Genomic DNA, 72089 nt, shown 5'->3' with positions numbered 1-72089 from the left:
AATGTAAAGAAAAGATACTTAGGTCCGCACCTAAACCCAAAGCTGTATGCTCATTTTGATTTTAAACCTGCCACTCTCATCTCACGGAGAGCCAGGTGTGGGAAACAGATCCTCCTGCCTAAGTCTATAAAGCAAACCTCATCATTGCGTGTGTCAGAACCCAGAGATTTATTATAAAGTGATATATTTTCAAAGAGCAGCTCAAAGAGTCTTTTAACACTGAATTTGTCAGAGACCTCGACGACATCAAACAGATGCTTTTCGCTTGGAGCATTTGACTCTTAAACTTCAGTGTTTCATATGTTAAGTGATTGGAAACTTGGGAACCATGAAGTAATACTTTTCTCTGATTTGGAAAATTTGACTCTTTAACAATGAAACTTTAGATGCATATTAAGAAATACTTTGAGAAGTGGTAGAGTGTTTTCTTTATAGACAGACTATCATTTGGTCCAGTAATATCACTTTTCCAAAGATTAAAAAAAATCTCTGAAATTGATTTTATGTTAAAAAGTTTTTTTTAACCCTCTCAACCCTTTCCCCTTGACTCACTAACATTTCTTGTGATTTCTCCTAAAAATCAAATAAGCACTACACGCCTGAGGCTTTCATAAAAGACTTCTAACATGGGTCACTTGATTTTTGGCCTTAAGAAATAAATCATATGCCAGGAGCTGGATTACTATCATGCCTGATTCTTGAATAAACACGGTGCCTCTCCTCAGCTGAGACTCGCCAGTGTTTATATTTTTGCATACATTTTAACCCAGATGCCATGAGCTGGTTATTGCATTTTCCTGGTAACCAATCATGTTATTAAACCATAGAAAGCATGCAAACTGGAAGAAGCAAAGCCTAGCTTTGGTTTATGGCCCTACTCAACTTTTGGTCCAACTGACTCTAACAACATCTCTGACTGGATCATAAGGGAGAGGGCTATTGCTTTTGGATTTAAGAAGCAGGCGGAGCCTAACATTCCTAATGCACAGGGGGAACAGCTGGGCCACCCATCATGATCTTAAACCTGCACCATAAATAACAGAGCACAAATGAGAACTTTCCCTATAAAGAGACTTAACGAATTTCACTTGACAGATGTTTCTTTATAAGATTTTTACATTGCACTTTTCTATGTAAAAATAAACCAAAACTTCTTTGGTTTGGATTCTATTTCTCATTCTTCAGGGGCAAAGCCTGAACTAAAAGGAATTAATACTAACCACCCAGACAGAAGAAGACAGACACTGTAAGATATCACTTACAGGTAGAATCTAAGAAGTACAACAAACCAGTGAATATAACAAAAGAGAAGCAGATTCACAGATACTGAGAACAAACTAGAAGTTACCAGTGGGGAGAGGGAAGAGGGCAGAGCAATGTAGGGCAGGAAGAGGCACACACAATTGTCCACTGAAAAATAACCACAATGTGAGTTAAGTTTTATTGGGGGCAAATGAGGGCAGCATTTCAGACAGCTCTGAGAACTATCTCAGATGGAGATGGAGGGTTGGTCAATATATATGTGATTTTGGTGAAGGGGGAGTACATGAAATCTAGCACATATTTTTTGCAGAGGTCTCTGCTAATCTCGTGAAGCTTTCTGCCAGTCACGAGGAGCACGTGTCCATGAAGTATTGTATTTTAGTGCTTTTTGAGATGTGAAGAGATACAAAAACTGGGCTCATAAAGTCTTCTCCTGAAAATATCTAACTATTTAAAAACCTGCACTGCCCGTTTTTCACAGAATGCAGGGTGCCGCATTCTTGATCTCCATCCTGAACTTCTTTCAGGGGGTGTTGAAGGTCAGCAGCTGCAGCATCACATGATTTAATCCTTTTAGAGGTAGATGGCAAGTGTCGATTTGTCATCGGCACTATTAGGTATAAAATAAGCTCCAAGAATATGTTGCACAACACGGGGAATACAGCCACTATTTTATAGTAACTATAAAAAGAATATGGGCTGTCCAGGTGGCTCAGTAGCAAAGGATTTGCCTGTCAGTGCAGGAGACCCAGGTTCAACCCCTGAGTTGGGAAGATCCCCTGGAGAAGGAAATGGCAACACACTCTAGTTTTCTTTCTGGGAAACTCATGGACAGAGGGGCCTGGCGGGCTACTGTCCGTGGGGTCACAAAGAAGCAGACACGACTTAGCAACTAAAACAACATAAATGGAATATAACCTTTAAAAATTGTGAATCACTGTATCTTACACCTGCTGCTGCTTAGCCACTTCGGTTGTGCTCGACTCTGTGTGACCCTATGAACTGCAGCCCGCCAGGCTCCTCTGTCCATGGGATTGTCTAGGCAAGAGTACTAGAGTGGGTTGCCATGCCCTCCTCCAGGAGATGTTCTCAACCCAGGGATTGAATTCAGGTCTTCTGCATTGCAGGCAGATTCTTTACCACTAGGCACCAGGGAAGTCCATATCATACAACCATCACTTATATAATATACAGTAACTGCATTTTAACAAAAATATTCACTGACTATCATGTGACATGTCATCTCAAAAATCTGTTTTTCCTTAACAAGCCATTACCGATATTAGCAAAAACAATCTATTATTGAATAACTCTTATACTTGACATAGTATTAGGTGTTTTTTTAAATATGTCTCATTTAATACACAGGGTAGTCCTGCCAGAGAGAAAGCAGGTTCAGAGAAAATGATATCCTGTGCTGACATTCAGGTCATGATGGACCTAGGGTTCTAAACTTAAGTTTCTGGATTTTCTATTAACCCTAAACACTAATCCTTTATTTTTATGGACAATAAAAATTAAATCTATTCATAAGCTAGGCATTTGTTTGTCATAAAGGGAGGGAGTTCTAGTGTCTGGCAATCCAAGCTGGTGCAACAACACAGGATGCATTGATGTAGAGTTCTTTGCAGGAGACCCCTTTTGTTCTTGTCACTTTAGCAAAGTTATATTGTACCTCCAGTTCACACCTTTCAAATCTTTGGATCACACAATGCCTTGCCTAACCTGCTGATTCTTTCCTTAGATTACTTTATCAATGAAATAGAAGTGAAGAATAAGTAATTAATGGCTGATCAGATCTCTCCCCCAGCTTCACTTTCAGTAACCTCATGAGCAAACAGTGTGAACAAAATAGCATCTGAAGAAAGATCCCTCCAAACTGGGGTAACAACGCAGGATGCATGGGGAGAAGTGTTGATGTTCAGGAAGCAGTAAATAATATCCTTTGCCTCCCTTTTCTTGTTCAGATACATTTGAGAAATCAGACCCAGATGGAGATGAAAAGGTCAGCTGTATTGCTGATAAAGACAATTGAATAACATGACTTTAGGTCAATTGATGAAAGGGTCTTCCTTATTCATTTCAAGTCTGAACCTTGGGCCAGCCTGCAGGAACAAATGGATCTAGAGAATAGGATTCCTGCCTCTCATTCACCTCTCCTTGCAGCTTTTGGATAGTTCTACTTAATTGAGAGTAGGGACCACGTGCTCTATCTGCCAATTCTCTCTCAAGGATAAGTAAGAGGGCAAGCAGCCAGGTCTGCTATGTTAGTGGAAGCTTTTTTAGAGAATGGGGTGCTGGTGATCAGCTGTGTCTAACTCTTTGCCACCCCATGGACCATACATAGCCCGTCTGGCTCCTCTGTCCATGGAATTTCCCAGGTAAGAATACTGGAGTGGGTTGCCATTCCGTCCTCCAGGGGATCTTCCCAACCCAGGGATCAAACTCGAGTCTCTTGCATCTCCTGCAACACCAAGTTGATTCTTTACCTCTGCACCACCTGGAGGAGTCTAAGAACAAGGATGCAGGGTGAAAAACAGTTTTCTGTTAACATTCTCCAGCAGCTTCCCTTCTTCCCTTATTAAACCTAAAATAAACCAGGGATGTGGCTTGCTGCTCACCCTCACCCCCAGCTGCCTGGAACTCCCCCCGTGCATGCACACAGGAGAGTATCTCATGGTAGTTCAGCTTCTAACCTCATCAAGCCCTAATTCCTCTTTTGTTTATCCACCTCAGTCCAGAGTGTGCAGTTTAGATTCTGTCATGATAAGGTACTGAAATGGGTCAAATTTTATACTAATCAAATCAACTCCAAGCCTGGTTCTATCCAAGGATACAAATTCTCTCCTCACTCTTTTTCTGGTTTCACACTGACACAGGTAGCTCAACACAGCCTACCAGAACAAAAGCACAATCCAGATACTCCAGTTATAAGTAGTGAATCACCAAAGAGATGCCTCCAATTTAATTAAAATCATTGCCAAATTCAGTAAATAATTAAGGTAAAAATTCCCTTGTTCTGAGTTAAAATGCAGTAATATATGAGTTCACAGTCATCAAAATCTGAAAACCATCCTCCCCAGTTTATCGTTGCCTATTCCATGCCTCATTAGAGCTGTGAGTCCTTCAACAACTGTGACTCAGATGGATGAAGTTCCTTTAGGACTCCAGAAGTTGAGCAGTCTATCCAGAGATGCTGATTTTCCCTACCGGATGTTTTCAAATGCTTCCAAGTTGTGACTTGATCTGTCCTTTTTACCCTGTAATTCTGCAACTGTGATGTGATATTGAACATGAGCTCTCTCTAAACATCTGAATCTAAATGAATGAAATGAAGTTCTATTATTTAGTCTATTTCCAAAGTAGAATTCATTCATTTACTCATGTTGCTGATCTTAAGGTCCAGAGAGACATATAAGATATACATGTGTGTGTAAACGTCGTCCAGCAGTGATTCTTTCACAACTGCATTATGAAAACCACACATACAACTGTCAGTGCACTATGCTATAGAAGCTTGTTTTTATTTTTCCATATGTTTTTTAACTAGGACCTCCATATTTCAGACTACATCAATTGTCTTTTCCCATTTGGAGTCACTGTTTAACAAATATCTAACAATAGTGGAAATGTTGAGGTCCTTTTTTTGTCCCAGTTAATGGGTTATTTTCAAATCCATCGATCAGTGTCTGACGAGTAGGGAAAATTCCAGTGGTCACTTCAAAGTGAGCAAATAAACAGACTCAATGATAAAGATTGGATTAAATGCATGTAGAGACAATGCTGTAACTTAACTTCATTCCAGGCCTAAATATGAAGAGTTAAAATATTATGATGCATTCTAGAGGCATACTTGAGGATCTGCCAAGCTTTCCGTTATAATCCTTCCTTGTCAGGAGTTTATATTCTGTCACATTATAGTATGATTATAAATTGGAATATAATACCTAAATCTCACTTTTAAGTTTAGACCTTATCATTTTAAAAGTATTTTATATGCTAACAAAAGTAAACACACACCCACACACACACACACACATACTGTGAATCACACATATATTTCTGTGACCAAATTTCTTTCTCTGTATCCCAGAATAGTGCTTTTCTTTTCTTTCTTTCTTTTTCTTTTTTTGGGCACGTGGGCCTTCCCTGATCATGGATCACACCCATGCCCCCTGGTAAAGCACAGAGTCTTAACCATTGGACCTCCAGGGAAGCCCCCGTGCTCCTTTAATAAAGGGAATTCCACCATCATCATGACCAACTCCCCAAGTTAGCTTCATGTTTCAGGTCTCCCCAACTACTTCTGAAACCCTATCTATTCAATCTTTTATTCACTTATTAATTCAGCAAACATTAACTGAGCACTTACTATGTGCCAGGAAGTATGTTCTATGCTGGAAATATCAGCAGACCAAGCAAGTCGCAGAAACACATAGTAACAACATGCTTGGTCTTCATTCATATAGCCTATATTCAAATCTCAGTACTCCCATTTGTTTTCTAAATACTTAATCTGTAAACATTTTTACCTAATCTCTTACCTGGACCTAACCTGTGCACTATCACAGTGCCTACACATAGCAAACTCTGAATGAGTGCTAGCTATTATTACTATCTGACAGTCTCTTTGGCTGGGCCAAGGCCAGAGAAGTTAAGACAATAAAATAAAAAAGACCATTAAAGAAATTTCTCTTGATGTACAGATTTCCTGGGACGATCCTCATCAGTATATCATTTACAGAGATTTGAACATATTCTCTAGGTCTTTCGCTCTATCCTAGATAATGTCTGCCATATCCTTCTCTTCTTTCTCTTCTCTGGTTAATTTCTGCTTGAATTCATATAGACAATGGTCAAAACATTTATATAAATAGTGGTAGCAAGATTATATGTCTATTTTCATACTTTGCCTTATTTTATACTAAGCTTATTATTTAAATGGCTAAATGAAAAATTTAAAGAATATAAGGTTTATATTGTTCTTTGTGCTGATATAGGTAAAATAAGGCCTTATTTTACTTTATGGTCTCCTATGTGATTTTCTGTGATAGTCTGAACACTATACAACAGATGGTATGTACAAAGTCTGCGACAATTCAAGACTTTGCCTCAAAGGCTAAACAAATGCTCTATATTTAGGTTATCAGTTACAAATTTGTTCATGGAAGTAATTTTTCCTCAACATGGCTTATGAAATATTTTGGGGTTTTCCTCAGGCAAATGAAATGATACTCTGAGGAAATGATTATTATGAAGGGTTCATCATACACTGAGATTCATAAAGTTTTTAGAAATCATCTTGCCCACACCTACATCTCTCATTCTGACCTTGTGGAAACTAAGACAGAGAGATGTGAGTGCTCTGCCAAAAACCATAGTTAATGGCAAGTTCAGAAGCCAGGTCTTCAAATTATTATTCATCTATTTATTCATTGATTTTTCATTCACTCATTATTTCATTTATCCAATACATATATGTTGGACAATTGTTATTTGCCAGGGACTCTGCTAGATGCTGGGGCACATGCACAAACATAGTTGCTCAGTTGTATCCGACTCTTTGTGACCTTGTGGACTGTAGCCCACCACGCTCCTCTCTCCATGGAATTCTCCAGGCAACAGTACTAGAGTGGGTGGCCATTTCTTGTGTTGCAGGGAGATTCTTTACCATCGAGCCACAAGGGAAGCACAGAAGCTGAGGATAAAGCGGTAAATGAGATAGTTCTGCCCTAGTAGAGCATACACTGGGAAGGGAGTGGCCAAGCAGGTGGGCAGACTATTATACAAGGAATTATAATATAGGGGAAACAAAAGAGCCATAAGATAGAGTCATGAGAAAAACCAGGGGAGGTCCAACTCAGACTTGATGCTCCCAGAAAGCTTCCTGGAGAAAGAGAAGTCTAAACTGAAAATTGAAGAAAAGAACAGATGAAAACCAGACAAAGAGAAGAGAGAAAACAGAGATAAGAATAGCAGAAAGGATGATCAAACTGGACCCAGCAGTAAGATAACTAATATAACTCTTTATTCAAAATGAAGACATCTTTGCTGCTCTGACATAATGCCACATGTTGTAGTTACTAATACTGTCTTTGTCATGAAGCTTAATATCAGATTACCCAGTAAAATGTGTTGACAAAATCTCTGTTAACCATTGGAAACTTCTCCCTGCCACTTTTATCCTCCCACACAGAGGTTCTGAACGTTTGTTAAGGGCCATTGTTTAGTCAATGTGAAAGTGAAAAATGAAAATTTTAGTCGCTTAGTCATGTCTGACTCTTTGCGACCCCATGGATTATAGCCTGCCAGGCTCCTCTGTCCATGGAATTCTCCAGGCAAGAATACTGGAGTGGTTGCCATTTCCTTCTCCAGGGGATCTTCCCAACCAGAGATCGAACCCTGGTCTCCTGCTTTGCAGGTGGATTCTTCACTGTATGAGCCACCAGGGAAGCCCAGTTTGGTCAATATGATCCAGAAAATAATATTACTTGAAAAACAGAGATAATTTCCTGTTATACTGAAAAGAAAGTAGAAAACATTTAAACAATGAAATTTGAAGTATATGGAATCCATATTTTATTCTGCTGATGATTGGGTTAGTGCAAGAGTTTACTCAAAGATTTCTCAACCTCAGTATGCAGTAGGGATTTTCAACAAGTGCTCGCTTCGGCAGCACATATACTAAAATTGGGATTTTCAACAAGTGTGCATATTCTTTTTTGCTGATCTGACTTTCTATGTTGTTCTAGCCTTTAATTTCCTTGATTATCAAACTACTTAGTTAACAGCTTTAGTTTCTTGTTGGCATTTTCTCTGAACCCATACAGTCTTAAGGTGTTAAAATTTTTTTCTCTTGCGTTCAGCTGGCATTTAACTGATCTGAAAATTCATGAAAAGTTCAAATGGATTATTTGACTGAAATAAAGTTTATTATTTTAGTACTTTACACTTTCACAGAAGATTAGGGATGCTCTGGGGTACAGAAAAAAGGATCTTTACTAGGATTATATGAAAGAATGGGTTGTTTTAATAGAGATACATAAAGTGATACATTTTTGTTTATTAGTAGACTTATATTGACAGGTGTTTGATATAGGTTTTAGATGAATGAATGAAACTATAAGTGAATGTACAAAATTAACATGAAGTCTGATGCAGACAACTAAAACCATGAAGGTTTTTGTATGACAACTTCATATATAACAGAGGCACCATTACTTTCTTTGAGATAACTGAATGCTATAATTGCTAATACTGTCTATTCCGTGAATCTTAGTATGCCATTATCCAATAAAACATGTTAAACAAAATTGTGATAACTGCTGAAAACTTTGCCCCACCCTTTTTGTTCCCCACAGGAAACCGCATCTTCTCACTTGTAACACCCCCAGACAGTAAGAGCTGTCCCCTGCCTGAAAGGATCTTATGCTCCTAAATGGATGGAATCCAGACATGTTAGTGGATGACTTCAATCATCCCACATGGGACTCATATCATGCACATTTTCTTTTTTTTTTTTAATTTTAACGTCCATATGTTTGTTTGGCTGGAAATCACATTTTATTACATGCTCCTATTATTCCACTGTATAACAATTTTATTTATAGGCCATTCACATGAGGACTAATTTCTTTGATAGAAAGACCGCTAATACTTATTTAAGCTCACTATAATGAAAACAATATTGTTGGAACTCTGAACAAATGCCAAATCTTAAAGCCATGTCCTTAGTCTTTTTCCTGAAAATGGAACTTCACGATGTCAACATATTCTCTTGGCTCCCTACACAAATGTGCCCAAGGTAGACAAGAACTTTATGAAATGAGGGCAATTTGTATACAATTCATATAAAACAAGCACGGTGTACTTCATCTTCATCCTGGCTTTGAGAAATCTTCCTGATGCCAAGATTATGCTAGAATTCAGAGGCTCACATACATAATGAATATGTCTTAAAAATCATGTAGGAAGTAAGCAATTTTATTTTTGAATACACTCTGTATGTGTACACATACTTTGTAGAAGGGGCAAGCTTGATTTCTGTGCTACTCTGCAAAAATATTTTTGGTCAAGTCACACACTTCAAGGCTGAATGTAAAATAGATTGTCTGAAATACTAAAAGAGCATTGATGTCAAGTCAGTTTCTGGCCTATTTTCCCACCCTGATCCTTAGGTAATTAGATTATGCTCTGTAAACAAAGGCTTGGCTTGACAGCCTCACTTTCTCCTGCAGCATGGTCTGGTAGTAATCAAAGATGCCTCAGTATTAACTTTAGAAAGTGTATGTTCTCTGTGAAAGAAGTTTTCTGTTTCAAGAATGTCACCTTTATGTTTCAGATGTTTACATTTTTGCTTACAGATGTGGCCATGGGCAAGTACACCAGTTACCCTGTGATTTAAAGGTGCGGCTATTTCAACCTCTGTAAAGTGTCTTGTCGTCTTGTCAGCCATCTAAAACCAAATAACATGTTAATTCAATTAATCTTTTTTTTTTTTTTTTGCTCAAGGCATCTTGGTTAAAGTGAATTATGAAGTACACAGAGGAGAGATCTTATATGATATAAGAACTACATAGAAAGCCAGGGTGGAAAAAGTAATATTTTTAAAAGTATTGCTTTTAAATCATTTGAGTGATTTTGATCTTTTTCACATTCTTATTTTCGTCAGTTAGAAGGATAAAGAAATGAGCAATCTTTGACATTTAAAGGAAAGGTATAACCCTTATCCTACTTCCAACCTAGAGGATGCATGTGTATTACCCATTATCTGTTTGCAGATATAAATTGTCTTAGAGACTCCACAGTGTAGACCCAATAAATATTTCTAAGTGATAAAAATACCACATCAGTTCAGTTCAGTTCTGTTCAGTTGCTGAGTCGTGTCCGACTCTTTGTGACCCCATGAATCGCAGCACGCCAGGCCTCCCTGTCCATCACAAACTCCTGGAGTTTACTCAAACTCATGCCCATCGAGTCAGTGATGCCATCTCATCCTCTGTAGTCCCCTTCTCCTCCTGCCCTCAATCTTTCCCAGCATCAGGGTCTTTTCCAATGAGTCAACTCTTCACATCAGGTGGCCAAAGTATTGGAGTTTCAGCTTCAGCATCAGTCCGTCCAATGAACACCCAGGACTGATCTCCTTTAGGATGGACTGGTTGGATCTCCTTGCAGTCCAAGGGACTCTCAAGAGTCTTCTCCAACACCACAGTTCAAAAGCATCAATTTTTCGGTGCTCAGCTTTCCTCACAGTCCAACTCTCACATCCATAGGTGACCACTGGAAAAACCATAGCCTTGATCAGACAGACCTTTGTTGGCAAAGTAATGTCTCTGCTTTTTAATATGCTATCTAGGTTGGTCATAACTTTCCTTCCAAGGAGTAAGCGTCTTTTAATTTCATGGCTGTAGTAATCAAATACTATGTTTTATAAAAGAACCAAATAAAAGATATTCCAAAAATTAGTGAGAATTCTACAGAAAGAGGATGACTGCTGTTTCCAGTTGTTTTATAGCAGTAGGTAGGAAAGAAAGCCCATGGAGTTATGAACATTTGCTAACATGGAAGCAACTTTTTTTCTTATTCAATGTGTAGATTATCATTATCATTTTTATAATGTAAAATATGCTTTAGTTTTAAACTTATAACATTTCCAATTATCTTTAGTTAATTCTTTGTGCATAACTAAATGTGAAACTCTTTACATTTTGAATTCTACAAGTCTTGTTGATTTGATTATAGGGAAAGAAACTTATTTAAGGAAGTTATCTAATACTTTAGATCATTTGAGACTCATTAGTAATTTATCAGTTTGATAACTTAGGCTTAAAATTCTATCTATTAAATATAAGCTCTGGCATGTTAGCTATTTTCCAAAGTTCAAAACAATTTTGACTTGAAACAAAAGCATTTCTATTTGAAGAACAGTGATAATGATAGTAAAACAATATATTAGTATTTTCTTTGTTCCAGACTGGAACAAACACACATATATCAACTGATCTTCAAAAAATCATATAAAGTTTGTTATATTTGTCATATACATATAAGACAACTCAGGATCAGAACACTTAACGACCTTGGCCCAACATAACAATACTTAACATGGTCAAACTCTAGTTTGACTGACCTTAGGGGTGACAGTCTTTCCCCACAATCTCTTCTTCAAAATGCCTAGTACAGCCTGTCCCCTTTCTATATGGCAGTGATTATAGGCAGAGGTTATACTGACTTGAAAAGCATTTTGCATTGTTATATCTGATTGTGTTTTGTTATTCTGGTTTTTTTTTTAAGATGATGATAAAATAACGGCTTCTATTTTTAATTTTCTGAGGAACTGTCATACTGTTTTCCATAGCAGCTGCACCATTTTACATTTGCACCAAGAGTACACAAAGGTTCCAGTTTCTTCACATCCTTGCCAACACTTGCCTTCCTTTTGTGTTTGTGTCTGTGATAGTAGCCATTCTAATGGGTGTGAGGTGATCTCTCATTATGGTTTTGATTTGCATTTTCCTAATGACTGGCAACACTGAGCATCTTTCATATGCTTGTTGGACATTTCTACATCTTCCCTGAAGAAATGTCTAAAAATCTCTGCTTAAATAAGTTCTTTATCCATTATTAAGTCTTTTTATTGTTGTTGTTGAGTTGTTGTTTTTTATATATAATCTGAATATTAACCCCTTATCAGATATACAATTTGCAAATATATTCTCCCATTCTATACATTGCATTTTCACTCTGTTGATTGTGTCCTTTAGTGTACAGAAGATTTTAATTTTGATACAGTCCAGTTTTCTAAATTTACTTTTTTCCTCTGCCTTTGGTGTCATAGTCAAGAAATCACTGCCACATGAAATGTCATGAAGCTTTCCTCCATGTTTCCTTCTGAGAATTTTATAGTTCAGCTCTTTGATCCATTTTGAGTTAATTTTTGTATATGACATAAGATAAAACTTCAACTTCATGCTATACTTTTTTTTAAGTGTGTGTGTGTGTATGTGTAAATGAATTGTATTCAGGCTATCTGAGCTTGGGCATTCCTATAAGTTAGCTCTTCACTAACTTATCTGAAGTAAAAAATACCACTCTATTCCAAGTTAATGTAATAAATATTTCCTTAAAAACCTTTCCTTAAAAACCTCACACAGATTTTAGGTGATATATCTAAAAGTGAAAGCTTCATTTCTGAATAAAAGGGTATCATCACAGAAGAAATGAAGATTTAGAATTTCAGGAGAAATCTTGTCTCCTGAAAGCTGACAGCCAGTTTTATGAAAATAACTGTGGTAGAAACATATATAATTTCAATTACATATATGCACAAATTCTACAGTGCCATGAAAAGCCCATATTAAGTATTCTCTATGCATGGGCATCAAAAGACTCTATTTCTGAGACAGATTAGTATTTAGTGAAAATAAGGCAGCTGGTATACAGCACGTAGAAATAATTACATACACATATTTATTGGTGATTGTTTGACATAGCCTTTACCCTTATGAGAATATATATGCAGTTGTCCATAGATATTGATGTTCAACAAGTAAGGGAAGTGTGCCAAGCTTGTCAAGGAATCCCAGATAGTCTGCAGAGAAGTTGATGCAGACAAAACATCAGTCTGGCTGTACTTCCCCAGAGAGTGTTTTTCCCATCTGTTTAAAAAATGAAGATCCTTTTTAATTTTATATTTTCTCACTTTGGTGGTGTTGTTAAGAAAATAAGAAAATAAAGTTTGATAATGAACATTTTCCATCAATTACCAGTGCCATACGTCCTCTAAAAACCTACATACATATGAATACATACAATCATATATATACATACACATATATGAAGTATGTAATATATGCAACACATTGCATAAAATTTTATGTGTATTGACATACATGTTTGTCTGATATACTTTATATATTCAAGCTTAACCTCCTCTTGAAAGAAAACACAAATATTTTTGACCAGGGAAAGACTGAATGAAGACACCACAGGTTATGATATCTTCGTATTCTTGCATTGTTTCAGACAGCATTAGGACAGTTATTTCCATTGCTTATAATCACACTGTTTGATGTTTTCAGTGTTCTCCCCTAAAATGTTTTAAACAATCCTTTCTACATTCTCGTCATCTGGATCTCATCCCCATGCATGCAAGATATTCACCCACATGGCCCTCCATCTGTACAAAATTGTTAAGGGAACTTAAGGATGATTTACTTAAAATTCCAAGCAGTTCAATATACTGGCAAGAGGGACTAATTTAAAAGTAGAATTATATTTCTTTTAAAATGCCTTTCTACAAGTTAGCTGTCATTGTTAGTAGTTTTATGAGCTATTTTCAGGGATTTATATAAGTAAATTTTGACAAGTAAATTTTTTTTAAAGGGCCTCTAAAGTGACTTCTGAATCAGAACAATGTCTGTTTGGGTGGGTGGCCAAGTGGGATTCTGTGACTCTGCCATGAAGATTGGACTGAGACTTGCCTTGGCACAGTTTGCCCACAGAATTAAGCTTTTCCTCTGGAGCCACCTGAGTGAAAACAACTTCCCCCCAGCACCCTAGAAAGCTTCTTTGCACCAATTAGGGGGGATTTAAACTGAACAAAAGTGGATGTCAGCTGAACATTTAGATAATACTTCAGGCATTAAAAACCAACGGATGTAATAGAAAAAGGTGAAAGGAGACACAGATGGAGACAGAGTATTACATTTGGGGATTAGAGGTTGTCTGCTAAACTTTAGTTACAATTGCACCTAAGATTTTTAATGATATGAGATTAACTTCATACATATTTCATTTGTATGTTGCTTTTAGACACTGTTGAAAACATCTAGTCAGGACAATAAAATCTTAGCTAGACTAATTTTCTTTTGACCAATGAATTGACATTGCTAAACCGGGCAAATAGCAAAAATCTACTTGTGAGTGCACGTTCAGTCAAATTCAACTCTTTATGGCCCCATGGACTGTAGGCTGCCAGGCTTCTCTGTCCATGAGATTCTCCAGGTAAGAATACTGGAATAGATTGCCATGCCCTCCTGCATGGGATCTTTCTGATCCAGGGACGAAACCCACGTTTCCTGTGGCTCCTTCAATGCAGGCAGATTCTCTACTGCTGAGCCACCAGGGAAGCCCTTAAGAACCTACTTGGCAGTTATTTAGTGGTTTCTTCTTCAGCATCCATTTCCTCTCCTTCCAGTTTCTTCTTTCCTACCAGAATCCAGTTGAGTTCAGATATCTGCTTTCCACATAGCGTATCATGAAAAAGTGCTCCTATCCTCAGCTCTACGAAATGGACCTTAATTTAAGCAAATCCTAACAACCCCACTTCTCTCACCAGCAACTGGTTTAGAAATGGGCACGTGACCCAAATCTAGTCAGCAACACATGAAAGAGAGCCTTCTGGCGAGGGGGGAGGGGAGGACCTTTAGGAAGGTTTCTCACTCAAGAAAAAAAGATAGTTTTTCTTATTCCACTTGATGATGTTGTGTCTGAATGGAATGCCTGGCACTTCTAAAGCCGTCACTCAGTCAGAGTGGAGTTGGTCTGAGAGCACAGTCAGCCCTTTTAGGGTGGTAGGGCCACGGGTTGGAATGAACCTGAGTCCCTAACAGCTTAGCTGTGTGGTGGAGGAGCCAGTGAAACCTCTGGACTTCCTATTACATGAGATAATACATGTATTTGTATCCTCAGTTTATAAGTCTGTATGGGGGCTTCTTTGGTGGTCCAGTGGTTAAGAATCCACCTTCCAATGCAAGGGACTTGTGTTCAGTCTCTGGATGGGGAACTAAGATCCCATATGCTGCAGGGCAACTAAGTCAGAGCCCCACAACTTAAGAGTTCTTGCGCCTTATTGGAAAGACTTCGCATGATGCAGCAAAGATCCCATGTACTGCAACTAAAACTCAATAGCCACTGAAAGAAAACTTTAAAATAATCTTTTTTAAAAAGTCTATATACATCAGGCTAAATGTTTGCACTAACCCCACCCCCAGCCACAAACAAACTTATGTTTGGAAATCCTAATGCCATATGTGATACTATTAGGAGGCTGGGCCATTGGGGGTGGTTAGGTCGTAAGCGAGGAACCTCCATGAATGGGAATGATGACCTTATAAAAGGCCCTAGAGAGCTCCCTTGACCTTTCTGTCTCCTGAGGACATAGTGAAAAGTCATCACAACCCAGAAGAGGACCTCCACAAAAATGCAACCAGGCTGGCCCCTTGATCTTGGACTTCTAGGCTTTAGAATCATGCAAAATAAATTTCTGTTCTTTATAAGCCACCCAGCCTGTGGTGTTTTGTTATAACAGCCCAAATGGACAAAGACAGAGTCAGTGTTTTCTATTACATGCAGTTCCAAAGCATCTAAACTGATAAAATGTCCTCTTAAAATAGACATCAAGCAGTAAGTTATTAGTTATTATTTAGTTAAATATACACTGTTCTTTTGTAAGAAAAGCATATCATAGAGAAAGAGTGATATAATAACATTCCCTCTTTTTCTTCTCCAAGGTGTCAAAATCCAAGGATTATTTTTTAATGTCCTTCTTTAACCAATTATTTTCATTGCCAAGTCCTATACAATCAAAAAACATTCCTGTGGCGATTTTCCAAAGCCATATCATACAGCCAAAGTTTCCATTTAAAGTATAAGTTTCGTCCCCAGTGGGACATACTAAATTTAAGGAAGGGTGGCTGTTCAAAGTGTAAGACTACGCAATTCTCAACACCCTAAATGACCAAAAGGAGGAAAAAGATGCAAAAATAACATTGCGAATGTTAGTACTTAAAAGTAGGAAGAAGCCCAAATTCACTTCACAAACTAAGAAATATTAGCCAGGAAAAATATAATTTAGGTCAGAGTCAAATCTACAAATTTAGGTCAGAGCTGACTCCTGGTTTTGAAAAAGTAAAACTGAGTGATAGGAAGTAAGTAAAGGAAATTCTGAGAAATCTTCTGATCTTCTCTCATCTGGGTTTAGATTTTCTCTAATGAAGCACAGATTGGTCACTAGAATGCAAGCTCCTTCAGGGCAGGAATTTTTGTCTGTAATGTTAACCACCATATCTTAGCATTTACAATAATATCCAATGAATGTTCTTTGAACAAATAAATACATATTCTGTCATCTTGGTGGAATTGGACCCCTGCATAAGGGTGTCAATAAGTTTAGAAAGAACAGATGTGGTTTTCTCTACATATTTACCCAAGAGAAAGAGCTGCTGTAAACTTCAAATTAAAAATATGTATATTGTTAACAAAGTCAGAGAAGTTTAACTAAGTGTGACTTTATTTCTAAGGGAGCTGAGGCCACAGAGCATAGTTCTGAAAACTCCTATGAAAGGAGGAGACAGTTGGGAGATTTCCGGGAGAGATTACGTTGATTGTAAAAAGACAAGTGATGAAGTCTTTCTTGTGCTGTGCCTTCTCTTTCTTCTTGCGCACGTTGCTGTTGTGTGAGGAAGAACTGTCTTGTTCTCTGGCAGCCGTCTTGTGACCATAGGGTGAAAGGGTCAGGAAAAAGGCCGACATGCTAGGAATGACACAGTGAACAAATAGAGAAGGCCAGATCCTTAATGACAGCCTTGGACAGCTACACCAAACCAGCGAGCACTTTTCCAACTTTTCTTTGTGAGATTTATAACTGTTTTTCCTGTTTAAGTCACAGTTGATCAGGATTTCTACAGCCAAAGTCACTCTGTACTGATAATCCTATATTTTAACACATTTCAGAAAAAGAATGTATTCCATTATCATACATTATTTCTCATTCAAGGTAACAAGTTAATGAATTCAGTTGACCATGCAAGAAAAAAGCAAAGACAAAAATAAGGCTGTGTTTATGATGACAGGGGCTAATAAAGAGGGACATATAAGAAATGTTTCAGAGATGGACTCAATAGAACTTGAGGACTAAATTTAAGAAGGTTTAGATTAAGAAGTGAATAAAAATGATTCTATTGTTTCTTGTTTATGGGGCTGGGAGAAAGCTGTCTTCTTAGTTATAAGGTGAACATTAGGAGTAGAACCAGAATTGGGGGGAAAGGATGATTAGACTTCTAACCCTGGAGTTAATGCTCACAAGATGAAGCCAATGAGCAGATAGATATCTGGCAAGGAAATTTTGGTCTGTTGTTCAGAAGCGAGATGGGTGTTTCAGTTGCAAATTATAAATCAGACACATAGAGGGGAGTGTTTGACAGTTTCCATGGTGTAAAGACTCTAACCATGACCAATGTCAAGCTATCAGCTTGCAAAATTTCTGTAAAATTCACAATTGGGAGATTGTAAAATTTGGCTCTAAAACAACTCAGGAGTAGAATAATCACTTGTATTGGAATTAGAGGTACATGTGTGAACTCATCTCCTATATGCATATATGTAATATATGTATTTATATGATGTAAATACAAGCAAATGTATATATTAATATATTGTATAATAGTCATATGTATATATAATCTAGAATGTACATAAGTATATATACATATACCTAAATACAATCATTAATGTGTGTATGTATATATATAAATTCATCCCCAGTTCTTTCCACTAGGTCCTGGAAACAAATATCCTAAAGAATGAGTTTACTCAGTGTCCAGATCTTGGTTTCTGAATTTTATGTTACAGTAAATCAGAACCAGGAGTCTTTGGAGAAATAATTGATTTGGTGGCTTGGGCAAGAAAAATACAAGATGTGCCTGATACATCTTTTGTGAGCTGTAAAATAACACAATGTTCAAAGAGGGAAAGGAACCTGTGAAAAGAACATTGAAGCCATCTCAAAAAGGCACTCACTGGCCAATTCTGGGAAAATTTTCAGTATCCAAAGGAAATGACAGCATCATATTACAACCCATTGAATAATGTAGGGAGCCATGAGTTGATTTTGATATAGGCAAATAAACAAATTAAAACTTTGATGAAGAATAATAAATTGCCATGATTTCATATTACCTCTTCCATAAAATACTTATTAATTGCAAAATGGACAGAAGTAACCTTATAGTGAATAATTCTTAAGTCACCATACTGATAAAATGATCAAAATAAACATATCTAAATATGGGCTATATTGAAACTATGAGCCATTTGATAAGATACAATGAGGAGTAAACATTGTCAATTGTATATTTCTGCATAAGAGTAATTAGCCCAAATGTAATTGTGAGAAAACATCAGAATATCTCAGTTTACAAGAATAACTAGCCTGTGACAACCCACTCTGTCCTGGGAAATCCCATGGACAGAAGAGACTGGCAGGCTACAGTCCACGGGGTTGCAAGAGTCAGACTTAGTGACTAAACCAGCCAGGAACAGGGCTGAAGACCAAGACCAACCAAAAATTTCAAGAGTATCAAAGTGACAGAAGTCAAGGAAGTCGTAGGAACTCCTCCAGGACAAAGGCAATTAAACAGACATAGTGACTAAATGTAATGAGTTATCTGGTGTGGATTTTTTTTTTTTTTTACTATAAAGGATATAATTGAACACTTGATGAAACTTGAATGGGTACCCAATCTAACGAGAATTAAATAGAAGTAATGTATTATTTTGAACTTCTCAATTATTATGGTTATATGAAATTCTTGATTATTATGGATCTGCAGATGTTCTTGTTTATAGAAAATATACACCAAAGTATTGGAAATGATAGGGCATCTTGTTGGCAGCTCACTCTCAAATAGTTCAGGAAAAAAGTTCTTTGTATGGTACTTGCAACTGTTTTTTATAGAATTTTAAAATATACACTGATCTGTCCTACCTTCCTAATTATTATAACTCAATAAGAAGACATTAAATTAGTTTTCCAAGTTAACTATTTCATTGTATACAAAATTTTAACTGAACAAAACTCTTCCTTATTTATTAAATTTTTTTCCTCAATTCCTGATATTTTTTTCTTATGTCAACCATACAAAGTAGTTTGGAAATTGCCTACTTGATGTGTGAATAGAGAAAATGAGGGGGAAACAGTTTGGTAATGAATAGTCACTAAAAGAAGGATACCTGTTGAATATCTATGTCATGCAAGACACCACACAAAATACATCACATGCATTTCGGAGTTGTTAGCAATGAAGCCGGACCAGGATTTCAGTTCAACCTGTATTCAGTTCACCCTGTATTTTTTAACTACCTATTATCCCAAATACACTCCATATCAGCTGCCAACATGATTCAGGATACAGTGGCTACTTGGAGTGCTGTCTCCAGAAGGATGAAGAAACTACCTGGCCAAGTAGTTTCTCAGGGAAAAATGCCTTGCCTGATGACCCATGTCTGCTGCGGCTGGGTGGAGAGTAGAATGCAAGTAGTATATTTACCAACATTTTGACTGTAAAATGTTGTCTTCCTAAAACTTAAATCTAACCTCATGGGAAACTAACATTAAAGAAAGGACCATATCCCTGAATTCTTAATTTTTTCGGCCACACTGTGCACTTTGTGGGGTCTTAGTTCTGGATGAGGAATCAAACCTAGGTTCTCGGCAGTGAGAGTAGGGAGTCCTAACCTCAGGACTGCCAGAGAATTCCCATTAAATTCTTATAAATAAATGGAAAAGGACAGCCAAAGAAATCTAACAGCTAAAGAAGCCAGCAGGAAATGGTAATTATGTTATCAGCCATTCATTGCTTTTCTGTTGCCTCTTCTTTTTCTAATGCCAGTCACTTTACTAGGTGTGAAAGTCACTCAGTTGTGTCTGACTCTTTGTGACCCCATGGACCGCAGCCCGCCAAGCTCCTCTGTCCATGGGATTTCCCAGGCAAGAATATTGGAATGGGTTGCCATTTCCTTCTCCAGGGACTCTTCCTGACCTAGGGATTGAATTTAGGTCTACTGCATTTTAGGCAGATTCTTTACTATCTGAGCCCCCAGGGAAGTACTGAAGAGGAAAAAAATAAATACCCCTTGCCTTTGATTTCAAAATTCACAGTTGGTGGGACCAACATATAACAAATAAATACAGAAACATGGAAAAAACAACACCTGCTTCTATCAAAGACAATTGGGCAAGGATTGGGTCACTCAAAATCTGTGTCTTAAGTGTTTAGAGTTTGTCAGTTGAAGGAGGAGGAGAGAGTATTCCAAGTGGAGGTAAGAATATGTTAAATGTAAAGTTGTGCCAAAGGTAATAGGTAAAGGTAAAGTTGAACTGTGGTGTTGAAGAAAACTCTTGAGAGTCCCTTGTACAGTAAGGAGATCCAACCAGTCCATCCTAAAGGAAATCAGTCCTGAATATTCATTGGAAGGACTGATGCTAAAGCTGAAGCTCCAATACTTTGTCCACCTGATGTGAAGAACTGACTCATTTGAAAAGACCCTGATGCTGAGAAAGATTGAAGGCGGAAGGAGAAGGGGATGACAGAAGATGAGATGGTTGGATGGCATCACTGACTCAGTGGACATGAGTTTGAGTAAACTCCGGGAGTTGGTGATGGACAGGGAGGCCTGGCGTGCTGTAGTCCATGGGGTCGCAAAGAGTTGAACACAACTGAGTGACTAAACTGAACTGAACTGAAAGTTGTGAAAATGTTTGGTGTGTTTAAGGAATTTTGGGGTGGCAGATTATCACGCATGTGTGTATATGTGTGTGTGTCTGTGTGTATTCACACGCACTATGACTTGGGAGAAAGAAAGAGCAGGAGATAACACTAAAATAGTAGCTAGGTACTGTGTTGTAAAGGGATTTACTGCTTAGCTTAAAAAAAAAACTTTAATTTTTCTCTAATGACAGTGGGAAGCCTGCCCAAACAGTGGGGTTGTCAGGTAGAAGAGGTGGCGATTAACTCTGATGGCATGCTGGAGAATGAAGACAAAAGAGGCCAGAGGCAGACTGATCACCAGAACTAAGGCAGAGATGATGAGTTGGTTTAGAGGCCAAAACGGAAACATCTTTCATTGATATGACATCAGAAGGCTTTGTTAACTGACTTGATGAAAAGATGAGAGAGGGGGAAGAGTAGGGTATGACACAAAGATATTAGTATGCTGAAGGAAGGTCATGGAAAGCAGATCACAACAGAAGTAGGTTCTGGAGTGGACAACAAAGTAATCATTCTCCACTTGCTGTGTTGGGCTCTTTATATACAATCTCCTAACAGATCCATTTTCAGGTGAGGGAACAGAAAGTTGGAGAGATATTTTTTTTTTAATTCAAATCACATTTGGAAAGTGTGAACATTTTGCAATGTTTTGAAAATACAAGATGTCTCTTGGCTGTCTGACAACCAGGTGGGAAGCTCCAGCAGGAAGTGTAAAACACAGATGTGGAGTGACAATGAGAGCCTGGGACCAGAGGTATAGCTATGGAGCCAGCTTTTTAAAACCATAAAGTAGAAGATCACCCCAGAGAGAGAATACAGTCTTCAGGGTGGAAGACCTGAGTCACCAGAATCAGAGGTTAATCAAAGTGTCGTGGTCTATAAAGATATCAAGTAAGATAAAGACTGGAGTAGGTTATGGGATTCAGAAGTTAGAACTCTGATAGAAATGGTTCTGATGTAAAGACGGAAGTCATTACAAAGTCTTAAATCTGTGCCAGTACTTAAAAATGAGGCTGAGTCTGCTATTACACTGAGGCAGAGACCACTGCATTCATTTAGCAAAATGGTAGAAATGGGGCCAAAAGGAGCCTGAATAGAAAATGTCTACAACGGAAAGGAAATGGCTCTGAACCTAAAATGTTTGAAATTTATCTGAATATTTAGCTATATCTTCTGGATATAATGTGGCATAATGAAAGTTTCAGTCCTCTTTATTCAGGACTATGCCTACGTCACCAACTGTCTCTGGATCTCAGTTTCAGTATGTGTAAAATCATCATCCCTGAATTCCCTCCAGCAATAAAAATTCTTTGATTCTATGGCAGAACTAAGACAATGTTAACTAGATGCCTTAATACACACTTGATGGTTCACAGGATAATTAAGAAATGTTAAAAAAATTTTTAGCTACTATTTGAAATCACTATATTTTTTCATTTGCCATTTAAAAATTCTGGTTCAAAATTCAACTAGAGATTTATTGCTGTTGAGGTGAAAATTTTAAAGAGAACCATTTATTTGCTTCTGCCAATTGCATGCTGTGAACTTAGGTTTTAAAACTTCTCTCTTGCTATATGATAGAAAAAATGCTTAATACTTAATGCCCAATGGGAAAGACTTCCGTTGCTCAGGAACACCCCCACCCAATTTTTAAATAATTTTATTGGCAAAAGAAAGCATACCAGAAGTGGCCAAAATTAATATGTCAAGTAACTAATATGTCAAATGTTTCTATAATTTCTATTGGACAAACCATCGACTGACTAGAAAAAATTGAGGTGGGAAGAAAGAAACAGAAAATGAAAACAGAGTGATTTTTTTACTTAAAATAATACTATGGCCTTAAGAGTAGGTAGTGAAGTGCCAAAATAAAACAAACAAATAAGTATGAATTTTTTATAATAACAAAAACTGAAATAACAAGCTGTTTTGAAATCAGTTCTAAAATGAATTCAAAATAGAATAAAAAAGCATCAAACTTTCTCATCACTTCTTAAAACAAAAAAAAAGAAAGAAAGATCCCAGAGGCTCTGAACTAAACTATTGGCAAAAACACGTCTCTTAATGGGCATTTTGCCCAAAATATGATTTCTTCAAAACAGGATGTCCACTATTCATCATAGACCCATTAATTCTATTCCCAATATAAAAATCACATATGGCTTTTGCAACCAATCCAAGACTAAAAGGTCAAAATAATATCACAAAGGTAATGTATATAATAACTTGAGGATAGCACAAAGAAAGTGTATTTTAAAATAATATTTTACATTTTAGTAAAATATCCACCCAATATTTCAAATTAAATTTCACACTCATTTTCTAGAAAGGAAAGAACGAAGCTTTGCAGGGTGGTGAGCAGAATTTGAGGGAAGTCCAAGGGAAATGGCAACAAACATATTGAACAAATTGTATGGTCAAATGGTCTTCCAGTTTAGTTGCTCTTAACAAGGAGAAATTATATAATAGGGACAAACCTGACTCCATATTAGATCTAGTCTTCCTCCTGTGCCAAGTCATGCTGGCTCTGCACCACTGTTGCCCATACCCTGAACTATAGAGGACAGTCCATGCTCGGGGCTCTGACCTCCGTTTACATAGAGATAGAAAAGTTGCAGAGCAGAGAATAACAGTTGTCTTGTTGGAGATTTATAGGAACATATTGACCTGACCTGCATGGGCAGCTGCAAGAACAGAGGATTCCTACACCAAGAAGCTTGCCACAACTAACCACACCCCTCCTTCACCTTGCCTTTAAAAGTGTTTTGCTGAAACCCTTCAAGGAGTTCGGAGTTCTTTGGCCATGAGCCACCTGTCTTCTTGCATGGCTCTGCAATAAACCTTTCTCTGCTCCAGACTCTGAGTTTTCATTTTGTTTGGCCTCACTGTGCATCGGGCATACAAACTTGTATTCAGTAACAAGTAGGGAGGCCGTTGTGGGCTAACAAATGGGATCCAGATAACTATCCAGTTGGTGCCCTGTTCATCGCTAATTCTTCTCCAGTGGAATGACCTTGGTCAATCTCAATCGTGGGCCCACCCCTTTAGAATAACTAACACTCCTTCTGTAGGAGCAGAAGAATCTTTTCTTTTTCGGACAATAGTTACAGAGACAAGTACCTGCCTTGAATATGAAGGAGTGAAATTCACAACTTGTTTGAGGAAATTTCAGGCAAGTCTTCAGAATGTTCTCAGGTTCATCTGGTAGATGGGGAGGATCCTGCACGGATGCTCCCCAGGGAGGAACAGAACAGCTGGGCTGGCTTGTGGCTCAGACCCTCTTCCAGTCTCTTATCCCAAACTTAGATCTATTTGAAGAAAGGAGTAAAAGGCGTTGGAGTTTGTTTTACTTTTTTTCAGTGGATCCTGCCTGCTTTCAGGGAGCTTTGGCCCTCTGGGAAAACTGCTCTGAGACAATTTCCCATGGGAAACCACAGATAGGTCATTGACTGCCAATTGAGGCTTTCATTGTCCTATACTTGGTTGACAATGCTGATGAGGTTGGTCCCCTGAAGACTGTGAAACTGACTCCAACAATCTAAATAAATTATTGAATGCCTCCCAAAACAAATGTGACTTCTTGATTGCTACTGCGTGGAGTTACTCTCCCTCAAGATGCTCTTGTGACCCTCCTGTCTCCTTTCACTGACCTCAGCTGGTTTAAGGAACAAGATGGTTAGGGCTAGGTAACATTGTTGTGTTTCCAAAAGGGATGAGAAGTCACAATCTATCAAATAGGTTAGGGAATGTCCAGAAGAGAAGTGATTCAAACTTCTGGGGCTCTGGTGCATACTGGCAACTACGTTACCATCCAACTGTGTCCCATTAGTGAGTTTATGGCCAAATTCAACTGCTGGGGTTTGGACAGAGTTCACAGTAACAAAGGGAAGTTAATATGACCCACAGAGTGGAGTCCTCTGTGCTGATTCAATGTATTATTGTTCTGGCTTCCACTGCTGAATGTGTAATGTTTTACATGCTTATATTGTAAATGCTGATAAGATCCAAAAGGGGTTCCTCCTGTTTGGGAAGAGCTGCATGTAGAGAGGTGCTGATACTTCTGGGGCCCTACATCTTAAGTGATCCCTTTGAGCTACAAGTCTCTGTGATGATGATATTTCTAACAGGAGCTTCCAGCAAAGGGAAGTGGCTTCCACTTGGAGATGCCCCTTAGGGTTTTAGACTCATTGCTTTCTCGACACAACTACCAGTTTTATCTCTTCTGAAAGCAACTCTCAGCTTACTATTGAACTCTTATTGAAACTGAGTGCCTGACCCCTGGAGGAACTGTGATTCTCTGTCCTGGTATTTCCATTTGGGGATAGATGTACAGACTCAGTGACTAACAAAGTGAAAAGGATCCAGTAAGGGAAATGGTACCTTCGAACATGTGGCCAGCCTGGCCCCAGAAGCATCTTGGCGCTACATGAAAAAATGGCAGCTATTCCACTCCCCACCTGTAGCAAAGCTGCTGGCTCAACGGCGCCCTTGATTCACAGAGGTTCCCCATAATGTCTGGGCCTGCTTCACTGATGGTTTGGCTAAGCTGACATCTGGTGATGTCCACTGGGCAGCTGCAAACGGTCAGGCTCAGGGCCAGCTTATTCAGAATTCAAAGTGGACAGGGTCATTCTGCTCAAGAAACTCAAGGTCATTATTATAGCTCTGGCAAATATGACACTTGATAAATCTCATTATATTTTTACTGATTCTTGGGTTGTGGCCATGGCCTGATTATTTGGACGGTCACTTGGAAAAACCACAGACTGGAAGATTCAAGACAACCCCCTTTGGCACTGCTAACATAGGAAACAAATAGTGCCTGCTGATTGAGCCGTCTGAGTCATGCATGTAGGGGGACCCATTTGCTGCTGAAACCGACTGGAATCAAGCTGCTGGTTGAGGCTGTAGTGCCAGACTGTCAGCGTTGCTTACTTGAACCATCATTAGACTAGACAGGTGACACATCAACCATTACGCTGGACACAAAGTAAAAGAACTTATGTTTTTGATCCACAGGCTACCCTTGCATACCAAACTTTTGAGTCCTGACTAAAGCTGACCCAGTTGTCTGACAGCAAAGGCAAGCACATGGCAGGGGCATCGCCCATACTTGGTCCTGATACATTGATTACAGCTGACCTTTGACCTCTTCTTGGGGTTAGCAGTGGTGCCTCACTGCTTATTAATACTTGTTTAGCCTGTGTGTTGCCGTTTCAGTGGGTCATGAAACTAATCTGTTATATTTTTGGCTTATATTTCTGGACGACTTTCAGTCTGGCAATGGTGTGCCTTTTGTTGCAAAACAATTCAACAATGGGCTGGTAGTCAGGTATTCGGCAGGCTTTGAACATTCCCTGCAGTTCACTGGGATTTGGTATTGTTGAGAATTCAGGGATTCTTTCTTGTCAAAAGTGGACTCAAAAGATGTCTGGCTCTGCCTCCTTCACTTTCTTCTGGTCCACACACCTTGGTAAGGCAGTTTGGTCAAGGAACACAGCTGTCCTCAAAAAGGGACCATCTCCTCTCAGCTGTTTCCTGAGTAAAGAATAAATGGTCAGAACAAAAGTGTTGGGAGATTATATAAAGCTCTTTTGAGATTTTGAAGTTCTTCTTGACCACAGAGTGTGATGCTTCCTCTTTTCTCTATTGGCAATCAGGCAAGTCTGGTTGGTAAACCTTCTCGAGGCTACATGTAAAAGCAGACAAGGAATTCAAATTACTCTGATTTACAAATATGGATTTATTTCAATGACATGATCTTTGATAAATGACTAATTGGCTGAGCACAGTGTTTGCTGAGTCCCTCTGTAGTGGGGAGCCAAAGTGGGGGCATGATGGGTCTCTGCAGGTTTTATTTAAAAACCGTTGTCCTGCTTACACCCAACCTGCCTGGATGAAAGGTCTGGGTGCAAGTAATGGTCAACTAGAGAAAAGATGAAGTTACAGCTGCTGGAATAGGGCATATATTAGGAATAAATGGAGAGAAAGCAAAAGGAAAAAGCATATTTAACTCCAGGAACTTATGGGAATGAGAGGGACATTGATTGTTGTCTTCAGGACTACCCCTGGAGCTTTCCTCAAGTTTAAAAACACGCTGGTGAGTTTCCCAAACTGTTACAAGCATCTTAAATTTAATTGACTGCTGGGCCTGCCACCTCTCTACCTCCTGCCACCTTCTTGAACCTCACAGAAGATTCAAGACTTGCTTACCAGTCTTCTTTACCAGTCAATCCAAAAGGAAATCAACCCCGAATATTCACTGGAAGGACTGATGTTGAAACTCCAATACTTTTGGCACCTGATGCAAAAAACCGATTCATTGAAAAAGACCCTGATACTGGGTAAGACTGAAGGCAAAAGGAGAAAGCAACAGCAGAGGATTAGATGGTTAGATAGCATCACCGACTCAATAGTCATGAATCTGAGCAAACTCTGGGAGACAGTGAAGCAGAGAGGGGACTGGCATGCTGCAGTCCATGGGGTCACAAAGAGCTGGACAGGACTCAGCAACTGAATAACAACTTCTTAACCTTACTAAGTCTGTGGAAACAGCTGGGATGACCCCCAGCTCCTGAAGAAACCCTTCCCTAACAAAAAACACTTGTCAGCATACCCCACCCTTTGAGTTCTCTCTCCTACACCCCTTCTCATAACTGTCCCTTTTTCATTCTGTGGTATGGACAAATGCCACACACCAGGTGGTGTGGATAAAGAGCACAGGCCAGGATGCCTTCCCTTGGGGTATTTTCTGCAAAAACAAGGACTAAACTCAATTGTTAAACTGAACTGAGAACTTGGGCTTCTCAGCTGGTCAGGTCATGCTGGAGACAGTTATCTGTGCCCTTGGTTGATGGAGGTCCCATTTGAAGGGCCTGACAATTGTAATGTAGGTATTAACTTGTATCGCTGGAAAACAGAGTGACTTTCACCTGCCATAATAGACTTTCGAGTGTGTTAGGAAATACCACAAATAGCTCATGCAGGTCTAGGATGACTGGAGATCGCTCCAAGATGAAGCTACCTTGATTATTGGGTGAGCTTACTAGAGAGATGATAACTGATTTGTTATTTACGTACAGCCTAAGGGATGTGATCTTACAATGGAAACCATCCACTTTGAAAAACTGGTATGAAATTTGTGCCTATCTTGAGTTAAAACGATCAATGATACTATTTCATTCCTGGAAGTGTTCAGGTCCACTTAAGTTCATGGCTGTGGCTGTTGTGGAGGCTACACTGTCAGAGATTGTGGCCTCACAGGCCAAGGTGGAGTCTGTGCAATTGCTCCCGCAGTGCCTGGGTGAATGCTTCAGTCCGAGTAGGAAGGTTAATGCAGAAACATAAGGACAGCTGGCCTCCTAAGGCTCATCCTAACTAGGTCACAGGATTTGTCTGGCTGGATTGGACCCCGGCCCTGGGATCCACAGCTGAGAGCAGTGCTACAGGTTGACTTCATTCTGGCATTTGGAATCCTGTTCACAGTAGCCTTAATGCATTGCTGTATGAAACTCACTGAGCTGATCGGGTTGCAGCTAAATGGCAGAATTTAACAAATATGACACAGATAACACATGTGGGGGTGTGCATCTTATCCTCAGTGTAAGAATATGCTGAGACTACACTTCCCTTCAGAAGACTATCCCCTTGTATACCCACAGAAACTATTTCTAAAGGGTAAATTATAAAGTAGAATCAAAATATATATAACAGTACATTTGTTCTCTGCAAATATAATTCTAGCTTTTCTCGTGTTAAAATTATACACAAAGTTTTGTGAAGCAGCTGTCTTATACACAAAGACTGAGTTTTCTTGAAACGTCTGGATGGCTTTGGTAATTCTGTTCTCTTATCGTGTATTAAGAAATTCCTTTTACATGATAAAGACTTATGGTTTAAGCATATTCTGGCTGAGTGATAGATATCTGGATATTTTATTTTACATATCACAGTACCATAATTGTCAACAGCCAAATGGCTAGTATGCTTCATATTTTGTTCTGAGTACATCTTACCATATTTTAACTGAAGTAATTAACTTCCTATAAAGAAAACATTTAATTTTCCAACCACTGATGGTGAGCCTTCCTGTTCAGTCTTTAGTTGAGGAAAAATGCCATTAATAAACATTTCAGTTCACTTTAAGGATTACAAAACCAGTTAAGCCCATTATAAAAATTCAAACATTAGAAATACAGAGTAAAAAGTGAATGTCTTCTTTCACTTACATACTAGTTTTATCTCTCCTCTTTTGCAAAATTCCAATCTCTCCAACATATAAACACGTATAATTTATTGTGATACTGATTTATGCTTTTCTCTTGTTGCCATTCTTCCTCTCCCAGGTGAAAAAGTCTCAAGATTATTCCAATTCTCTTGCCTTAGGAAATGTTTATGTGGGTGAAGCAACAGAACAGGAAGAAAATGGCTGAGTGGTTTTAAGAGATCACTTGGCTTTAAGAGACCACCGTATGGATAATAGTTATCTCAAGGTGAGTGAGCACTGGATATTGGAGGGACTCCCCTGAAGATACTGCTCTATGCAAGGGGGCCACAGACTGGCATAATTTGGAATGAGGTAAAACAGTAAAAGAAAACTAAGGCTGAATATCCTATCAGCCTAATAGGTAGGGGACTAGAACTGGATGGAAGATTATCTACATAAAATATTTAGATATATCTTCTACGTGTAGATCAAACTGTGAAGACAGATTTATAACCATTACATGCACACATCCTGCTACCTCTGGTAAAACAAGTCTAGCAATACCTTCAATTTCTGTAACTTTATTTTAAAGGTTTTTACATGCGCTATAAAACTTGATCCTCAAACACTTTTACAAAGGAGTAATCTGTGGCAGAGGCTGACATTTATTCCAGCATACCTAATTATTAAGGGCTTCCCAGGTGGTACTAGAGGTAAAGAACCCACCTGCCAATGCAGGAGAGAGACATAAAGAGATGTGGGTTCAATCCCTGGGTCGGGAAGATCCCCTGGAGGAGGGCACAGCAACACACTCCAGTATTCTTGCCTGGAGAATCCCTTGGATAGAGGAAACTGGCAGACTACAGTTCACAGGGTTGCAAAGAGTCAAACACAACTGAAGCTACTTAGCACACGTGCACATAATTAAGTTCTAGGACAAACATTCACCAATTAAATCTAGATTCCTTTCTCTTATACTCTATTTGGTATGTATATACTCAACATATATAAGACTGACACCCTTATCTATGATACGTACATATGCTACTCTCAGGGCAAACTGCAGCCAATAGGGCTTTCAACATGAGAACATGAGTGATACTATGCATATTCAAGTCGGACCATTTAAAATTTCAAGAAGTTGAAGTTCATTAAAAGCTTAAGATAACTAAAACACTGCAGAGTCTTCTCTGAGGGCATTATGGACTTTTAAGTCTCAGTCTCTCTTCTCTCCTTCTGTTTCTTCCTCAACCCCTCCCTCTTCAAATTTATAGTTTATTGCTTCAAATAAAAGGAGAATAAGGGACTTCTCTTTGTAACTAAGATAGCCAAGATGGAATAAGATGGACCAGGTTTAGTTTTTGGCCTGAAACAACTAAGAAGCTGGGCCACATCTGTATTTTCAGATACTGGGCACTGGTACCACAGGATGGTCATCTTTTAGGAAGGTTTAAGTGCCCAGCTTATTGTGTGAAGAGTTTTTTAGGCCACAGCGTGGAGAGGAGACTCAGAGGAAGCTGAGGGAGTCCAGAAGATCGAGAGGCTTAAGAGTTACAGAACAGAGGATTAGAGAGCTGCAAGAGTGCCAGGGTTCTGCAGAAGGCCCTCTCAAATCTTTAGCAGAGTGTTCACCATCAGATATGTGTAAGAAAAGTAAGAGCCACCTAAAAGGAACAATCGCTGAGGCTCAGAGAGGGCTGGGAAAAGTCTGAGTTCCCACCAGACAGTGTGTGCAACCTCACAATCCAGTATCAGCGAGGGTCTAAAGGAAGCTAGAGGGGCTATAACAATATCACACAATGAGTATTTCAGAGCCCCCTCCCCCCAAAAAATCTATCAGGGATAAAGATGATCATTTCATAAGGAAAAAGAGGCCAATTCATCAGAGGAACATAATCGTCTTACATGTTTATGCATTTAATAACACAGTCTCAAAATACATAAAGCAAAACCTGAAGGAATTGCCAAGTGAAGCAAATTCACAGTTACAGTCAGAACTTTCAATCCTCCTCTTGCAATAATTTATAAAATAAAGAGGCAGAAAATAGGTAAGGGTACAGTATATTTGAACAAAAATATCAACCAACGTGCCCTGACTGATACGTATAGAATATGCCATCTAACATGAGCAGCATGTACTGTTTTCAGGGGTACACAAAACACCAAGACAGACCATATTCTGGGCTATAAAAAAAGTCACAATAAATTTAAAAGGTTTCAATTCATTAAAAAAATACTTTCTTAACCATACATTAGAAATCAACAGCAAAGATCTTTAGAAAATTGCCAGTATATTGAAACAAAATAACACAATTTTAAACAATCCAAAGGTTAAAGAAGAAATCAAAAGGGAATTTAGAAAGATTTGACCTGAATGAAAGTGAAAACACAAAATATAAAAACCGTGGGATGCTTCTAATATAAAACTTGGAAGATTTATAGCACTAAAGGAGTATTTTAGTTGAAGAAAATATGAGGAAATTTTAGTGACTTTGGCTTTCTTAAGATTGCCTAAATAGGACTTCAAAAGCACAGACTATAAATTTTAAAAAATGAATAAACTGGACTTCATCAAATTAAAAACTTCTGTTCTTTGAATTACACTCTAAAGAAAATAAGGCAAGCCATGGATTAAGAAAATATTGGTAAAACATCTACTTAACAAAGGATTTTTATCCAGCATATATAAACAGCTCTTACAATACAATAAGAAAAACAGCCTAATAAAATACACATGAAAGATATGAACAAAGATATCATCAAAGACTTTATATAGATTGCAAATCAGCATATAAAAATTGCATTAAGAAAAAGTAAATTAAAAACACAAAGTGTTATACTATATACCCACCAGAATGGACAAAATTTTTTTAAAAGACGGGCCATACAGAGTACTGACTAGGGTCCGGAGAGCAACTGGAACCCTACGGTTGGAACGGAGCAGCAGTCTGGGTTCAGAGAACAGGAGCTCTGCTGGGATCAGAGAGCCTGGATTTCAGTCTTCACTCTTGAGGCTTTGGGAAAGTCTGTGTTTCTTCTATCACTATTATCAAATACCAGTAACAACTGGTTCTGCTTACTTCATCAAGTGAAGTAGTGATGATCAGGTGAGACAATGGGAAACCACTTTGTAAACATGGGGTCCAAAGTTATTTGGGCTTCCCTGTTGGCACTGCATGCCAATGCAGGAGCTATGGGTTTGATCCCCGGGTCGGGAAGATCCCCTGGAGGAAGAAATGGCAACTTGCTCCAGTATTCTTGCTTGGAGAATCCCAAAAGCATGACAAAGAGCTGGACACAACTGATTGACTGAGCATACATGCACTAATTTTATTCTTTCAAAAATAAAATAAATGTGAATACACACATAAACATTTTTAAAAAGGCAATTTAAAGAATGATAATGAAAATAATACCATGCTAAAGTCTTTTCATGATTTCTCACTGCTGTTAAGCTAGTTTAATTATTATAAAATTTCAATATTCAATTATTTACAAGGCCTCCAAATATTTAAAAAGAATTTGACAAATAATACACAGATGTTTGCCCAAATTAATGTTTACCATTAATAAGATCACACTACTCCCTATGGTGCTCAGTATGTCAAAAACAAGTAAGTCGGTAAACTGTTGATATTTCTTAATATTTTAATAAGTATTCATCAAATCAGAACTAGACAGTAAAAAACACTGTTCATAAAGACATTACTTGTATATTAACTCATCAATCTTGATTTAGTCCGGTAGCTTTGTAAGAATCCATGACTTTAGTTTCTCTAGTTCCGCTTTACTTAACTCATGGTAAACACCTGGAAAACTATGAAACTTTGTGCTCACTCCCAGAGATTTTAACATTGAATTTGTCTCCTCACCCCAAGAATGAAGAACTAACTCATCTGCAGTACCATGACACTGAAATAATTCAGGAAGAAGACCGTCACTTTTCTGAAGAGCCTAGAGAAGAGGATATAAACATGGAGAAGTTTAAGAAATTCATTTAAGAGCAGTATATATTCTTGGAAGTCAGGGAGGGCAGAAACATCTCAATTTAACAAAGCTTCAGTATCTAAAGGGGAAATAGTGGTAGTGGCGGCGATGCCCAAGGCATATACTGATGGACCAGGCTCAGGAGCCCAGGGGCTGAGGGCACTATAGGAGCTGCAGTTGTGTGGGACCTGTACTCACTCTGTAGAGGGCTGTTTCAAAAACAGTCAAAGCATTTCCTGAAGAAACCCTGTGTCTTGGGAGGACAACCCTTCTCGCACAGAGTGGAGAGAGGGAGGAACACAAGGGAAAAATGGCATTCTTGTTCTCGTTTCTGTACCTCCTGGTTCTATTCCTGGTAATGAGGTTGCATCACTATTATATTCCATTCATAAATTAGGAATAATGCTGCAAAATAGGTGTCAGCCATGTAACTTATTCTTTGGTTTGATTAAGTCATAATTAGCAAACCGAGCTATAATCATCTACGTTTCTAATATGTATACAGGATGCATATATATTATATACGTATTTTTTATCCTTTCCCCTTTGAGACTTTGATTAACAATATTCTTTGTACAAGGCATTTCCTAAACAAGAATGACCAGCTGGAATTAATCAATATAGCTAATTTGCCCATAATTCCCAGAAATGCTCTGTGAAGCAACCGTTATTGTGTAATTATCAATGTCATTTTACTTTCAATGTGTGCATGTCTCATTTTTTTCCTTCTGTTTTGCTTTCTAAATCTGAAACTTACCTGGTAAACAGCAGATGCTTTATTCAGAAAACTAGAAAGAGCAAATACTCCTGCCACATCTTGATGATTTCTATATGCTAAATGCATTGCCATGCACCCTCCCATAGAAAATCCTCCTAAAAGAAGCAAAAATTCACTTATCAGTAAAATCAGAATAATGATAATTTGTAACAAGATATAGCTATGCCAATCTTCCATAAATATCTGGAGACCTAAAAGTGATACAATGCAAAAGAAAAATTTAGTCTACTTTAGATCTTATGGAAAAAGACCTGCCACGAGTAAATAACACTATTCCATCTGTATCATCACTAGTAAAATAATTTGCTATAAAAGGAACTAGAATTATACAAAGAAATAAAGCTTGGTCATCAAGTAAAAATATTTATCATAATTCAAAATATATGATTCATAACACAAGTGTTATTTACTTAAACATCTAATGTCTACTTATATTTTGTTTATACTTCTAGAAGTACTCATATTACAATTAATAACATGCACTTTTTTGTCTTAGTTGCCAAACTATAAGCTAGAGTTTTTCATATAACAGATGCTTAGTGATCTTTGAATTAGGAAAGATGATCAAAAATTTGGTGAGCTAATTAAAACATCTTTGTATTATCATATTATTTGGAAACTAACTTGTGATGGTACAGTTAAAACATATATACTTATATGTACTTTTAAAAAAGCTTGGAAAAAATTTATTCACTTAACAAAATTTTATTGTCTTTTATGAGCCAATCACTGTCATTGGAGTGACACTAGTCACTGGAGATAAGAAAATTAAAACACATGGATCCTTCTGTTCGAGGGGAAAAGGGACACATCACAAAATGTGGAGATGGGGACATGTCACGACACAGCAGAGAGGGTGGACCAACTTAGAGGTGTGGTGTGTTATTCCCCAGCTTGACTGAGAATTAAGACACATCTCATGATTTAAAAGCAATCCGCATGTTATAGAGAGCAAGCCTGCAGGAACACAGTTTTTATTTTTGGAGAAATTCAAGAGCGTAAATAATACTTTTGCCAAATGTACCTAAGCAAAACATTGAATGTGACTAGTGTGACTGAGGAACTAAATGCTAATTTAATTTCACCTAGTTAAATTTTGAGTTTAAATACTCACATGTGGCTAGGGGCTATGCTAGAGGACAAAGAAGTTCTGGATAACCTAAGCTGCATACCAATGACTGGGAAAAAAGCTTTAAAAATTCACAAATTGAGCAAAAATGAAATTAAGGTTTTATTAAGAAAATAAGGTAGCTGAGATAATTAAGACACGCCCGAGGTCAGGGGCAGCGGCTGAGTGGAGCTACCCCGCCTCCAAGGAGCGGCTGCTATGGGGTGCTGGAGGGCTGAGAGGAGCTACTCCACGTTCAAGGTCAGGAGGGGTGGCTGTGAGAAGATACCCCTCGTAAAAGGTAAGGGGCAGCGGCTTCGCTTTGCTGAAGCAGCCGTGAAGAGATACCCCACGTCCGAGGTAGGAGAAACTCAATTAGACGGTAGGTGTTGCAAGAGGGCATCAGAGGGCAGACACACTAAAACCATAATCACAGAAAACTAGCCAATCTGATCACAGGACCACAGTCTTGTCTAACTCAATGAAACTAAGCCATGCCATGTGGGGCCACCCAAGACGGCCGGGTCATGGTGGAGAGGTCTGACAGAATGTGGTCCACTGGAGAAGGGAATGGCAAACCACTTCAGTATTTTTGCCTTGAGAACCCCATAAACAGTATGAGAAGGCAAAATGATAGGATACTGAAAGAGGAACTCCCCAGGTCTGTAGGTACCCAATATGCTACTGGAGATCAGTGGAGAAATAACTCCAGAAAGAATGAAGGGATGGAGCCAAAGCAAAAACAATACCCAGTTCTGGATGTGACTGGTGATAGAAGCAAGGTCCGATTCTATAAAGAGCAGTATTGCGTTGGAACCTGGAATGTTAGGTCCATGAATCAAGGCAAATTGGAAGTTGTCAAAAAAGAGATGGCAAGAGTGAATGTTGACATTCTAGGAATCAGTGAACTAAAATGGACTGGAATTGGGTGAATTTAACTCAGATGATCATTATATCTACTACTGTGGGCAGGAAACCCATAGAAGAAATGGAGTAGCCATCATGGTCAACAAAAGAGTCTGAAATGCAGTAATCGGATGCAATCTAAAAAACGACATAATGATCTCTGTTCGTTTCCAAGGCAAACCATTCAATATCACGGTAATCCAAGCCTATGCCCCAACCAGTAACGCTGAAGAAGCTGAAGCTGAACGGTTCTATGAAGACCTACAAGACCTTTTAGAACTAACACCCAAAAAATATGTCCTTTTCATTACAGGGGACTGGAATGCAAAAGTAGGAAGTCAAGAAACACCTGGAGTAACAGGCAAATTTGGCCTTGGAGTACGGAATGAAGCAGGGCAAAGGCTAATAGAGTTTGCCAAGAGAAGGCGCTGGTCATAGCAAACACCCTCTTCTAACAACACAAGAGAAGACTTTACACATGGACATCACCAGATGGTCAACACTGAAATCAGATTGATTATATTCTTTGCAGCCAAAGATGGAGAAACTCTATACAGTCAGGAAAAATATGACTGGGAGCGGACTGGCTCAGATCATGAACTCCTTATTGCCAAATTCAGACTTAAACTGAAGAAAGTAGTGAAAACCACTAGACCATTCAGGTATGACCTAAATCAAATCCCTTATGACTATACAGTGGAAGTGAGAAATAGATTTAAGGGACTAGATCTGATAGACAAAGAGCCTGATGAACTATGGACGGAAGTTCGTGACACTGTACAGGAGACAGGGATCAAGACCATCCCCAGGGAAAAGAAATGCAAAAAGGCAAAATGGTTGTCTGAGGAGGCCTTACAAATAGTTGCGAAAAGCAAAGGAGAAAAGGAAAGATATCCCCATCTGAATGCAGAGTTCCAAAGAACAGCCAGGAGAGATAAGAAAGCCTTCCTCAGCGATCAATACAAAGAAATAGAGGAAAACAACAGAATGGGAAAGACTAGAGATCTCTTCAAGAAAATTAGAGACACCAAGGCAACATTTCATGCAAATATGGGTTCGATAAAGGACAGAAATGGTATGGACCTAACAGAAGCAGAAGATATTAAGAAGAGTTGGCAAGAATACACAGAAGAACTATACAAAAAAGATCTTCATGACCCAGATAATCATGATGGTGTGCTCACTCACCTAGAGCCAGACATCCTGGAATGTGAAGTCAAGTGGGACTTAGAAAGCATCACTACGAACAAAGCTAGTGGATGTGATGGAATTCCAGTTGAGCTATTTCAAATCCTGAAAGATGATGCTGTGAAAGTGCGGCACTCAACATGCCAGCAAATTAGGAAAACTCAGCAGTGGCCACAGGACTGAAAAAGGTCAGTTTTCATTCCAATCCCTAAGAAAGGCAATCCCAAAGAACGCTCAAACTACCGCACAATTGCACTCATCTCACACGCTAGTAAAGTGATGCTCAAAATTCTCCAAGCCAGGCTTCAGCAATACGTGAACCATGAACTTCCAGATGTTCAAGCTGATTTTCAAGCTGGCAGAGGAACCAGAGATCAAACTGCCAATATCCGCTGGATCATCGAAAAAGCAAGAGGGTTCCAGAAAAACATCTACTTCTGCTTTATTGACTATGCCAAAGCCTTCGACTGTGTGGATCACAATAAACTGTGGAAAATTCTGAAAGAGATGGGAATACCAGACCACCTGATCTGTCTCTTGAGAAAGCTGTATGTAGGTCAGGAAGCAACAGTTAGAACTGGACATGGAACAACAGACTGGTTCCAAATAGGAAAAGGAGTACGTCAAGGCTGTATATTGTCATCCTGCTTATTCAACTTATATGTAGAGTACATCATGAGAAACACTGGGCTGGAAGAAGCACAAGCTGGAATCAAGATTGCTGGGAGAAGTATCAATAACCTCAGATATGCAGACGACACCACTCTTATGGCAGAGAGTGAAGAGGAACTAAAGAGCCTCTTGATGAAAGTGAAAGAGGAGAGTGAAAAAGTTGGCTTAAAGCTTAACATTCAGAAAACTAAGATCATAGCATCTGGTCCCATCACCTCATGGGAATCAGATGGGGATACAGTGGAAACAGTGGCAGACTATTTTTCTGGGCTCCACAATCACTGCAGATGGTGACTGCCGCCATGAAATTAAAAGACGCTTGCTCCTTGGAAGGGAAGTTATGACCAACCTAGATAGCATATTAAAAAGCGGAGACATTACTTTGCCAACAAAGGTCTGTCTGGTCAAGGCTATGCTTTTTCCAGTGGTCATGTATGGATGTGAGAGTTGGACTGTGAAGAAAGCTGAGTGCCGAAAAATTGATGCTTTTGAACTGTGATGTTGTAGAAGACTCTTGAGAGTCCCTTGGACTGCAAGGAGATCCAATCAGTCTATCCTCAAGGATATCAGTCCTGGGTGTTCATTGGAAGGACTGATGCTGAAGCTGAAACTCCAATACTTTGGCCACCTCATGCGAAGAGTTGACTCACTGGAAAAGACCCTGATGCTGGAGGGATTGGGGGCAGGAGGAGAAGGGGACGCCAGAGGATGAGATGGCTGGATGGCATCACCGACTCAATGGGCATGAGTTTGAGTAAACTCCGGGAGTTGGTGATGGACAGGGAGGCCCGGCACGCTGCGATTCACGGGGTCGCAAAGAGTTGGACACAACTGAGCGACTAAACTGAACTGAAATGAACTGAATATAATTAAATGTGATACTTAATTCTAATGTGGTAAAGATCTTAAAAAAAATCATACAAAGACAAAATGCAAACAAAAATTGGTTGGTAAGCAAAAATATATTTAAAGATTATTATAAAAGCACACTACTGAGAAAATTTTACACAATAAATGCACCCAGACCATCACTTCATTTTTATTGACTAGGGTAGTCTAATTACTTCATGGGATTTCAGAGTTCCTTGATGGGTCCAATCTAATAGCAACAAGAACAAAAACTAAAAAGAAAACACTTTCCCACATATGAAATGTCATTATGAACAAAGGCGTCCAGAAGACATGTAACCTCAAGTTCAATTCTCATAATTTATAATGAAGAAAAGTGTACTCACTGAAAATTTATTATTTTAAGATTCAATCTAAGTCCCTTATCCATTTATAATCCTGTGAGGTAGCCTGCAGTTCCTCACCAGTGATCTCTGACGATACAGTCACCTTTAACATTGTGGACACCAGTGTGAAAAGGGACTTTATGTATTTTTTTCTTCTAATAGGAGAAAATTTAACACAAAGGACTAGTTATTTGAATTCAATTTCCATCTAAGTGTCTAAAACGCAATATAAAATATACTGTTCAATGAGTAAATACCAAATAGCAAACTCATTGTAGGTAATACGTACAATGTATATTTATAGTTGCTGGCAAAGTATTAAAACGTCAAGAGTTAACATTTCAACATACATTTAAGATTAACAGGCTGAATAAAACATGTTAAAAAAATAATAAAACCTAGCTTTTATGAACTCTTTAAATGAAATAAAACAGTAACAATGTATAAAAACTACACTGGGAAAACCAAGCTAATCTATCTGAAAACAAAGTTAGGGGGGAAAAGGGTGGGGAACTTACAATTCAAGTTTATCATCAGTTGAACAGGATTTTTAAAATGCAATAAAATCCACCCTACATTCAAATTTCAACAAATTTTCCATTTGATTTATATATAATTATTCTTCAGACTGAACTGTGATAAAGTTTCAAAAATTTGGGAACATATAAATTATGCCAACCATATTTGTATACTTTCTCTTGTATAAAGTTTATAGGATAAATAAAATATTAATCATGTTCTATGGAAAGCTATTAAAACAGCAATCCCAAGTCTTAAAAGTTTTGATAATTGTTGTTGAAGAAACTCAAGTTATTTAAGACATATATATGTTGAAAGAAGGTAGAAAGATGCTATCACTTTCCAGTTTTACTCTAAGATCTTCGGAAGAAACATATATAATGTCAGGAAAGTAAGCCTGCAAATTGTGGAGGTGGGTTTCATCTTGGTAACTGCAACCATCTCTTCATTTTAATCTTAAATCTTTCTTAAAATTAATATGCTAATATATGCCCACTGAGTAAAGTATTTCCATCATACAAACATAAAGAAAATGGGTTACTCAAGATCTCACGACTCATATACAATTCTGACAAGTTTTAAAAATTTATTTTAGTAGTTAAACTCACTCTATATGTACAATTTTATACCTTACTCTCTTGTAATACTGATTTGAATGTCTTTAAACAGAGTTATGACATTCTATACTTATTTTTTTAATTCATTGAGCACATACTAAACATACCAAGTGCCTTCTAAATGTGTATATACAGTATATACTGGTTACATAACATTCAGCTGTATTAACTGACCATTATTCCCTTAACCGCTTTCCTCATGATGGGTATTTAGAGCATCCAAGTAAAATATTTAGGTGTAATTCCAGAAGCACATGATTATCCATGCTTCAATTCTGCTAATACACTCATATTATCAAAATTCTTATAATCTGGTCATTATCATTTGTCAGATTCTATACATCCTAGATCAAAATTAAACCTAAATTATGTCAATTTTCTCTTAACAACAAATTATCACCACCTAGTGGCTAAAAAAGGAATCTCATTATGATACAAAGTTTCTGACTTAAGTCAATAGATCTGGGTTCTAGTCTCAACTCCATTTTAGCCAGTAATCTCTTTGAATTTTACTTTTTTATCTGAAGGGTGAGTAATTATTTTATATTTTACCTATTAGAAGGGTCAAGAAAGATACTGTATGAAAATGTGTATAATTTAGATACTTTTTAGTGTTAAACTATACTTTTAATAAATTTTCTCAGAATGCAGGATCTGAATCCAGGTTTTAATAATACCTATGAGGCCAAATTCAGAAAGCAATTTAAAAGTCACTAATTATTGCTTGTGTTTCCCCTAATTTTTACCACACACTCTGAAGAATTATATGTGGTATAAATATATAAAAATACACTTTCTTGTATCTGATATTCTTAATGTACAGGGCGAGGATTCATGAGTGTCTCCAAGGAACACATTTAAAGATTTGGCTCAGATCCTCCTCCTACAGAACCGAAGTTTATTCTTTCCATTAAGAAAGAAATATATTCCCACTGATGCAAATAAGCAAAGGAAGAATTTCTTTTTGCAGCTAAAACCTGCAGTTGAGCGCGGGGTCCTCAAGTGTAACCTCACAGCCTTGAACACTCTACGTGCTGGCCTCTCATTCTACTGGATCCACTGCCTCTTCCCCTGGCCTTCAGCCTCCACTGTGTTGTCAGCGTACTCCTTTTATTTTTTTTTATAAAATTATTTTGAATACATATAAGCTATTTAATATAAAGGATTAGCAGCCAGCAAGCATAAATAACTTATAGAAATCAAGTAAGAATAATTTTAAACAACCGATATGAGAAACAAGCAAAGGTTTTGAATTCATGGGGAAGAAATTCAAATGGCCAACAATAGATGCTCAATTTCACTAGTAAAAAGCACCATAAAATGTAATTAATTAAATTTACATCCACAAAACTCGCAACAAACACATTACTATGAGTGAGTAAATAGTAACTCTCATTCATTGCTAGTATGAAACAAAATTGGTCTGCCAACTTTGACAGTGGTTTTATAATAATAAAAAATTGATTTGAATAAGTGAAAATTATAAATACTCTATGAATAGTCACTGAGAATGAGAAACAATGTATATTATTGATGTAATCTGACTCTTCTATATTATTTTAAAAGATGGACTAAATCTACTTGTATTAAATCAAGTCACTAAATTTAAAAAATAATATTGACAAAAATATGTATTTAAATATTGAAGCAATCATGTAAATTTTTGGCAAAACAAAGAAATCACTGAGCTTCCCCGAGCTCAGTGGTAAAGAACACACCTGCCAATGCAGGAGACATGGGTTCAATTCCTGAGTCAGGAAGATCCCCTGGAAAAGGAAGTGGCAATCCACTCCAGCATTCTTGCTTGGGAAATCCCATGGATAAAGGAACTGGTGGGCAACCACTTGTAAAAGAATGAAACTAGAACACATTCTAACACCATACACAAAAATAAACTCAAAACGGATTAAAGACCTAAATATAAGACCAGAAACTATAAAACTCCTAGAGGACAGGCAAAACACTCTCCAACATTAATCACAGCAGGATCCTCTATGACCCACCTCCCAGAATATTGGAAATAAAAGCAAAAATAAAAAAATGGGACCTAATTAAACTTAAAAGCTTTTGTTTAATTCCAACAAAGGAAACTATAAGCAAGGTGAAAAGACAGCCCGCAGAATGGGAGAAAATAATAGCAAACGAAGCAACGTACTCCTTTTAAAATGCTCATCCGACCGAGTCATTCTCTGTATGTAACTCAATAATCCTAGCAGCTGAAGTGCACACCAAACTAGTAGTTCCTGAGACATTTTAAGATGTCCCTTGTTTTCTTTCATGAATGTGTTTCCCTTCTTGCTTACCAGCCATACTCTCATTCATTCTTTAAAACTCAATTGGAAATGATCTCTTCTAAGCAGTTCTCGGCTCCCCCTCCAAATTTATGTGTTCATTCCTCACTGTTCACACTATATACCTTGTAAATACTTTTACAATACTACTTGGATTGTATAAAACACTTTACTTTTGTTATCTCCCTCATTATAATGTAAAGCTTTTGATAGTATTTTTTTTCTTTTTTGGTACTCCAGCACTTAAAAGTTTTATGAATGATTTGGAAATTAAATTTAGTATGAGAAGCATCATTTTTGACCTGACTAAGCTGTGTAAACTACTGGAAAAGCGGTATATCATACACCATGAAAACATTGTTTTAAAACTAGGTTTAATATAATAAAATATCACTAATCAAAATAAAACCAGAAAAAAAGAATGGGCTGCCACTTATTCAAATATAGAGAATAGTTTTGTTCACAAAACTATACTGGTTAAAACCACAATCTCAGAGACAAGGGTTCCATGAGGACACAGTGTGATAGTAAATCTGAAATTTTATCACATACTAAACAAAATTAATAAGGATAATAATTTTGTACTTATTATCTCCATGTTTTCCTTTTTAATCCTTTAATTTTCAAGTTTTTTCTCTTAGAATTCATTAAAAAATACAACCTAACCTCACTGTGTTGTTCATATATGTGTTTCCTGCATCTCAAATGCATTGTTCTTTTAATAAAAATGACTCACCATCTCAAATGCACTTTTCTTTGACTTCTCATTGAATACCTCCTTGATTAAAATGTTAAAAATAGCATTTAAATCTTCAACAATCTATGAGCAATGAAAATCAGCATGTATTAGGGAAAGAGCACAGCTGGTGGGGAAGGGACACTGAGCTCCTTGCAAGTCTCCCAAGGGCAGCGGGGTCCAGACAGCCTTCCCGCTGTGTGCAGAGATGACAGGGCAGGTGGCAGGGAGACTGTCTAACAGCAGCATCATCATCACACGCCAGGCACGTTTCCAAGTATTTCACATGAATTGATTAATTGAATTATCACAACTCTATGAGTACTATTATTATCACCCAAGCCCAGAGGTTAAGGACACTCACATAAATAGGCACTGGATCTAGGATTAGAAACTTGCAATTTGAGTGCACAGCCCAAGTTCTTAACCATGTTAAACTGCTGTCAGCTGCATTAGTGTATTTGCAATTATGATATTTATAACTTGGGAAATGCATGTACAAACACTCAAATACATAACGATACTGCCTCATGTACCACAGTTTCAAATGAATTGAGAGTTCAGTCAGATAAAAGACAAAAAGAAAAATAATAATAACTACAAGAGAAAATCTGATAGGACTAGAATGCCATTTCCTCTAAGCATCAATAGCCAACCCATGTGAAGAATCCAGCATATGAAAAGGAGGCAGTATAACAGGTGTTTTGTTTTAATAAAGAAGGTCAAGAATCACATATATTTTGACATACATGTTTAACTGCATAGAAATGCTTCAAAGATTTACTTTCATTGAATGGTTAAGTAACTAACACTACAGGTAACAAAGACAAACAACCTTGAATCTACACTTCTGTGTCTCTTTCACATCTCAAGCTATGAAAGAGGCTTTACAGGAATTGATAGGCTCACCCCACAAATTCTAAATAAATTTTTCTCTTTCTCCATTATTTTATATTCATATAAGTGCATACAAATTTCCTATTACATATATATTTTGTAATAAATTTCAAATTTTATGATTTAGTAGTTTATAACTCTTCTAAGATGAAATTTGTTGTTAAAAATTCAATGGAGCTATGATAAAATAGTGATCACATTACTGACTGCTTAATAAATAAGATCATCTTTTAACAAGGTTTTCTTGGTACTTCAGAAAATAATTAAAACCTTTCATGATACAGCAGAAAGAAACTAAAATAAATTCTAGATGAACCAAAGAATTACAAATTTAAAAAACATTATGGAAAAATCAGTAGAAAATCTATTTGAATATTTACTCAAATTCTAGAAGAATAACTTCTTAATCTGAGAAGTTATTTGGAAAAAACAGACAACTAAAAACAGCTTTCTCATGTCAGAACATAACAAACAGAATTAAAAGGAAAATAAATTAAGTGTAAATTAATTGCCACTTTTTACTTATTTTTATACTTTGGCTACCTCATGCGAAGAGGTGACTCATTGGAAAAGACCACCTGATGCTGGGAGGGATTGGGGGCAGGAGGAGAAGAGGATGACAGAGGATGAGATGGCTGGATGGCATCACCGACTCGATGGACATGAGTTTGGGTAAACTCCAGGAGATGTTGATGGACAGGGAGGCCTGGAGTGCTGCACTTCATGGGGTCGGAAAGAGTTGCAACTGAATTGAACTGACTTATTTTTAGCAAAGATTTTTCAAGACAGTATCATTTGCAAGGTATAATAAGATGGATATTCTAATAAAGGTGGGAGAACAATCAACAGGTGCAGTGTTTTCATGAAAGGAATTTCACAGCATGTATTAAGAGTTTTACAAATATTCATACAAATGTTCAGTTAAACAGAAGAATCATGGGCTTTAAAATGAAGTAAACTTAGATTCAAAATTCTTATCAACTCTATGACCCTGTAACAATCCATACAGAGCCTCTTTTCAAAAATGAATAAGATGAAATAACTGATGGATATGGGGAAGGGCAAGGAGTAGGGATGGGAGAAGAGATAAGCAGGTTAAGTATCAATAGTTACAATTCAATGTGATACATTCTTTAACACATGCACATTAAAAGTACTAAGTGTATTTTCTACTTATTCACACTGTCATTGCATTACTTCAGGATCTTACTATCCTATAAACATAAATTCAGGAACTGGTTCTTCCATACCCAACTTTTTATCTCCTCCCTTAGCCCTCCTGAGGATTAATTTTCCTAAAGCACAGTTCTATTTAACTATATGACTCAAAGACATACTTAAGTCATTGCTCTTCAATTACCTATAGAATAAAGGATAAAAGGGGAATCAGGAAGAATTTATTGAGATTGTAAAATGAGCCACGTATTTGACAGACATCATCTTCTAGTAAGGGAGTTCCCTGGTGGTTCAGACAGTGAGGAGTCTGCCTGCAATGCAGGAGATCTGGGTTCAGTTTCTGGGTTGGGAAGATCTGGAGAAGCAAATGGCAACCCACTCCAGTATTCTTGCCTGGAAAATCCCATGGATGGAGGAGCCTGGTAGGCTACAGTCCATAGGGTCACAAAGAGTCAGACACCACTGAGTAACTTCATTCACTCACTCACTCAGTCTCCCAGTAAAATAGATACTGTATCATTATTCCCACTTTACAGATGAGGCAGCAGAAAATCAGTGCAGGTTATTAAGTGATGAACCAGCTAGGCAATGGTGGACTTCAGATTTGAACCGTTTTTGTCACTATGCCATCATGCTCTTCGAGCTGTTAGTCGAACTATGAGATCAATAGGCATTTTCCAGTCACACAACAAACTTTCTGCTAAAATAATCTAACGTCCAGTCAGACAACAACAAGCACTACTTTTACTACTTCTATTTACCATTCATATCACTCTCTATAGCTAGATATCCATACTACAATAGTTAAAATTTTATTTACTTGCACATCTTAAAATCTCAGATGTCTTTGACACTTTTTTCTTAAATTGTCTCCTAACAGACTTCATCTAAATTCCAATTACTTAAATCATCAGCTTACTGATCAGATCATGCCACTGATTATAAATGTTCAGTTCTGTGTCAGGCATTGCAATGGGTGCTGAGAAATAAAAATAAATATACACGATCATTCCCTTTGAAGAGCAGCCAGTTATATAGCTTTAGGGCACTTGTCGAGGCTAGTTGGCAGGACAGTTATTACAAGTGCCTCATGGGCTCTTCTAGGTTGGAAGCATTTGGGACACATAGATCCTGTTGTATTTACCTGTGTCTCTTTGAGCATTCGACTTATTGCCTGACACACAGTACTTAGAAAATGTTTGCTAAATGATCGAATGACAGACTCTGTTATACACTCAGGTATCTTGAGTTCTATCTTGTAACTGTTTCGTGATGCCCTAGACTGCGCTGGAACCCCTTTAGTGGGTTCTTCACAATACTCCTATAATGTTCTGCATTCAGATCTGTGACACGGTGTGAAACACAGAAACACAGAAACACAGAAACAGAGTTAACACTGAAGAGGAAACAAAGGCCCAGAAGGGTGATGTTACTGGGCCGGAGGGCCAGTTACTTTTAACTCACGAAAGTGAATACTGAAGCCAAGACAGAAAAGAATGGATTCCATCCATTATATCACACTGCTTCTTAACTCAATGAATAGCTTAGTACTTCAATAAACACAAAGGCGGTTTATTAGTTTGCTCAAATCCTGTCTGTACAGGATTTCAAAGTGCATTCTAAATTTATTTACAACACGATGGTGGTGGTTTAGTCACTAAGTCATGTCCGACTCTTGCAAGCCCAGACTATGGCCCTTTTCATGGAATTTCCCAGGGAAGAATACTGGAGTGGGGTGCTATTTCCTCCTTCAGGGGACCTTCCCCACCCAGGAATGAAACCCACATCTCTTGCATCTCCTGCATTGGCAGGTAGATTCTTAACCACTGCACTACCTGGGAAACTATGAATAGGTCTCATATGATACACAAAGTGCTTCCAAATAATGTTCCAAGTAAAATCCAAAGTATAGAATTAAACAAGTGAATCAAAATATTTAAATTGCCAACATCTAAAAATCTTACCTACTAATATTCTGTTCTTCTTGATGCCAGTTTTTACTTCGTCATCAATCAAATCTGTAAGCACCTGACACATTACATCAATTGATTCAAGGTGCTCTGGGCAGTCATTTGATATTTTAAGTCTGTCAAACCATACATTGGAGATTCCTCCTTTCAAAGGAGTATATGGTCTGTTTAAAACCAAAAAAGAAAAAAAAATTAAAACACTTTTTAATTTCTAAAATATTAGTGCTTTGAATTAATTACAATTTCTTTCATGTTTTAAAAGTTAAAGAATTCATATTAAAGACATTCCCATACTTAACTCTCCTATACTTACATTGGTTCTATTAACATTGATTAATGCCAGTTCATCATAGTCTCTCCATCTTTTGAGTTTCATACTCTCCAGAAATTCCCAATGAAAAAAGAGTAATCATATTTTTATATATTGTGTGTGCATGTTATTTTTTCCACTCAATTTAAATGATTAATAAATCAGGTCTATGACTTCTTTAAATTTCTGCCTTGATATACTTTAATCTTTATTTTTTTTTTAAGTATAAGGATCAATATTTAAGTATTCACAGCTAAATAAATAATGGCTGTCCATGCAAAAAGTCAGGCCTCAAGAGCAGAAAATATGATTCACCAAAATGCTTTTAAATGATGGTTAGTTTGTAGCACAGAAGTTTGAAGGCTGAGTTAATAATTTAAAGGTTTCTTGATCACATCCAGGCAGATTATCTTTAGAATAGGGGTCTTCAGGTTTTTTTTTAATCAGGAGTTGGAGATATTTTATTTTTAAACCTTCTCAGAAACCTTGAAATGAAAGAATTTAAGGGGATACAAACATTCACTGGAAGTGCTCTTCATACAGATATCCCAACACTGTCTGCAACACTCAACCTGGGTCTCAAATTGAGTGTTTTGTTGGACTTACAAAACATTCTATGTGCTAAGATACCCTGAGCTGGATGTCTTGTTGAACAAGATTGATATTTTAAGATGCTTTACATTTAAATATCAGGTAGGATGGCTACAGTATTAGTGAATCTTGCTTTGGATTCTTTTAAGGATATGTGTGTGTGTGCACGCGTGCATGTGCGTGCACGCACATGCATGTGTATCCCAAGGTATTCCAAATACTCTGTTTTAATCAATTACAATGGGGTTAAGGGGTCTGGTGACAAGTTTTATGTCGGTAAACGTAATTAAGGGAACTGAAACACTCTTTCAGTTTCCGGTAGCAAACACAGAGAAGTTTATGGGGAGATATAGATATAAATATTTATGACACACATGGAGAACCAATGGTTTCTCAAAGATGAGGAACAGGATAGTTCAACAAAAGATACAGCTCTTCACTTAGCAAATCTTGCTTTCTATTTATGAGACAGTGAAAAATGGGTTTTATGTTCTAAGTAAGAAGGCCACAGAAAATTCAAACAGTGACAGAAGTATACACTATAATTTGAAAGAAATCTAAAGCAATGCTGACCACAGATGCAGGGTTTCTTCTAGATCAACATGTCTATTGCTTTGCCCCATCTCAAATTAGCTATATATTCTCACCGTCCAGAGGCAGTGAAATAAAAGCATAAAATGTATAGCCAGAACAAAAAAATGGAGGGCTAAAAGACACCAGCTGAGACCTGATTGTGCTTCCTTGCATATTCTTTAGTGAAAAACCAAGTGGAATCAACTGCAAATCCAAGCAGCTAGAGCTATTCAATTTTCATTCTGTCATCCATGGTAGCAAAAGAACTCTGCAGTCTATGCAGATCTGACTGTGGGAAACATCCAATTAATACTATCAATGGTGTGGTGTGGAAGGGAACAGGAAAACCATACAAGTGTTGCTCTGTTTTAGTCTTAACTCTCCAAAATAAATGGATATCCACTTGAGGAACCTAAAAGTCAAGAGAACTATTCTGGAAACTTTCTCGGAGAAAGCGAAAGAAATCTAGAAACAAGAGAGTTGCTCCGACTCAGACTTAACAAGAACTCATCTGAAGAGATTCTTTCATCTACTAAAATATAACTGTGTTACACACTTCACTCTGTGGCATACTTTCTGCACTGTGAATGCATATTACCAGTATCGATATGCCAGCACATAAAACCCTAACGTTCTCTCCTAGTTTATGCTGGGCTGTGCTCAGTCGCTTAAGTGGTGTCCGACTCTCTGCAGCCCCATGGAATATAGCCCACCAGGCTCTTCTGCCCATGGGATTTTTCAGGTGAGGATACAGGAGTGGGTTGCCATTTCCTTCCCAGGGATCAAACCCGCACTGCCTGTGTCTCCGGCATTGCAGGTGGACCTCTCACCCACTGAGCCATCGGGGCCTAATTTATGCACATGTATGAAATGCTGCAAACATGGGATACTTCGTCTGCGCGTGTTCTGCTCTGATGCTGACTGTCCTACTTTTTTTCCCCTTATCTCCCTATTCTTCTCCTCTCCTACCCCCTCACATATCTCGCCCTTCACACTGGGTAAACTATGTCAACCTTCTCGAATATATCCCTCAATGCTTTTCCTGCACATATATTAAAAGATGCTTCTTTACATTGTATTTGTTTTTTAACAGCACTATATGCTTTTCAAAAATGAAATAAGCCTATCTGGTTTTCTTATGTGCATTATACTTTTCTCCTTTAACAATACCTCATGGAAACCCTTTCATGTGATGTAGTTCTTACCCATCTTTTAAAATAGCTATATAGTATCTTGTAATTAAGATGCTCCATAATTTAATCAGCTACTCACTTACAAATGGGCATTTATTTGATACCCAAGTTTTAGCCACTAAGAGCAGTTCTGCATTAAACATATTTGCGTACATGTTTTTACGTACTTAGATTTTTATTCTATGGAACAGAGTTTGTGGAATAGGCCTACTGGACTGAGAGGTATAATTTGATAATTTTATCTTAATAGAGGTTTCAGAATTGCTTCCATGAAGGCTCTAAAAATTCACCTTTCTACAAGAAAAGTCAGAGAACACGTTTTTGCCCAACAGCTCTAATTACGATAGTTAACATACTTTAAAACATTACCAATGAAAGGTAGTAACTACACCTTTAAAATCAACTTTACTGAGATATAATTTACATATATAAATGTATACCTTTTAAACACACAGTTCAAAGACTTCTGACAAAGTACTTCCATAGTGATACAGAATATTTTCTTTACTTCAGAAAACTCCATCCTGTCCACTTGCAAGCGAATCCCATTCACTTCCAATGCAGCCTCTATAGATTAGTGATGCCTTTTCAGAACTCTGTGTGAAGGAATTACTTATTCATATCACTGGCTATTTTTTTCCTATTGGAATTTTGATTTTTTTCTCACTAGTTTCAAAGTGTATCTGTATATTATTCACCTAAATATTATTCACTTGTATTTCAAGTATTTTTTCCAAATAGATTTCTGCATATTGACTTAGGTATATAAAGTATCTTTTATTAAGCCAAATCAAAGACTTCACAGTTGATGTACTCTGAGAGGTATAATTTTAAATTAAACTGAATTAAATTAAACTAAAATTTTGGGTATTCTGATTTATTTAAGGTATGCACAATTCATACATTATTACATGTAGAATCCAAGATTATCTTCTAAGATTTTTGTTTTCATTTTTACATCTAAGTTTTGAATTTTTCTGGAATTTATTTCCTGCATGATGTGACCCAAGGGTTGAAATTCATTTTCTCCCTATGTGCCAATTGTGCCTGCACTGCTACAAAAACAAAACACCTTTTCTCATAAAGGTGAAGTTCACCGTTACGAGAATTTACCTCTGCCATACTGTAGTTCTGAAGAAGCTCGTCTCTCTCGCCATAGGTTCTATAAGAGAACTAAACCGTGATGCCGAATACATTTACTACATATAATGAATGGACTTCTCTCCAAAGCATCTAGAAAAGCACTAGCTCTATCCTTGGCGAAAATCAAGAAAATGACAAGTCATTTTCTCTGTTTTGTAACTCACTGGAAGAACTCTGGTTGAGAAAGGCTCTATTTTGTTCCACTGATTTACTGATCTACGCCTGTGCTGGGACCACACTGAGACATCGATGGTTGTAGAGTAAGTTCTGAGGGTGAGTCAGGAGGTCCCCCCTCCCTACCATCACTACCACGTGTCTCTCAGACTTGTCCTGCCTATTCTTAGGTATCTCATCTTCATTCTCTAAGAAATAGTAATCCAATATTTAGTAAATTTTAAAATAATTTCAAATAATCCCCTTTAAAAGTCCTTTGTGGGACTTTAACTAATATTGCATTATTGCCTGGGAGTTAACATTTTATGACCTGAATCTGGGAGGAGTGAAGATTTTTGCAGACTGCACTCTTTCCAGGATCTGCCACATTCTGGGCCTTACCTAAGGCTTCTCCTGCATCAACCCCCAGGTTCTCAGTGGGTGAGATAAAATCCCACAGCTCTGTATGGGGACTCCTCCTGCAAAGCCTAATTCTCCCTCATTCCTGTAGGCCTTCTGACTTCAGAAGCTGCTTGGCTCAAGACAGGGAGATAAATTGGAATCAGAAGGGGAGAAAGCATTCCATCCACCCCTCCTCCCAGAATCCCGTCTCAGGATTAACTTTCTTAGCAGGACTCAGAAAATAAAAGCAGGTGCTTTCCATATAGCATTAATGTCACCGTTAGACAAAATTAAATCCCAAACCAATGAAACTGCCACTAAAACCACAATGATCTTCTGAATGAAAACAATATACAACACTCGGGCTAAAGCCTGAACTGGACTGGTACTCTTGTGACTTATTTCTACTTCCCTTTTCATTTTATTCTATTTCTCTTAAGTGTTTACTTGTCTGTCTAAGCACTTAAATAAGGATGATATCATAGGCTAAAATATGAATCATTCTGGGAACTCAGCCATTAATAGAAAAAAATGACACTTTTTGTCTTTGACAGTGCCTTACTTAATTAGAGATAGATGCTCCATAGAATGTAAGTTTTACCAATTTAGCAGCTTTTTGTTCTCTCAGTTCTCTAACAAAACTAATTCTGTCCAAAGGGAGATAATAAGGAAAATGTGATGAGACAAAGAATAATTTAGATCTTTTTGTTAAGAAAACAATTAAGAATGCATAATTCTCCAAAGATGGTAGAATAGTCTTTTTCAGTAAAGCATGAAAGTAAGATTGTTTTTTAAAGCAGCTAAACAAACTGGCACATATGGTATACTCATTCGTCTTCTTCCTCAAATAAATCACTTCATTAGCTGGCATAAGACAGTTCAGACATTATTACCATAAATAAGTATATTTGGCAAAGAACGTATGTGTGGCTTCTCAACTAATCGATCAATCAAACCATTACACACTGGTAAAATATTAAGCTGGAATAGATGTTCAAGGCCTATGAAAAGAAAAGAAGCTGCCATTCAGCTTGTCACCAAGTTTTGTTCCCTGAGAGTCATAAAATCGAAAGGTCATTCACAACCTCTCAGACCCCGTCTGTAGGCCCCAGGCTCCCCCTCTGCCCTATCTCACTGCTCTCCCCACGACTCCCTAGGTTCCAGTCACACTCGCCTCGGCTCTCCTCAGAACCGCCCCACTACTGACCCAAGGACTTAGCACCTGACATTTCCTCTCCCTGGAATGCCCCTTTCCACAGTGATTACCCCTAGTGCCAAGAACAGGTATATTTGTTGAACGATGCATGTCAATAAGCATTTATGATTTGGGAATAATTTTTGTCAGTGAGAAATAATAAAGATACCTAAAATTATTGAGCTTTGCTCTGCATATCTTTTAATTCTTGTAAAAATCCATTCTGTGATTTCTAGAAAAGGGTCAAATTTTTCTTTTGTTGATTTTTTAAAAGGACGTATTTCTAAGGAATAACATACTTAGAACACATGTCTAACTCTTATGATCCCATGGACTGTAGCCTGCCAGGCTCCTCTGTCCATGGCATTCTCCAGGCAAGAATACCGGAATGGGTTGCCATTTCCTTCTCCAGGGGATCTTCCCAACCCAGGAATCCAACCCAGATCTCCTGCATTGCAGGCAGATTCTTTACCAACTGAGCTATGAGAGAAGCCCAATAACATATTAATAGATACTTAATAACATACTAATAGATACTTAATACTTAAAATACTTACAAAGAAGTAAACTACTTCTTCAAAATAGCATTCTTTTAGGACAGTTTCTTGCCAGTGAAGTGTACTTGCAGTACAGATCCACTGTTATCAGGAGACAGATCTCCTAATATCATGCTTCAGGTATGAATCCTAAGTGATGGAGTGAAGATGAGCTATTACTACTAAACCTAAATCAAAAGTGCCTAACCTTGTTTCAGAATATAAGCTTGCTGAAAAATATAAACATGCACTTCACGTGGAAAAATAGTAGAAGCACGACTGACTGAATCTTGTTACTTTTAGAATTTTTCAAAACACTAAGAAACTGTATCATATAAATTATTAATAGCTTATTAAAAATTATTGTTTTTAAAATGGAAATTCTACTAGTAAACTCAAACCAACAAGAACCTCTAATTACAAATACAGCTAAAGTATGTCACAAAAATAAAAATCTTTATTGAGCACTTCAATTAAATATAGTCTAAATTAACGTAATAAAACAATGAAGCAACATTTTCCATTTAAATCAACACAGCAGCTAAATGCTGACTTTTACTGAGTATGCCCTAACTCAGCTGATTAAAAACATCTATTAAATAGGACTGAGAAAAGGAATACCTTATAGTCAGAGTGGCAATTCACAGTTTAATCGAAACACACTGATCTGCTGTAAGAGGCCATAACGGGGTGTGAGCAGAATAGACCACTGTTCTCTTAAGTTCTTTAACGCATGTCTGACTGTTAGAAGCGAAAGCTATAACCTTGTTTGACAGTTTTCAACGTATGCTGATAAAACACACGTAACAAGCAGCATGTATACATTAAGGAGGGGAAGATAAAGGAAGCTATATGGTCATAAGGCTTCTACATTTTGTGAAAAGTGGTAAAAAAACTAACTCTAGGTAGGTAAAAGGTGTGATATATATCTTACAGTCTTTAGAACAATAAGAAAAAAACTATAAATGATAATACAGTATTAATTTTCTTAAATCCAAAAAAAGATGGAAAAGGGAAAAAGAGAAATAAAAAGCAATAAATTTAAATGCACACATAGCAATAGTTACAATAAATGCAAATGGTCCAAATAAATCACTTAAAAGACATAAACTGCTAGATTGATTAAGGAAAAAACAAAGCCCAAATTATGTTATATATCAGAAATAAATCTTAAAAATAATGGCATAGATGTTAAAAGTAAAAAGATTAAAAAGACATACGCTATACAAACAGTAAACATAGAAAAGCTGATAAATCCTATATGATTATTAAACAAAATACAGTTCAAAGCATTACCAGAGATTGAAAAATGAGCATTTTATAAGATAAAAGTAGCTCTTAATGAGGAGGACAGTAAACCTGCCTGGGAATGTACCTCAAACAGCTTAAAAACCATTAGAGAAAAACTGGCAGAACCAAAGGGAGAAACAGAACAATCTAAAATCACAGTTGGAGATAACAACACCCATTCTGTGGTAACTAATAAAATGACTTGGAATCACTAAGAAAACATAAAAATTTAAAATAAAAATATAAAATTTAGTATAATCACCTTGAACTACTGAACTCTATCGAACCCTACACACGATGAGTCACCGAGAGAGACCACATACCCATTGTGATCCAAGTGCCAGTGAGCATCAAAAGAATGAAGCTGTACAGAATACCGGCAGCAACAGAAACAAAATCAGGAATCTAGCAGGAGAACACCTAGAAAGACCCCAAATACTGGGACGTTAACAACATGTTTCTAAATAATTTATGGGTTAGAGAAGCTTGCAGAACTCTTGTTTTCCATATCTGGCCAGAAAAGTTATCTTTCATCCCACATGCTCTTCTTACAATGTGACTCAGATGCTCCCATCAAGAGGTAGAGTCAACGTCTCTCTCCTTGACTCTGAGTGGTCCTCCGACTAGAGAGGACATAGCACTAAGCAACTTCTTCTAAGACTAGGTCTTAAAAGGCAACACAGGTTCCTTCTGGTTCTCCTTAGTGCATCTGCTCTTGGACATCAGCTTCCATGCTGCCAGGATGTCCAAGACATCAGACAGTAAAAACTCATGTAGTTGTTATGGTAACAAGACCGAAGGAGCAAAGGAAGATCCCAGATATTATCGAGTACTAAGTGCCAGATACAAGCGAATCTTCAGATGATTCTAGTCATGCCCAGACTTCAAGTCTTCCCAGCAGAGGCCCCAGTTTTCACAGAACAGAAGCAAGACATTAGCACTGTGCCTTTTCTGAATTTCTAACCCACGGATAGATGACCACACTACAACTGTTGTTTGGGGTGCTTTAAGATCCCCTGGAGGAGGGCATGGCAACTGACTCCAGTATTCTTTCAGAGACGGAAATGGCACCCCACTCTAGTATTCTTGCCTAGAGAGTTCCATGGACAGAGGAACCTGTCGGTCTACAGACCATGGGGATGCAGAGTCAGACACCATTGAGCAACTAACACTTTCACTTTCGTGAGTGCATAGAAAAGATTTCAATATATTAAAAATACAAGAGAGAAAATTAGTGGGAATTACCTAAGGCAGTGATAAGAGAGAAATTTAGAGCTTTAATATAAATAGAAGGAAGGAAATAACAAATGTAAAAGCAAATATAAATAACAGAAAAAGAGCACAAAATAACCAAGCCAAAACTATCTCTAAGAAAAGATTAACAAAATTAATAACGCTTTGACAAGATAAAGCAAGAAAAAAAGATATAAATTATTAATATTGGTAATGAATAAAAAATATCGGCACAAATCCTAACAGCATTAAAAAAGAATATCATGAACAACTTTATATCAATAAATTTGGTAAATTAGATAAAAGATACAAATTCCATGAGAAACACAAATGATCAAAACTGATACAGAAAGAAACAGAAAATCTGAATATTCTCATTATATGAAAGAAACTGAATTTATTATCAAAACTTTCACAGAAGAAAACTTCAGGTCCAAATAATTTCACTAGTGAATTTTACTGAACACTGGAGGAAAAAGTAATACAAACTCAGAAAACAGGAAGGTAACATTTTCTAACACATTTTAAGAGATCTTGGGAATTCCCTGGCTGTCCAGTGGTTAGGACTCAGTGCTTTCCCTATTGAGGGCCTGGGTTCAGTCTCTGGTTGGGAAACCAAGATCCTGCAAGTACATGGCATGGCCAAAAAGTAATAAAAATAAAATAAAAAGAGACAGTATAATCTAGATAACAAAACTTTATAAGAGAAAACTACAGATCAATATCCCTCATGAATGCAGATTAAAATTTCTCAACAAAATCCTAGCAAATCAAATTAAGCTACACATAAAACAAATAATACATTATAACCAAGTGGGGTTTAAGCCAAGAATGAAAGGGTGGTTTAACATTTGAAAGTCCACCAATGTAACAAAATGAAAGATGAAAACCACGATTATCTCAAAAAATACAGAAAAATGATTTAACCAATTCAGAAAAAAAAACTCAGCCAATTAGGCAAAGAAATAAATTTCCCTAAAAGGTGCACAGAAAAAAACCTGTTACAATATCATACTTAATGGTGAAATACTGAATTCTTCCCCTCTAAGATTATACAAGAAGGCATTCGTTGATTCTATTAAACACTTTATCAGACGTTCAAATAAGCACAATGACACAAGATGATAAAGTAAAAAGATGATTGGGAAGGAAAAAGGAACACTGCCTTTATTTACAGGCAGTATGATCATTTACACAAAAAACATAAAGGATCTACTAGATAATTACTAGAAATAAGTGAATTTAGGAAGACAGCAAGACATAAGAGTAAGATCCAAAAATGTGTTTCTTATATAGAGTACAGGGAACTATATTCAATATCATGTGATAAACCATAATGGAAAAAATCATAGAAGAATGTGTTTATGTACATAACTGAGTCACCACGCTGTAGCAGAGACTGTTACAGCACTGTAAATCAACTACACTTTAATAAAAGAAAATTTAAAAGTGTTTCTATGGACTTGCAACAATCAAATTAGAAGTCTAAACTTTTTAAAAATTCTATTTACAATACAATGAAAAAACATGAAATATTTGTGACTAAATTTAGCAAAAGACCTCTCTACTGAAAATTCTATATCACTGCTGAAAGAAAAGGACAAAGATCTAAAATGGGGACATACCATGTTAATTTCCTGTAAATAAACATGCTATGGATTACATGCAATTCTAATCAAAATCCAAACAGGTATTCTGTCAAATTGGTAAGTGGATTCTAAAATTTACAACAAATGCAAAGAACCTAGAATGAAAAATGCTGAAAATGAACTTATATCACTTGATTTCAACATTTGCTATAAAATTGTATTAATCAACTGTTTTTGTATTGGCATAAAACTAGATAAACAGACCAATGAAATAGAACACTCTAGATAAGATTATTATTATTATTAAAACATGTTCACAAAAAGACTTACACAAAAGAGCTTACAGCAATGATAATCATTGTTTTTAAAAACTGGAAATAACCCAAATGTCTATCAACAGTAGAATGCATACATAAATGTGTGGTATATTCACACAACATCTAATCAAAGATTTTTAAATGAACTACTGATAGGCACATAAACACTGTGTTGAGTGAAAGCAGACAGACACAGAAGGTTAAATTATCCCATTTAGTTGAAATTCAACAACTGGCAAAACTATGCTCCGGTGATAGAAATCAGAACAATGGTAATCTATGCGTGGTAGGAACAAACTGGAAGGAGGCATAAGAAAACTTTCTCGGGTGATGGAAACGTTCTCGTAATTGAAGCAATTAAACAAGAGCATATATTTATGAAAACGGATTGACCTGTATGCTTAAGGCATTTGCGTTTCACTGTAAATTTTACTTGTAAGGAAACATACTAGGACTTCTGGTCATAAGATGTCATCACAGGAGTGAAAATGCAAACCAGACAGGGACAAGATGCTTGAATCTGTTTTAAAAAAGATAAATGCTTTAATAAATTAATAAGTAAAAGACATATAAAAACATGGGCAAACAATATGAGTGGATGTTTCTTTTGAGGATATACAAATGCTCAACAAATATAAGAAATAACACTCAGTATCATGAGCATAAGAGAACTACAAATGAAAAGCAGAGGATACTACTACACAGCTACTAGATTGGCTAAAGTTAAAAAGACTGACAGTGGAAATTGTTTATGTGGATGTGAAATGAATGGGAACTGTCAAGCATTGCTGGTAACAGTGTAAACTGCTCTAACCTCTGTGGAAATATGTTTGGCATTCCAAATCAGAGCCAACACAGCTAAACCTGCTTCAACATCTCATTCTTACTCATTTCCATAAATATCTAGCTTGGGTGAAGTTACATAACAGGAAGCATCATTTCAAAGATGGGAGACTAGATCCATTCTAGGACAAAACTGTGGTGAACAGGTCATTTAACCCTGCATACCAATTAGGTGGCATCAATGGAAAGATTTAAAAGGCCAGATCATATTTTCAGCATACTCTGGGAGGAATAACTTAGTCAACAAAATACTACAGTAGAGAAAAACTTCCAGGTTTGCAGGTGATGGAAGGAAAAACAGGAGAGAAAATAAACACTATAAAATTTGGACAATGTCAGAAAGTGTGAAGGAAAATGTCAAAGCATGAAAATTTGCCGCAGTATTAAAATTAACTTTTATCAAGTACAAATTCATTAAAAAAGAGAGTTAAGAAAGGCATGCATCCACCACTGCCTCCTGATGCTATTTAAAAGATAGTAAACAAAGGAGATGACATAAGACTTTCTATGGGCAGCACAAGAGAAGTGTTACAACAGATGCGAAGCAGCAGCTACTTGGTGCTACCAAATGAGGCCACATTATGGTACAAAAGCAAGGTCAATAAATCTGTGCCCAAACTCCTTGCCTAAACAGAGCAGACTGTTTGGAGTATCAGTCAGGGACCTTGAAACAGCAGAGTACACTGTAAATGCCAGATTCTTCTAATAACATACAAACAGCCTTCTAAGGTTTGGAATCCAAACTAAAAACTACAGACTCAGTGTCCCTGCAGGCTTCCTCGATTTGGGACCTGCTGGTGAAAAGTGGTCCATGAGGCTTCACAGACAGCAAGTGACCGCATGCTCACTCTAGATTAATCCTACTACTGGTCAGGTCCTAGAATGAATAACTGCAAACTCTTAGGAACTACACTTCTTATGTCATTTACTGCAACAAAACATACTTTTAAAAAACTCATGTCAGTAGTTAAGTCATTACACGGTGAAAATATCAGTATTGATATAAATATCCATACTTACACATTCCTAGAACAGTATCCTTAATTATATCAATTTCTGTAAAGTCCTTCTAATTGATGCTATTTTATGAACACCCTGCCAGTGTGCTAAATTAAAAATGCCTCATATAAAGCACTGCATAATCAATCACTGAATGTACCATCTTCTTTTAGGTTTCCTATCTCAATATCACTGCCTTCCTATCCCCCCTAATTTTCAGTTTCTCCCATTATCTGCTCTATATATCTACACCGAATTGATTGCAAGTCTTACATTTTCACAAATGTCCTGAATCAGGCTTTCATGATGGTTAGACTATCAGATCTCACTTTTGGATGTGTACTAAAACTCATGCTAGAATGAAGCTTTTAAAATATAAAAAAAATCTTTCTGCTGTGAACACATCCCAAACTGAGTCAAACTCAGGGAGTAACAAGTAGGTGGAATTGTAGATAAAACATAGGATACCAGTTACATTTTCATTTCAGATAAACAATGAATTAAAAAATTGTTCTGTCCCAATTTAAAATATTTTAAATACAGAATTAAGCTGAAAAACCATCCAGCTGCTGTGTGTATACACATATACATACATATACATATATATATATACACATACATGTATATATGTATATACATATATACATATACACATAAATATATATATATTTTATGCCACAGAGTTATACTGAGTAATGATTTAAATGACCACATACCTGGGAGGAGCTGTTGGATAGATAACTTTTATGTGCTGGAATGCTAAATCTTGATTTAAAACTTGCTTGATCCACGTTCTCAATCCTTGTCCAGAATCACCTGATGAATCACAAAGTCTAGATTAAGTTAAAACATTTTGCCAGCACAGTGTTTTGACAGAACAGTGTATTTAAAAGCAATCTATAATTTTCAGGTCACATAGGCTGGAACAAGAAATAAAAACTCTTCATAAATAAATTGTACAGAAACCGACTTATCAATGTGAACTAACTGATCAAGCATCAATAGTTAGAAATAATTCTGATTATTTTACTCCTGACTCCACCCACTGATCACTTTAAAGCCCTCTTTAAGCTTTATTTTTTAAATTTCCCCATCTGTTTACATGATATAATAGGTATAAATAAATTAAACAGATTTTTCTAAAAAAAATTCCATATTTGATTTCAAACACTGTCATTTCTTATTTTATTCTTAAAAATAGTAAATTCCTAAAGTGCTTATAAACTTTCGTAATTGGAACAACCTAAAACAATTTTCTTGGTTAAAACAAATTCCTTCAAAAGATGTATTTAGCATACTTTTATTTTTGAACTTGAAAAAATGAAAAATTAATTTTGACAATATGTTTACATAAATGATCATACATCCCAAGGCTGAAAAATAACCAAGCCTCATGCAAGAACTGATATACATGTATTTCCATTAAAAAATTAAACTAGGTTCACTTTAGGTAGTCTTAAAGAGAAAAATTTCAAGTTAACAACTCTTAGTTTGTAATCAATCAATTCATTAAGATAGCAATTTTAAAAATATCTACTGAATACCTATTAATGTGTGAGACACTATTCTTACTGCTAGAGAGGCAGGGACAGAAAGGTGATGGGGAGAAAGAATTCCTGCACTCATGGAGTATACAGTTTATTGTGAGAAACAGACATCAGTCAAATAACCATGTACAGAAATGCAAAAGAAAGTGGCTGCAAATGTAACCACTGCAAAAGAAAGACCCTTGGTGCTTCAAGGATTTCTTATATTCGGAATTACCCCCAACAAGATTCAGAGACAACTTCATTAGAATATAAGCTCCACAAGGAATGGTGCATTTTGTGTTTAGCTACTGAGTTATTTGTTCATCGGATGCCTAAAACAGGACTGCCACAAACTAGGCACCCAGTAGATAGCTGTGGAATGGTTTGAACTGAGATCTGTGAGACGGTGAAGAGTCAAGTACAGAAGGAAAAGCAGCTCAGACAGCACAGGCAGATGCTGAAACCCCGTACAGGAAGGAGCAGTATGCGTCGAGAACTGAAAGGCAGAAAACGAGAGGAAGAGCAGTGAGAACATGGAGAAACCGAGAAGGTCATTTTTTGCAGAAAGGGGGCACACTTCTAAGGATTATTCTGGAATCCTTATTCTGGAAGCTGTGTGAAGACAGGCCTGAAGGAGGACAGAGATGTGGAAGGATCAGTCAGGTGGCTGCTGTTCAGATGACAGTTGATTAGACTATGGAGTCAATAGAAATAGATACTAGACATAATAAGGAGATGAAATTAACATCTCCTGCATCGGCAGGTGGATTTGACCACTGAGCCACCAGGGAAGTCGATGAAATTTACAGAAACTGGAAACAGATTAGTTACCAGCGGTCAATCATGACAGGTTTCAAGGCTGACAGCAAAAGTGTTTGGCCAGAGAGGAAACACAGGAAGCAGCAGGTCTGCAGACACCAAGTATGAGGTACCAAGCTCTGAGCCAACCACAGCCAGCTGGAGGACAAAATCCAGGTCCCTGAGGGCTGAGAGCTAAGAAAGGCTTTTTAAAGAATTAAAAGAAAAAAACAAAGAAAAAGGAGAAAACAGAAGAGAAAAAGAAAAATATGTGGAGAATTTATGCGACCCACAAAACCTAAAATGGTCACTACCCGACCCTTTACATAAGTCTGCTGACCGCTGCCCCGCACTATGTGCCGCCAGAATCCTCCTCAGGTGTCTTTTCCTGCTCCTATCACTCTAGGCATCCTAGCCTTTCTGCCATTCCTTGAATGTTCCTAGTCTTCCCCTTGTCTGTACAGTCTAACCCAATATTCACATGATTCACTCAAGTCTAGCAGCTAAAATATTATCTATATGAAATCTATTCTGATCACCTTATTTACAGCTGTAATCCCATCATACATCTCCTTTTCCTAATCTTGGCTTCTTTCTTTCCGAGGAATGTACTATCTTTTACCATTAACACTTCCTCCAGTAGAGTGAAAGGCCCTTGAGAGCAAGGCTTTCTGTTGTTTTGTTCATTGTTGTATGCCCAGAGTCAGGAACAGTGCTTTGCACAGTGGCCACATAATAGGTATTTCTTCAGTGAATGAATTCATGCATGCATGACTATTAGGCAACTGGATAAACAGGTCTAGAGCTCAAAGGAGATCTAAAATGAAGACGCATATTTGTTTCACATGAATGGAGATAAAAATAGAATCTGTGGGCTTGCATGGAATTTAGCCTGGGGAGAAAAATGTAGAGGGAATAAGAGAAGAGGAGCGAGGTCGAATTCTGAGGAAGTCAACATTAATGGCCAGGGAGAGGAAAACAAATGTGCAAAATAAGCCACAGAGCAAACAGCAGCAGAAAGAACCAGGAGGGTTTCCAGAAGAAAGCTGAATGCTGCTGACAGTTCAAATAGAAGGATGACTTAAAAATGCCCATTATATTTAGCAACACAGAGGTTACTGGTGACTTCAGTAAGAGCCAACTCAGTCAATTCACTAAGACTTACTATACGGGGAGAAAACAAGTCATATAGGGTTTGGCTCTATGTGAATCTTAAAGCTCAGTGTGAAATACAGACATTTCATTAGGTGAAGCATATAGCAGCGTGAATTAATCTAACCTGAGAAGTAAATAAAGCTAATTAAGCTATCGTGCTTTCATCATCTTGAAAGAAGGTATTGTATTGTAGTAACTGGAAATGCTAAAATTAAGTTGATTATATATAACACATTCATTCACACATGATGTTCTAGGTTGTTGTATTCTATAAGAGAACCTCAAGTTTTCAAGATTTATAAAAAACCAAAATCTGCCTCTAAACACTTCTCTACCTTGAAAAGCAAAACCAAATGCTACAAAAGAGCATGGATCCATCCATTCACAAAGGCCAATCCTTAAAAAGCCAGCACCTGATTCTAAGAGTATAGAAGTTGTTAAAACTGGTTTGCCACATTTGAATAAATCAGAAGTCAAGCATATACTATAACACAACCACTTATATCATTGTCTAGTGTAAAATCATATTCCCAGTAAGTTGGAGCACAAAATACATAGGAATTGCATTATACTTGCATAAGTGGCAGGATTCTTTGGATAAACTCTTTGTTGAGAATACAAAGGGAAAAAAAAATTGCAGGTCCAAGTCTGGGTTTCAGATACACACAGTCACAAATTTTAAAATGTCAGCAATTTGAAACTGAAAGGAGTAAGGATAGTAACTTTAAGCACAGTGGTCCAGGCGAAAAGAAAGAAAAGTCTCAGAGTACTTCCTAAAGATATTGTGGAGTAATTTATTTATTAAAAGGACTGTAGCACTGGGGAATTTCTGGGTGTCTATTTCTGGCTGCTGTTTGCAGCCCCAAATAGTATTAGTATTAGTCTCTGAGTTATAAGCATTGCTGTCATCTTAGGCCTCTCATCTTCTAAGTATATTTCATCAGCCAAGTATTTCCCTTTAAATACCTTTGGCCCTTTTTTCTCTATTTCCAAAATGATAAACACTAGATCACAAGTTTTTCACTTCACCTCTCCAGAGCACCGATTTGGAGTCACAGATCTGGGTTCAAATTCCAATTCTACCACCACTGATTGCAATAGCCAAGTAACCTCGGACAAACTATTCAATCTACCAAGACTCATTTTAAAAATGAGGGTATTTCCAGGTTTCCACCCTGTACCTTTGCAATCCCCTCCACCATCACTGTCCTCTTTAAGCTTACACAAGTCTTGGCTCAAAGACCACTTCCTCTGTCAAACCTGACAAGCTCTTCATCTTCCAAAAGCGTTGATAATGCCTAACCATTTTTTTTTCCCCTCTTAAAATTCATTTGGCAGTAAATCATGCCATCGTGGGCTCTCCACTGCTGAGTAAAACTAATGAACTGCTTTTACCTTTCGGTGGGCCCCCTAAGGACACAGGCTGCGTTTCATTTCTTTAAAAAACATTTCCCAAGAATTTACCCCAGGTCGCACTAGGGATGCAAAATTCAAACAAGAGTTTGAATCTCTTGAGAAAGAGAAAGAAGGGAAGCGGGGAAGACAGGAGTAACTACAGGTGAGTGTAAGAAACGCTATACAGAATTGAGTACCTCTACGAAAGGCAGGCAGTGGAAGAAGAACCTGCTCCTGGCGCTCCGCTTTATTTTGGGGGCTGAATGACAAGACGGGCAAAGAGGAGAAGGAAGGGGAAGGAGATATGGGGGGCGGGGGGCACTTTAGCCCTGGCACAGTGCCTCACAGAAAGGAGTAATAATCCACTGCGGCTACAACTCAAATCACTAATAGCTGACTCTGAAAAGTACTACATGATGTATCTGTCTCTAGGAGAAAACGTATCTAACCTGCTCTGTTTAAACTTGGGGAAGGGACGGGGCGGGCGGTGGCAGGGAGGGATGTGTGCGGCCAAGCGCTGTAATGGAGAATGTCAACAGAGGGCTGACCAAGTGACGGGGCACAAAGGCCAGAAGCGAGGACCGCGGGGCAGTGGCCGCAAGACACGAAAAAGGAAGACAAGGGGATACGGCTGTGGACCGGTTACCAGCTCCTGTGTCCACATCCGCGGGGGTTAGCAAGGAGGCAAGGTCACCCGTGCCTCCACGAGGGCAACACTGGGGGAACCGAAGAGGGGGCCGTTTCCCATGCTGCAGTAACCTGGACGGAAAGCTGTAATGCACCTGAGCCATGCAGGAAGATCAGCGAGGCGCTGTGCCTCCCAGCCGGCGCAACCATGCAGCGCTGCAGGCGTGCTGAGCCCGACGTGGCGGCCATGACTGCCGCCTGGACCAGAGCTGCGCGGGCTCCGCCCCTACGCCGTCCTGCGGGCCCGCGCACGTAGGCGCGCAGGGGGCGCGCCTGCAGACGCGCTTGCGCAGCGGGGCTGCGCAGCCCGGCCTCTGGGCGAAGTCTGAGGCTGATTAGGCTGCCCTGAGGGTTTGGATTTGCTAGGTCTGGTGTCATACAGGTGACCCCTTTGGTAAGGTTAATGGATCTACTTATTTGCTGTAGGATTTTCAACTGCAGTTCTAAAACTCAAGATTGCGTTTTCATTTGGAGACATATAGGTGTTATGATTTACCACTGGGCCCCTTGGGAAGCCCTATGTGAGTATCTGAAATAGGCAGATTCATCAAGAGAGAATAGTGGTTACCAAGGGCTCAGGGGAGCAGGGAATGAGAAGATATTGTTCAATGGGTACAGAGTTTTTGTTTGGAATGATGAAAATTTTCTAGAAATAGTGGTGATGGTTTTACTACATGGTGAAATATATTGTATTTCATGCCACTGAAACTTATCACTTATAAATGGTAAATATTTTGCTGTGTAGATTTTATCACAGTTTTTAAAATACAAAAAATAAAATAGCTTAAAAGTTTTCTATATCAAGTCCTAACAGTAGAAATCTTTTAATACTGATGGCTTCAGCCCCAGAAGGGGCTTCCCAGGAGGTGCCAGGGATAAGGAATCTGCCTGCAATGCAGGAGACTCAAGAGATGTGAGTTCAATCCCTGGGATGGGAAGATCCCCTGAAGTAGGAAATGGCAACCCACTCCAGTATTCTTGCCTGGGATATCCCATGGACAGAGGATCCTGGTGGGCTATGGTCCAGGACGCACACAGTCAAACATGATTGAGCAGGCTTGCATGCAGCCCCGGCAGGTGGCTCCTGCCTCCTGTAAAATTCAACAAGAAACTGCAGAACTTTTAAGTGCCCTTAAACACTAGCCTTCCATTCATTGTAGACTGCACCATATTTAAGCAGTTGCCACTTTTATTTGCTCACGGTAATTTTGTTACTCCCAGTTGACTAAACTGCTTATCTTCATGGATCCGATGCCAAGATAAGCTCTATGCTATCACAATGTTATACCAATGCTGTCCACTGGAATGGCCCTAAATGCCATTAGTTAAGCAGATCAAAAAAAGCTGAGTCATTTCTCAAGTCTCTAGACCATCAGCAGAGAATACTGAGAACAAAGTAATTAAGGAGAAAAGGCTGGGATGGACAGAGCTCTGATAGCCAATTCTCACAAATTGCTTCTGTCTCTAGAACCGCCTTCCCCACTTGAATTCTGAATAACTTTCAAGAGCCGGGTGAGAAGAGGGTGGTGCTATAGGAGAGACCACTGGATATATGCCAGGTAAGGCTTTGACTACTCTTAGAACTCCATTTACTGCCTGAAAAATTTTGCTGTGCCCTACCCCCTGCGTTTGAAATGACAAGAAAAATCAGAAGCATAATTATGATGATTATTGTTGCTAATAATAGTGATAAACTCCTGAAATTCACTGGGACTTACTAAGTGTGAAGCACTGTCATAAGTAAATTCCTGTGAAACTGAGACAAGCTGGAACCTGGGCCCTGGGACCCTTTCCTGCAGTGCTTGCACCTGGATAGATGTCTCCTCCAGCAGCAAAATATTAATACAAAGAAACTGTAAGGGACTGAAAATAACCGTGTGCATGTGCAGTTGGGGAAAATTATGGAGAACAAGATACAGAAAGACCAACTGCCACTTATGAAGGAGCTAAAGCAGGGGACTGCACATACTTCCTGCACATAGCACCATCAAAGGAGTAGGCAAACCAGTTAAGCCACTCTTCCAGTCCAACATCTGGGCACACCCCTACCCTCTCCATATATAAAGAGCTAGTTCATTACCACTAGCCTCCCCCCCCAACCTCCCCCGACTCCCACCACCCAGCCTGCATGAGCAGGGGAGCAAGGAAACCTGTTGCTTGTTCTTCCTCACCTCTGCTGCAGCAGGGACTCCAATAAAGCCTTGTCTGAATTTTTTGTCCAGCCTCTTATCAATTCCTATTGATTAAGGTGGCCATAAAACCTGATGGGTAACGAAGCTGCATACTATTACTCTCTGTTTTGGCCAGTGAGGCTCAAAGGGCTGAAGAACTTGGCTCAAGGCCATACTGCTAGTCATTTATAGAGCCTGTATTCATATATTGGTTCTATCTGACTCCAAAGTCCAGGACCTTAACTGTTACATACATTTTATACATGAGTTCACAAAAATTAGTGTATGTTCCAACTATTTTATTTTAGGAAAAAAAAAAAGAAAAGTGCTTCTGGGATTTAAACTGTAGCTCTTCAGAGTCTTATCGATTAGGAGTTTCTGTGTTTCTTCAGATATCCCCAAGTCTCCTGGTTTTAATTCCTGATTTGCTCCTACACCTTGAATAAGCACCAGTTCACCTTGAAGGAGCATTAAGTTTAAGCAGGTACCTGAATACTGGGATTCTGAGTTTCACCTAAAATTTGAGCCTTCCCAGATTTAGGATCCTTATTGGAATAAGCCAGATTTTTCCAAACCTAATCAAAATACCCCTTTGTTTCCAGTGATTTCAATGCTTAGCTATTGTTGCTATTCCTTTCATCTTTATTTATAGAACAAACAGAAGGTTTCAGATTACTGTATTTAGAAATGCCATCTGGTAGGCAACTATTGAAAAAAATGTTTTGTTCCTTTCATGTAACTTTGTTTTGTAACTTTCATGGTCTTTTCATCCATTACTTTGAAATGTAATTAAGTTTCAGGATGGTTGTTTGCTTCTTTTTATGATGGATCTTTTGCCCTTTTGAACTTGGGGGAAGAGTTATCCTTGGAAGATTTTTGCTCATACACTTTTTTACTCTTTGTGTATCTCTTCTTTTTGTTGCTGCTGTTGTTACTCATTTCCTTTCAGCTAATCTATATGCGTTTTACTGATGCACTCCCTTTTGGTAACTTCATTGTTTAAACTCAGAACAACAGGTAAATAAAAGCAAAAACAAAATAAAAACAAAAAACCAATAACCAGTCCTCCCTTTTTGCAGTGTTTTAAGCCCCATTTGGGTCTAAAAATATAAATGGTAGTGTTGGCATTTAGTTTGCTGCTATATATTTAGAAATCCTTAAGGACACATTTATTAGTTTTTTTAAAAAAGCTTGAAAGATTAGCCATTTAGAGTGGTATATTTGGTACTTTCAAATGATCACAGTTAAATGGAATCACTTTAGTCATGAAGACAAGACAGTTTTTATATTTTCTTTTGTCATTCTAGAGCATCAAATCTTACCCTCTCCATTGGTTGGTTTTTATCTGTTGCATTATTCCAATGGACAGAGAAAAATACACACACATACACATTTATAAAGGATACATAGTGGACAGAATGTCTCAGCATTAGGTAACTTTGTAAATTTTGCAAGTTAGCAAAGTAAATTCCTTTATACTTTCTCCTTACATTTTATGAAAGAAAAACTAGAAAACACTTAAAGGTCCTGAATTCTTATTAAACAATAAAACTGAACTTTTTAGAAATGAATGGCTATATGAGATTATAAACTTTAGTATGGTCATTTTCTCAATTCTAGGGACCTTACATTTTTTTCAGTTCAGTGCTTCTGGATAAAGATGTGAAGAGTCCTCCTACTTTACCCCACTGTTCCTACCCCACTATACACACATGGGGTCTTTGCAGACCAGGCGGTCACCTGGGGCGCTGTGTGCTAGGCTGAGGCAGCATGGTGGGGATGATGCATGACTTACTCAAATGCGGACCGAATACAGTCCTGGAGCATGGGCACTTATCACTCCTGCTGTATTATTAGCAGTCAGAGTGATTCACATCAGAGCAGTGTACAGGCCTTGGGTGAGGACAGTGCAAGCTTCTGCCTCAAACACAGGCTGGGTGTCAGTATATATGACTGGACCCTGGAACAATGTTCTCTGCATTGTCATATGACTCTTCTTTAGGAAAGGGATCATCTCCCTTTTGAGCACTTTCCATGATGAGTTCCCATATTCCTAAGCTACTTTCTGGAGACACCTCCTAGTCAGCTTTCTCTAAGTCCTTATACTCCTCTTGGAAATCCCTCTATTGATCTTTGTAATGTCTGTGGACTCTCCCATCCATTCTTTACTCTTGCATGACAGATCTTGATGGCTCTTCAATTTCAGAGCAAGACTTATTAGCAATGCCTAACGAGATCCCATTCCCTTGAGGGCAGGGAAGGTTCAGTCTTCAGACTGTCCCATGGGCTGCAGGGAAGATGATGCTTGCCTTACATGTATATTTTTTGAAAAAAAAAAAAGGAAAGTAAAAAGAGCAGTTTCCCTATTAATACAGTCTGAACGTTTATGTCTCCTGCCACATCCATTTAAGAACAGATGAAATATAGATGTAATCATAAGAGCATGCAATGAACAGAGTATTGAAGTGATATTCCAACTTCAGGAGTAACAAGCTGTGTAACATTATACAGGCCATTTAGTCTCTTTGGACCAGTTTTTCCAACTGTGAAATCAAGGAGTAGGGCTTGGTAAGCTCTCAAGTTCTGTGATTCTGCGATCATGGAAGAATTTAAATTTATGACACATGCCACTTTTATAAATATATTTAATTATGCTTTTAATATTATGGCTCAAAACTCTTTATTATACTGCACAAACTTTTGTTTAGTAGTATCAGAAATATCAGCAAATATAATATTCCTTCTTCCTTGTGTGGCTGATTTTAGTACCTTTAGTCTCTACTTTCTTCCTGATGGTTTCTAAAAACCAGGAAAAAGAGAGTTTAAAGGATCTTTTAAAATAACAATCAGATCATATGAATCCATCTTTGCAATTTATAAAGTAACTGCAATTTATTCTGAAGTGAACTACTTTCTAGTTATCTATCTATCCCTATCATTGATCAATGGAAAATATTTATGTAAAGGTATGACAATGGATTTTCTATTGTCATATCTATATTTTATTAGAATATACTGAAGCTGTAAAATCTTCTTCAATTCATATTGTAAAGGCAAATACCATTCCTTTGTCTAATTATATTTTCAGAGAGTTTTTTTAAACAAAATTCTGGCAAAATGTAAGCCTTTAAGGGAAAAATTTTCTTTGTATAGGTTAAAAATGTATACAAGTAAATATATTAAAAATAACTGAAAGCAGGGTCTTGAAGAGATATTTGTACTCCTCTGTTTATAGTAGTACTATTCAAAATGGTCAAGAGGTGGAAGTAGCCCAAATGTCTATCTAGAGATGAGTGAAGACAAAGTAACATATAATAGAATGGAATATTATTCAGCCTTGAAAAGGAAAGAAATCCTGTTACATGCTACAACATGAGAGAACCTTGGGGACATTATGGTGAGTGAAATAAGCCAGTTACAAGGGGACACATACTCTATGATTTTACATAGAGTGGTCAAATTCATAGAAACAGAAATTAGAATGCTGGTTCCCATGGGCCAGGGCAAGTGAGAAAAAAAGCATTGCTGTTTAATGTGTATGTGTGTGTTGTGCTAAGTCGCTTCAGTCGTGTCCAGCTCTTTGTGACCCCGTGGACAGTAGCCCACCAGGCTTCTCTGACCATGGAATTCTCCAGGCAAGATTACTGGAGTAGGGTGCCATTTCCTTCTCCAGGGGATCTTCCCAACTCAGGGATGGAACCTGCAGTTCTTATGTCTCCTGCATTGGCAGGCAGGTTCTTTACCACTAGCGCCACCTGGGAACCCTTAATGTGTATAGAGTTTCACATTTAGAAGATGAGAAGGCTCTGGAGATTTATTTCACAGCAATGTGACTATACTTAGCGCTTCTGAACTGTACACTTAAAAATGGTTAAGATGGTAAATTTTATGTTATGTGCTACTGTCATTATTTAGGTAAATACATGCAAAGGACAAAACAGGAGTTTAAGGCAGTGGTTATTCAGAAAGTTAATTTGGCATTACATAGTTTGGCATTACATAGTACATGAAACATTACATAGTTTCATTTGTATGCATTTTGTTTCATTTGCCTTCACGGGGCTTAAGAAGAGAATATAAGAATACATGTGAAAAGATAAATTTTTATTAAACAATGTTGAAGATCTACAAACCGACAGACAATTTCAAACTAATTTAGACTGAATTGTCAGTGTTGTGTGGTGGAAGGTGCCCTTGCTTTGAGATACAAAACCTAAATTTAAATACTTTTCCTGTCAGCCCTGTTACCTACTAAACTGTAATTTCCTTAGATGCAAGACTTATTTTACTTGCAAGACCTATTTTACTCATCTTCCTGAGATGCCTAGAATGGAATCCTGAATATTACTTGTTGGAGTTAAATTATACTTTTAATTGAGTTGTATTTTGAAGAAAAAGTGTGAAAGAAGGGTGAAACTCTACAACCCAAAACAAATATACCTGATGTTGGTCAATGTTGGCAGTAGCCGGGAAGAGCCAGAAGTGTGGACAACCAGACAAGGCCAAAGCCAGGATGACAACATTAAGACTGGTTTCCAGCTTCACTTGGAAAGCAGGACTTTTTGAAAATCACAAAATGCCTTGTCAAGAAATTGTGCAGTAGGAATAAAGCAAACCTAGGTTATGAACCTGAGTGAAAAGAAGAACTAGGTTGTAAGGACAAGGAAAAGAATGAGCCATAATCCAGGAAGGATGGTTGCTTAAAATGTGGCATATGTGATTGGAGCAAGTAGGATGTTGTCCTGTGACAAGGCTGTTGAATTGATGCTCATATTGGAGAGGGGATGGTCATGGTCTCCTTTAAGAGAGATTGTGATTCAGCTTAAGGTTATGGGCCACTTCAAGTGAAAGGGACACACACGCCCCCCAGTGCACTTTGGGGGTTTTC

General features: G+C 37.7%; 1 protein-coding gene across 1 annotated transcript; it reads right to left on the bottom strand.

The window, feature by feature from the left end:
• Positions 1–30765: 30765 nt before the first annotated feature.
• Positions 30766–65241, bottom strand: LYPLAL1 (lysophospholipase like 1). The gene is made up of 5 exons (XM_065938348.1): positions 65126–65241; positions 60183–60282; positions 47094–47263; positions 33764–33879; positions 30766–32973 (listed from the first exon to the last, which is right to left on the bottom strand). Exons 1-5 carry the CDS (start codon positions 65217–65219, stop codon positions 32755–32757), a joined length of 699 nt encoding a protein of 232 aa, XP_065794420.1. The 5' UTR covers positions 65220–65241; the 3' UTR covers positions 30766–32754.
• Between the last annotated feature and the right edge of the window lie 6848 nt (positions 65242–72089).

This window comes from Muntiacus reevesi, chromosome 5 (genome assembly GCF_963930625.1).
Source record: "Muntiacus reevesi chromosome 5, mMunRee1.1, whole genome shotgun sequence".
Classification (NCBI taxonomy): Eukaryota; Metazoa; Chordata; class Mammalia; order Artiodactyla; family Cervidae; genus Muntiacus; species Muntiacus reevesi.
Note: the sequence above shows the minus strand (reverse complement) of the source record. Positions and strands in the feature narration are given on the sequence as shown.

Excerpts from the sequence above, each read along its gene's own strand:
- LYPLAL1 (XM_065938348.1), bottom strand. The coding sequence starts at position 65,219 with ATGGCCGCCACGTCGGGCTCAGCACGCCTGCAGCGCTGCATGGTTGCG. Across the intron at positions 33,880-47,093 it reads GAAGAACAGAATATTAGTAG|GAGGATTTTCTATGGGAGGG; the intron begins GTAAGATTTTTA and ends TGCTTCTTTTAG. Across the intron at positions 32,974-33,763 it reads AAGCATCTGCTGTTTACCAG|GCTCTTCAGAAAAGTGACGG; the intron begins GTAAGTTTCAGA and ends CCTCTTCTCTAG.